Raw genomic sequence first — 71,034 nt, forward strand, 5'->3', positions numbered from 1 at the left:
AAAACAAAATTAAACAAACCCCCACAAAAACAGGCACCTGAAAAAGTCCTGCCCCTGACTTCACCTTTCCAAGGTCTTCTCCACACGCTCTCCCGCCCCGAGTGAGAATCCTACACCTTGACCAACAAACCACAGTCAGACCCTAATGCAGCTTTCCCTCTGCAGGCAGGACGGAGGAGAAAAACACAGGTGAAAAAAACCTCCAAGGTCAGCTGCAAACGGAGCCTTGGCAAGGACTTGGTGGAAATTTGAAGCCGGGATCTCTTGCATCCTAAAGGAGACTCATGCCCAAGTCCAACAAATCCTTTGGGAACTCTAAGGAAAGCCACATTCCACAGGAGTTTTCAAAGACAAACGACCAGCTACACACCGAGGCAGAAGGAGCCTGGAAATGGGAAGGTACAGCAGCAAACACACCCTGGGTGACGGCTTGTCTGGGAGTTGCAGCCAGGCCCTCTGGCACCCGAAGTGAGACTCGGACCCTTACAGCAACAAGCCACATTTGGCCATTGCTGAAATTGTCAGGCCTCAGAATTTTGGGCCAGAAACCAACAGCCAAATCGAGTTGTAAAACTGAACCATTTGTCAATGGCACATCTAGCGTGCCCCAGTACCGTAGGCAACAGTCTGGGTGTGTGCTGTTGGCTGCCGAGAGGTAGAATCCAGTGCCTGCTTCTTCACTTCCCACAGCGAGATATTTTGAGCCCCCAACAATTAGGGGAAGAACAGGGAGATGAAAACCCAAAGAAAGTTTCAAGAGTTCTCCTTCCTGGCTGAGCTGGGTGTGCTGTCCAGGTCACGGATGGTCATTTTGGGGAGGGATGTGGGTCTGGTCCAGTTTGGGGGGGTTGTTCTGGGGACGGATGTGGGTCTCATATATTTGGAGGTTTGGCCCAGAGCCCAGTCTTTTGGGGGCACAGCTGGTGGTCCTGATCCTAGTCTGTCTGCCTCTCTTCTGGCAGAGAAGGTCAAGCCAGGTGAGTATGAATAATGATGCTGTAAATAACATGTAACAAAGTTGTGGATGTTTTTTTTTTTTTAAAAATGTTTTAACAGTTTTAAATCTGCCCCAATTTCATCAGGCCCCTGTAGTTCCTATGAGAAATGTGAAGGATGAACTATTGTAACTGTTCCCTCTTAGTGGGAGCAACAGCTGGCTGGTGTTTTGGCTGCTCAGGCTTTTGTTAGCTGGTTTTACCCACTGTGTTTTCTTTTGCATGTTTTCTTTCATAATGCATTTGATGTACCTGTGTGTAACTTTTTCCCCTAAGGCACACAGCTGTACAGGTTTTATCTACAATCTTTACAAGTTCAAGTTGCAGATGGAGGGGGCTCCCAGCAATGGCAGCCTTAAGGGGGTGGGCGGCTAGAAGCTGGGGGACTGGATTGGGACCCCCCAACACTTACTGGTCTCTCTGCCCTGCAGTTTTAGTCCCCCCAGATTAGCCTGATTATCACAACAAAAGTTTTTTTTCTGCTGCTGCTAACAGCCCACCTTCATCGATTGGTCTCGTTAAGAGTTGGTAGGGCAACCCCCGTTTTCTTGTCTTCTCTGTATCGATATATCTATATCTATATCTTCCTGCTGTATTTTCCCCTGCATGCATCTGATGAAGTGGGCTTTAGCCCATGAAAGCTTATGCTCAGATAAATTGGTTCATCTCTAAGGTGCCACAAGTCCTCCTCATTCGCTTTTCCTGACTGATTGTGCTGGGGGCTCTGCCTGGCTCCAGCGCTCCGGTCCCTCAGCTACCAAGGCCACCTGGGAACCCTGATCGATTCCAGCTTTAAGGAGTGCTGAGATCCATCTGTCTCTTTCTCTGGCTCTCTCTAGGTATAGCCTCCTGACCCTGCCTTATGGGATCAGTTATAGTTTGCTAGCCCTAACTTTTGTAATCAAATTTAAGTTAGATTTAATCTTGGAACGGTTTTGTTTGTTTGGCTCCCCTCGTAGGGTTACTACCTGGGAATAAATAACTTTCATGGTTAAACTGATTGCTCTCCCCCCCACGCCCTCCTCCATGGGTGTTTTTGGCTTCTCCATTCACTCTGCAGCAATGCTCCTTGTCCCGAAGCGAAAGATCCCTGCAGCCCCAAAAATCCTGTGGGCTTTGCTCATCAAGTGGGTTATGAGTAGACAGGTTGTGGGGTGAAGGTGGGGACAGGGATGTTCTGAACCTGGGGGCAGAGGAGGGTGGCAGATTAAGGTGTTGCTTAGCCCAGCCCGCTGAGGCCAAGGATGTATGAGGGGACCAGCTTTAAATTGCTGTTCAATCCAGCCGACCGAGTCCCGGGACACATAAGGGGTCAGCTTGCGAGTGCTGATTCCACAGTCCTCTCAGACATGCTACGTTAATGTGTGTGTGTGTGTGTGTTCATCAGATTTGGCGGCTGGAAGACCCCAGCCCTGGGGAACCTAGGTCTTGCAGGATAGCTCCATTGGGAGGGAACTTGCAGAAGGAAGGAGTAGCGCTCCATAGGAAAACACAAGTGACAAAAGCAGTAAATTGACAGAATTGCAGAATCTCCCCCACACACAGAAGAGTAACCCTAATAAATGGGCGTACCCCAAAGTAATGGGCAATTCTGGTAACAGCTCATTTTGGGCTTGTTTTGAAGGGGGATTGACTTCATTCTTGGGACAAGTAACCTGCTATGGCCAAAAATACTTTAGCCCTGTGCGCCCTTCCACACAAGTCTTACGTACCAAATACTTTGGGTCTTCCTGGATAAGTCCCTGAATAATCAAGGATCTTTACCAAAAATGTCGTCACGTTTTAAAAGGAAGAAAGATTGTCATTGTGTAGACCATGAAACAAGCCCTGCAACTTTTGGACACGTATCCCGACAGTCCACAGGGTGCACATCAAGGAACGTTCAAAGCGAGACAGGCGTTCTTTTTGGGGAGACTAACCCCCATTGCGCTGACCAGGAGAAGGGGGAAGTGGGAGCCTGCAGCGCCATCTAGCGGCCAAACGAGAAATCACCGGCTTCTGGACCTGTGCGCGCCCTTGGTTCGGTTCCCATGCAAAGCTGTGTCACGCCAGGTTGGGAAAACGGGGTTCTGCTGCACGACATCATCCTCTGGAATGACTCAACCCGATAGGACACCTCCTACGATACACTGCTCCGAGTGACGCTCTCAAACAGGTCCCCACAGCTCCCCAGCCTCCCCCCTCCGGGAGGCAGGTGTGAGAGGATTGTTCTCCCCAACTGACAGAGGGAGAAATGAAGGCTGAGAAAGGCGAAGGGCCTTGTCTTCCATCACACAACCTGTCGGGATAGAGTTGGGAACAGGACCCGGGTGTCCTGACTTTTAGATGAACCATCAGTCTGGAGTTTCACACACTGAAAGATCAGAATAAAGGGACCTGCAATGAGCTACAGACCAACAACCATTCACACTGATTCTTCAGCAAGTGTTTTAGAAGCACGAGAACACCAGCGAGAACCAGGAATGGCTCAGAGACAATCAGCAGCGAGAAGGAGAACAATTCACCAAGCAGATGATTGGTTCTGGCTTATTTGCTGGGCCTTAAAAGAGAACAACAAAGTCCTGAATCTCCTCCCTGCCACTAGACCCCCTGCTCAGGCAGTCAGCATTGAGACTCTGGCGGTGGGCTGAGGGTTCCCCAGATGGCCCAGGGATGGCTCAGGTCACCGGTGAGGATCACTCTCAGAGCACGCTTCCTGTCCCATCTCTTTGGGAGGCCTCCCACCATGAGGGCTACAGAGCAGCCCCCTCCTCGCCAGTGGAGGGAGGGAAGCAGGAAAAGGGAAACCAAAAAAAACAAACCCCAAGGACTCGAAGGGACAAAGGCCGAGCTGGGGGAAAATTGTCCCACCTTAACCTCCTGTTTTCCGTGCCTAGAATTTGGCCAGCACCGGGTGGATCAGGCTGCCTCGGTACCCAACCTCTCTGGGGCTCTTCCCTTCTCCACAGGGACATCTGTCTTCTCGCTCAGTGAGCAGTGGGAAAGGAGAAAACTCCAGAGAGGCTCCACCTCGCGCTCACATACGAGACCCTGAATTCTCTCTCAGTCCTCAAGGAGACACCTCCAGAAGGAGACTCCCTGCAGCAAAGCCCCGGGGGTCTCTGAGATCCCCCTGCCCTGCAGCCTGTCCTCCCTGGCCGTTGTCGTGGACTCTCTGTGAGGTCACCGCCTCCCAACCTCCTTTCACCAATCAGCTGAGTGCTGCAAAAGGCCCTTGTGATGTCACTGCCACCCCCACCCCTGCCCTGCAGGGCTCATGTCCTGCCCCGAGCCGGCTCCTGTGCGTGTTTGAGCTGCTCCCCCTGGGTCACCCCCACACACCCAGTGGTCGTGCAAGGGTTCACGCAGGCCACACGTGGAACCATCAGAGGATGCTCAATGTGCCACACTTGGTTTTGCAGAGATTTGGAGACTTGAAGGCCAGAAGAGACTGTTAGATCATCTCATCTTGCCCCCCCTACACATCACAGGCCTCCTGCACGGCGCAGTAGCGAGTTTTGGACCAAAGCAGACTCGAGAAAGGCATCTCATCAAGGGATGGAGGAAGCACCACTTCCCTTGGGAGTCTGGAGGAAATTGATGCTGTGGGGGGCAGGGAATTGACCCCAAGGCCACACTTGTGAGCCTGTATCATAACACACATGCACAACAGCACTGCGCGAAGTATGTACACGTCACCTTAACTCTGATGTTTCCTAACGTTTAAAGGCCTGGTCTCCAGGGTGTTCTTTGTCCTTATAGAGCTATTTAGGGGAGAGATGCACTCATTTATTTCCGAGTGGTAGCTGTGTTAGTCTGTCTCAGCAAAAAGAAATGAGAAGTACTCGTGGCACCTTAGAGACTAACAAATTTATTTGGGCATAAGCCTTCATGGGCTAAAACCCACTTCATCGGATGCAGCCATTGGAAAATATAGCAGGAAGATAATATATACAGAGAGAACATGGAAAAATGGGTGTTGCCATACCAACTCGAACAGACTAATCAATTAAGGTGGGCTATTATCAGCAGGAGGAAAAAAACCTTTTGTAGTGATAATCAGGATGGCCTATTTCAAACAGTTGACAGGAAGGTGTGAGTAACAGTAGGGAGGAAATTAGCACAGGGAAATAGCTTTTACTTTGTGTACTAACCTGTCCACTCCCAGTCTCTATTCAAGCCTAAGTTAATTGTATCCAGTTTGCAAATCAGTTCCAATTCAGCAGTCTCTCCTTGGAGTCTGTTTTTGAAGTTTTTTTGTTGAAGAATTGCCACTTTTAGGTCTGTAATCAAGTGACCAAAGAGATTGAAGTGTTCTCCAACTGGTTTTTGAATGTTATAATTCTTGACATCTGATTTGTGTCCATTTATTCTTTTACATAAGTAGTAGTTTCGGGTATAATTATAGTTCAAAAAAATGTTTCTGCCAATGTTCAGGGTTGGACATGCAGGGAGGGGGAGGGGAGTCATAAAACACTTTGTCTGGAAAAGAGTCACCATCTTGAGTTGGGAAACTATTTATTCCATTTATGCACCAAGTTTCATTCCTAAATCTAAGACTTCCTGAAGGAGTTTGAGACTTGTGTAAACTTGTTGAACACAGAGCTTTTATTTCCATTTAGGAAAGGTGTCCTGTAAAGCCGCCTAGGCTCTCTCTAGTTTTTGGAGATAATGTTTTTCGGATGAAGATTAACTCTGGTTCAAGTGGGTTGGACCTTGTGTTCAGACTTGTTACACTAGAGCTGGGGTTCCTCTTTGAGAGGCCCTAAGGCTTCCATTCCAAGGCATGCTTAATGGGGTGTTGCCCTTTGTGTGATGTACAATGGAATTTGGAGTTCCATTCATGCAAAGTTATTCTTAATTCAGCATCTCATTTGGGAGAGAAGTTCTTGAACACTTCGATTAGTACTTCTCTGTCCTCCTTTCCTTGTATTGTACTGTTAAATTGAATATGGATCTGCAGAAGTCCTTGTCAAATGAGGAAGATTAGTTTAAATACATGTGCAAATCCCCATGCCTTCTTTCCCAGCCGGGACTTCGTAATAAATATTTCAATGCGTTGCAGAAACCAGTGACAGCTTAGGGTGTGCTCAGTCTTATACCTGCAGGCCTGAAACCACTGCTCTGCAAAGGGGTGCTCAAGCATCTCCAATTGCCATTGCTTTTATGGATTCTGAGGCCCAAAGAGACTGTTACGGTCCTCTAGCCTGACCTCCTGTATAGCCCAGGCCGGAGAACGTCCCTACAAGAATTCCTAGAGTAGATCTTTTTTAGAAAAACTTCCTATCTTGGTTTAAAAATTTATCAGTGATAGAAGATACACCGTTGGAAAATTGTTTCATTGGTTAAAAATTTATACCTTAGTTCCCTTCTGGATTTGTCTAGCTTCCAACTTCCAGCCACTGGATTGCGTTGTACCTTTCCTTGCTAAAATGAAGAGCCCGTTATTAAATAGGGTCTTTTTAGAAGGCTGGCAAAGCCTTCCACTCCAGGATGGATCTACGGAGGCAAGGTATTCAAGGTACCACAGTTACACACCTGCACACAGTCTCAATTATATTGGTATAATCAGACTCTTGAACGCTAGAGAGAAGCTATTTACTAGTAACTGTGGAGGGTTTTTTAGTATGTTGCCTCGGCACATCCACACTAAGGGTTCTGCCCTACCTGTAGCACTGCAAGGTAAGCACCTTTGGAGAAGCATTGATGGATGTATATGTCTGTATCTGTCTCTCATTCCCAGGCTTCACAGCCCAAAAATGCAGTTCCTGAGGTCAGAGTGCCATACTAATGAATCTAGGCGCTTTTGTTGCCCATAGTCAACAAGATTCTTGGGCTCTGTCATTCAAACAAAGCCAAATTTAGATGACTCTACCTGAAAAATTCAGCATTCTTGATGGAAGTTTTTTGTTGCATCCACACCACCTTATTCAGATTACAGATGGCCCCTCAAATTTTCTCCAGCTCCTGGTAGTTAAAGATGCCACCACAGCCACTGCCTCAGAAAAGCATGTATAAGGTCCCAAAGCCCTGCACCGCATTCATTTTGAAAGATAGCACCTAATTTTGTTGTGATTTACTCCATCCACCTTCCCTTCCTTCCGGAATCCTGAATGAGAGAAGAGCTCCAAAAAGTGTGGATTCTCCTCATTCTTCCAATAGAAGTACAAATCTCCCTGGCACTTCAAGTGTAAAGGAAACAGCCTCTAAGACCACTACCCTTAAAAAGGTGTTCACAGAAATGGGCAAGCCACTTCCGGACACCTAGCATGCTCCACGAGGGGATCGCTGCTAGAGCCTCTGCATTCGGTGGAGGAAGCCTGCCGAGTAACAACACGGTCGCTCAGCCATTATGAATTGAGGCTGACTTTCACTGGTGTGTGTTTGTTTTGTTTTGTTAATGGTGGGTTCTTCAAGTGGGAGTCTGTACAAAGTCGCATGTATAGCAGTGGTTACCAGTTCTGTTTTAATCTTTGTTTTAATTTGGTTCTGCTTCAGTCAAATGGGAGTTTTAACAGCTCCTTAAATCCCTCAAGTTAATCTATCCGCATGTGATCTTAGTCTGTTTTCTTTCTCTACAATTCTATCTCATCTCTGCTTCTTCTGAATCTCTTTGTTCACATCTCCATCTCTTCTCTGGCTCTACTCCCTACATTCCTGGTTTTCCTTGCGCTAAATGCCAGTGTGCTTATTAATAGGATGGCTCTCTGGGCTAGACAGTCCCCTTCCTGCATAGGGCATCTCTGGGCTTCTGAAAATGAGTTCTTCAACAGTCCCACAGGTAGGGCCTCCCCTCTATGTGGCAACAGTCAGTCTCCAGAGAGGAGCCTCACCAGAGGGCTCCAATCTCTCTAAAAATGCACTGCCAAATCCCTCATCAATGGGGACTTGGCATATTTTAATATTCTTCCCCTGTGGAGGGGCTTGGGGTCTCCTACTAAGTGGAGAGGTCATTAATGGACAAATTTCAGAGACCCTGGAGCTGCCTGGGAATGCTTTGAGGAGGTTTTGAGGCCCTTACTCTAGATTTGATAGGCCTCCAAAGTGCACTTGTTGATTTAGTAAAAGTCAGTCCAAGAACTGAGCTAATCTTGAGCAGAGGAGCATATCTCATGCTTGAGTTGGTCCTGTGCTAAAACTGCCAACAAGGAGGTCAGATCAGTGCTGATTTCACTGTCATGCAAAATAATGGGCTCTCGGGTCCAAGGCTGGGAAAATCAGTTTTGGAGTAGATTGGATTATGTTCTGCCCATCACAGGGGGAGAAGAGGAAACTTGTTTTTAAGCACCTCCTAATGTAGTAAGTAGATCCAGTGTCCACTTGGGGAAGGCTGTGTGTCCCGTTTTCCTGCTCAGTGCCCCCCTGTAAAGGGAAAAGGAGATGTTAAGGGAAATCATTGCACAAAATAGCTCATGCTTAAATCCCTGTAGATGTCCTCCTAAGATTGTCTGTCTAAAATGCATAGTTGTTCATTCTTAAAATATTTTGGTTTGATTACTTACAAATGGTCAATGTCTCACTGTGCTTTCCTTTTTTCAAGGTGGAAAAAGTGTGCACTGGTGGGCATACAGATGTACTCCTTTATCCTGCTAAGAAAATGCAACACTTAGTGACGAGTGGCATAGACCATGAAGGAACATCTCAGAACCTTACTTCTTCAAAAGCAGATCCTTTCTTAAAGCCAGTTATGGAGACCAAATCAGCTTCTCTGAATAGTGACTTCAAACAGAAAGTTGCAGAAATTTTGTTTAAGTATTCCAATGGTCTTTGGGCTAATGCACTTCCCAAGGTGTATGAAGACACATACAAAGTAAAATTTCCTGAGGATGCTCTGAATAATCTTGACATATTATCTGATATATGTACTGTCAATCAGATAAGTGACAGCCCTAAAAAGGCAACCCTCTATGCTAAACCACAAAAATACATGGATGAGAATCTGAATGCCACTGATCGTGTCCATATCCCTGAAGATCTGAAGATAACGGTTGAGCAAGAGTGCTCTCAGTTAATGGAAAAGACCAAAGAGCAGGGTCCAGAAAGTATAATGGTCCCTCCTTTAATCATTCCGGCAGAAGCATCTCCTTCTGTATTGGTGGTAGAACTGAACAACACTAATGAAGTTGTTATTAGGCAAGTCTTTATTTCACACTCTTTCTTCATTTTTTCTAAAATCCAGGGATCATTCTGCACAATCAACTTGCTCACTACTTTGCTCACAAAAAGCTATTTTACAAAAGAAAACAGACCAATAGAAAACTCCACTAACAGACTGTAATAGTTACTAAGAATACTAACACATTTAAAATACTATAAAAAATATTCAGTTTGCGATTGCAAAATTGAACAGAAATGAGCTCAGTGAAGATTCATTGAACGAATCCCAGCGTAGGCTTTAGAGTGAGAAGCAGAGAAGGGCTGATACTGTTCAGCTGTCATTGGAAAGTAGGGTTTTTAAATTGTCCTCCTCTTCTTCTTCATCATACTGTTCAGATGTCACCTTCCTATTATAGCTGACTCTTAAAACTATGACTCTTTATCCTTTAGTCGAGGTGTATTTCTTCCAATATAAAGGAAAACTGCAGTGTAATGGAAACATGAGAACAATGACTGTGCACTAAAATGTGCACTGTAATATCGCAGTGATCGACTAGTGCTTTGAACTGTTTGCATGTTCGTTTGTGGGTTAGTCCACCAAGGACCAACGTTAAAATAGCTCCGCTGCTTTAGAAAGGGCGGCGGCTGCTGCTATGCTCCCCTATCTAAAGTGGCTGCTTTGTGTCGGGGAATCCCACGGCAGGTTTTCTAGTCGTCTTCACGCTGTGATAGAATGTAGAAATCTCTGTGACATACAGATACAGCCGCCGCTCGGCCAACTTTTCATCCAAAAAAGTTGAGTTACAAACCCTTGAAAATTACTTTACAGATACTCGGTAGAGTGGTGTATCAACACTCCTCTCGTGGCTGAGTCCGTTTCTGCAGAGTTTAAGCTTACATTTCATAATTTTTTATGAAATTATAACTGTATAACTGTTCCCAGCCAGCTTCAGAGTACCGTACAATTTCTTAGTAAAACCTTTATTAAACACAAAAACTATTGTAAATAGTTTTTGGAATACTTATGAATAATTTCTTAAACAAAAGCTAGTAAACTGGATGTAGTAAATTTCCTGTTCTCTCTCATACAGACTTCCCCACTTTGTTGCTAGGTTTCTATGCAAGGTTTCTACACTACGGAATAAGTACGGAATATGCACTTTTCAATGCAAGGTTTCTACACTACGGAATAAGGTCGAATTTATAGAAGTCGGTTTTTTAGAAATCGGTTTTATATATTCGAGTGTGTGTGTCCCCCCAGAAAATGCTCTAAGTGCATTAACTCGGCGGAGCGCTTCCACAGTACCGAGGCTAGAGTCGACTTCCAGAGCGTTGCACTGTGGGTAGCTATCCCACAGTTCCCGCAGTCTCCGCTGCCCATTGGAATTCTGGGTTGAGATCCCAATGCCTGATGGGGCTAAAACATTGTCGCGGGTGGTTCTGGGTACATATCGTCAGGCCCCTGTTCCCTCCCTCCCTCCGTGAAAGCAAGGGCAGACAATCATTTCGCGTCTTTTTTCCTGAGTTACCTGTGCAGACACCATACCACGGCAAGCATGGAGCCCGCTCAGGTAACCGTCACCCTATGTCTCCTGGGTGCTGGCAGATGTGGTACGGCTTTGCTGCACAGTAGCAGCAACCCATTGCCTTCTGGTAGCAGACGGTGCAATACGACTGGTAGTCGTCCTCGTCGTGTCCGAGGTGCTCCTGGCCACGTCGGCTGGGAGCGCCTGGGCAGACATGGGCGCAGGGTCTAAATTTGGAGTGACTTGACCAGGTCATTCTCTTTAGTCCTGCAGTCAGTCCTATTGAACCGTCTTATGGTGAGCAGGCAGGCGATACGGATTGCTAGCAGTCGTATTGTACCATCTTCTGCCGAGCAGCCATGAGATGTGGATGGTATGCAGTCCTTCTCCACCGTCTGCTGCCAGCCAAAGATGTAAAAGATAGATGGAGTGGATCAAAACAAGAAATAGACCTGATTTGTTTTGTACTCATTTGCTTCCCCCCCTCCCCTGTCTAGGGGACTCATTCCTCTAGGTCACACTGCAATCACTCACAGAGAAGGTGCAGTGAGGTAAATCTAGCCATGTATCAATCAGAGGCTAGACTAACCTCCTTGTTCCAATAAGAACAATAACTTAGGTGCACCATTTCTTATTGGAACCCTCCGTGAAGTCCTGCCTGAAATACTCCTTGATGTAATGCCACCCCTTTGTTGATTTTAGCTCCCTGAAGCCAACCCTGTAAGCCGTGTCGTCAGTCGCCCCTCCCTCCATCAGAGCAACGGCAGACAATCGTTCCGCTCCTTTTTTCTGTGCGGACGCCATACCAAGGCAAGCATGGAGGCCGCTCAGCTCACTTTGGCAATTAGGAGTACATTAAACACCACACGCATTATCCAGCAGTATATGCAGCACCAGAACCTGGCAAAGCGATACTGGGCGAGGAGGCGACGTCAGCGCGGTCACGTGAGTGATCAGGACATGGACACAGATTTCTCTGAAAGCATGGGCCCTGCCAATGCATGCATCATGGTGCTAATGAGAGCAGCCCTCACAGTTGAGAAGTGAGTGGCGATAGCCCTGTGGAAGCTTGCAACGCCAGACAGCTACCGGTCAGTTGGGAATCAATTTGGAGTGGGCAAATCTACTGTGGGGGCTGCTGTGATGCAAGTAGCCCACGCAATCAAAGATCTGCTGCTATCAAGGGTAGTGACCCTGGGAAATGTGCAGGTCATAGTGGATGGCTTTGCTGCAATGGGATTCCCTAACTGTGGTGGGGCCATAGACGGAACCCATATCCCTATCTTGGCACCGGAGCACCAAGCCGGCGAGTACATAAACCGCAAGGGGTACTTTTCGATAGTGCTGCAAGCTCTGGTGGATCACAAGGGACGTTTCACCAACATCAACGTGGGATGGCCGGGAAAGGTACATGACGCTCGCATCTGATCTGTTTCAAAAGCTGCAGGAAGGGACTTTATTCCCAGACCAGAAAATAACTGTTGGGGATGTTGAAATGCCTATATGTATCCTTGGGGACCCAGCCTACCCCTTAATGCCATGGCTCATGAAGCCGTACACAGGCAGCCTGGACAGTAGTCAGGAGCTGTTCAACTACAGGCTGAGCAAGTGCAGAATGGTGGTAGAATGTGCATTTGGACGTTTAAAGGTGCGCTGGCGCAGTTTACTGACTCGCTTAGACCTCAGCGAAACCAATATTCCCACTGTTATTACTGCTTGCTGTGCGCTCCACAATATCTGTGAGAGTAAGGGGGAGATGTTTATGGCGGGGTGGGAGTTTGAGGCAAATCGCCTGGCTGCTGGTTACGCGCAGCCAGACACCAGGGCGGTTAGAAGAGCACAGGAGGGCGTGGTACGCATCAGAGAAGCTTTGAAAACCAGTTTCATGACTGGCCAGGCTACGGTGTGAAAGTTCTGTTTGTTTCTCCTTGATGAAACCCCCCGCCCCTTTGTTCACTCTACTTCCCTGTAAGCTAACCACCCTCCCCTCCTCCCTTCGATCACTGCTTGCAGAGGCAATAAAGTCATTGTTGCTCCACATTCATGCATTCTTTATTCATTCATCACACAAATAGGGGGATGACTACCAAGGTAGCCCAGGAGGGGTGGTGGAGGAGGGAAGGAAAATGCAACACAGCACTTTAAAAGTTTACAACTTTAAAATTTATTGAATGCCAGCCTTCTTTTTTTTTGGGCAATCCTCTGTGGTGGAGTGGCTGGTTGGCCGGTGGCCCCCCCACCGTGTTCTTGGGCGTCTGGGTGTGGAGGCTATGGAACTTGGGGAGGAGGGTGGTTGGTTACACAGGGGCTGTAGTGGCAGTCTGTGCTCCAGCTGCCTTTGCTGCAGCTCAACCATACACTGGAGCATACTGGTTTGGTCCTCCAGCAGCCTCAGCATTGAATCCTGCCTCCTCTCATCATGCTGCCGCCACATTTGAGCTTCAGCCCTGTCTTCAGCCCGCCACTTACTCTCTTCAGCCCGCCACCTCTTCTCCCGGTCATTTTGTGCTTTCCTGCACTCTGACATTATTTGCCTCCACACATTCGTCTGTGCTCTGTCCATGTGGGAGGATAGCAAGAGCTTGGAGAACATTTAATCTCAAGTGCGTTTTTTTTTCTTTCTAAGCTTCACTAGCCTCTGGGAAGGAGAAGATCCTGTGATCATTGAAACACATGCAGCTGGTGGAGAAAAAAAAAGGGACAGCGGTATTTAAAAAGACACATTTTATAAAACAGTGGCTACACTCTTTCAGGGTAAATCTTGCTGTTAACATTACATACATAGCACATGTGCTTTCGTTACAAGGTCGCATTTTGCCTCCCCCCACCGCGTGGCTACCCCCTCAATCCTCCCCCCTCCCTGTGGCTAACAGCGGGGAACATTTCTGTTTAGCCACAGGCAAACAGCCCAGCAGGAATGGGCTCCTCTGAGTGTCCCCTAAAGAAAAGCACTCTATTTCAACCAGGTGACCATGAATTATATCTCACTCTCTTTATCACAGAGAGATAAAGAACGGATATTGTTTCAACGCCAGCAAACATATACTGCAATGCTTTGTTGTACAATGATTCTCGAGTACGTGTTACTGGCCTGGAGAGGTAAAGTGTCCTACCATGAAGGACACAATAAGGCTGCCCTCCCCAGAAACCTTTTGCAAAGGCTTTGGGAGTACATCCAGGAGAGCCGTGAATGCCAGGGCAAAGTAATCCTTTCACATGCTTGCTTTTAAACCATGTATAGTATTTTAAAAGGTACACTCACCGGAGGTCCCTTCTCCGCCTGCTGGGTCCAGGAGGCAGCCTTGGGTGGGTTCGGGGGGTACTGGCTCCAGGTCCAGGGTGAGAAACAGTTCCTGGCTGTCGGGAAAACCGGTTTCTCCGCTTGCTTGCTGTGAGCTGTCTACAACCTCCTCCTCATCATCATCTTCTTCGTCCCCAAAACCTGCTTCCGTATTGCCTCCATCTCCATTGAAGGAGTCAAACAACACGGCTGGGGTACTGGTGGCTGAACCCCCTAAAATGGCATGCAGCTCATCATAGAAGTGGCTTGTTTGGGGCTCTGACCTGGAGTGGCCGTTTGCCTCTCTGGTTTTCTGGTAGGCTTGCCTCAGCTCCTTCAGTTTCACGCGGCACTGCTTCAGGTCCCTGTTATGGCCTCTGTCCTTCATGCCCTGGGAGATTTTGACAAAGGTTTTGGCATTTTGAAAACTGGAACGGAGTTCTGATAGCACGGATTCCTCTCCCCAAACAGCGATCAGATCCCGTACCTCCCGTTCGGTCCATGCTGGAGCTCTTTTGCGATTCTGGGACTCCATCATGGTCACCTGTGCTGATGAGCTCTGCATGGTCACCTGCAGCTTGCCACGCTGGCCAAACAGGAAATGAGATTCAAAAGTTCGCGGTTCTTTTCCTGTCTACCTGGCCAGTGCATCTGAGTTCAGAATGCTGTCCAGAGCGGTCACAATGGAGCACTCTGGGATAGCTCCCAGAGGCCAATACCATCAAATTGTGTCCACAGTACCCCAAATTCGAGCCAGCAAGGCCGATTTAAGCGCTAATCCACTTGTCAGGGGTTGAGTAAGGAAATCGATTTTGAGAGCCCTTTAAGTCGAAATAAAGGGCTTCATCGTGTGGATGGGTGCAAGTTTACATCGATTTAATGCTGCTAAATTCGACCTAAAGTCCTAGTGTAGACCAGGGCTAATACACAGCTTGATCAATGTTTCAGTTTTAGTCTCCTTGCTGAAGCTTTTGCAAGCCATCTCTTGTAGTAGTCTCTGCTCTTGGTCTGTCACTTTTATGCTTCTCTGGATAAGAACGGTTTACAACCAACCCAATAGGTTTCCTCCTCATATAAACAATCAAGATGTTCTCCCCCACCCCCCAAGAGATCCCCTTGTGCCTCTCATTCTTGCCTGACTTTTCTGATGGGCAAGGCTTTTGTAGAGGTGAGGTGCAAGCCCCCCGTGGCACTTGCAAGACCCACATGCCACATCAAAGTGAAAAGCAGTGCAGTTAAGCAGACCAGTTTTTAAACCTTTTCCAGCTTTGCCTATCAAGGTTTAGGGCAGCTCTGGTGCTCATTCTCTCCTTGGAAATATAACCTTGAATATTTTTTTTAAAATCCCTTAGGACAGATCCAAAGTGGTAAACAGAAACTATTTAAGTATCAGAGGGGTGTCCGTGTTAGTGTGTATCTACAAAAACAATGAGGAGTCCGGTGGCCCCTTAAAGACTAACCGATTTATTTAGGCATAAACTTTCGTGGGTGTTAGGATAAAGATAAAAGAAAAGGAGGACTTGTGGCACCTTAGAGACTAACCAATTTATTAGAGCATAAGACTAATTGGTTAGTCTCTAAGGTGCCACAAGTCCTCCTTTTCTTTTTGCGAATACAGACTAACACGGCTGCTACTCTGAAACCTGTCAGGATAAAGATATTCAGGCCTGTCTGCAAAGGCCTGTACTTTAAGAATTTAGGGGTATTCTTATCACTTGGCTAGTTCCAGAGGTATAAAAGAAAGAATCAAAATCACTGTCTGCCGGTGTAAGGGCCTTCTCTTACTGTGACAGATTGAGGCCCTGTTCTTAGGCTAAGGCCTCTGGCTAAGCAGCAGAGGCAGCCATAAGCTAGGAAGCGAACAGTCACATCCTCACATTCCAAACTAGTCACATTGAAATAAGGTGCTATTGGGCTGTTAGGCACTATCAGGACAGGATTGTATTCCTATCACCTCCAGAGAAAGGAAAGTGGCTAGAAAATGTAAAAGAAAACTTAGTTTGATAGCATCCTGTCTGGCAAGAACTCACTTATCAATAGCTGGGATGTGAAATCCTCACTTCTGTATTGTTTTGTCATTATAGTTCCCACTTTACTATTGTTTGTCTGTATAATCTCTCTAGTTCTGTGATTGTTCCTGTCTGCTGTATAATTAATTTTGCTGGGTGTAAACTAATTAAGGTGGTGGGATATAATTGATTACATAATCATGTTACAATATGTTAGGATTGGTTAGTTAAATTTCAGGAAAATGATTGGTTAAGGTATAGCTAAGCAGAACTCAAGTTTTACTATATAATCTGTAGTCAATGAGGAAGTGAGTGAGTGTGGGTGGGAGAGGGAGATGGGAACAGGGAATCGGGGTTAGAAAATTGGAATCATTTTTTGCTAAAGGGGGAAATGGGAACAGGGAATGGGAGTAAGGAAGTTGGAATCATGTCTGGCTAAGGGCAGGAATGGGAACAGGGACACAGGTGTAAGGCTCTGTGGTGTCAGAGCTGGGAAGGAGGATACTAAGGAAGGAAACTGGAATCATGCTTGCTGGAAGTTCACCCCAATAAACATCGAATTGTTTGCACCTTCGGACTTTGGGTATTGTTGCTCTCTATTCATGCGAGAAGGACCAGGGAAGTAAGTCGGTGAAGGAATAAGTAACAGTGGGTAAAAAACCCAATTCTTCAGATGCATGGAGTGAAAATTTACAGACACAGGTATAAATATATATTGGCACATGAAGAGAAGGGAGTTACCTTACAAGTGGAGAACCAATGTTGAAGGCCAATTCAGTGAGGGGGGATGTGGTCCACTCCCAATAATTGATGAGGAGGTGTCAATACCCAGAGAGGGAAAATTGCTTTTGTAGTGAGCCAGCCACTCCCAGTCCCTATTGAAGCCCAAATTGATGGTGTTACGTTTGCAAATGAATTGTAGCTCAGCAGTTTCTCTTTGAAGTCTGCTTCAGGAATACTCAAGAACAGATTTAACCGTAGCCATTCTTCAAAAAAAAAAAAAATTCAAAACCAGCGTTATTATTTACCCTTGTTTCTTTATCGCAGCAGGCACCTGAATGTTTTGTCTCATTACCTTTCTGTGGCAAAATCTGCGTGTTCCATTGTAAAGGAAAATGGGCTCGTGTGGAGGTAAGAAACAGGTGGTTGGTTGGATGTTTTTTTTCACCTCTGAACTAACTTCCCTGTGTCAACTGAAAATTGCTGCTCTTCTTCGATTTCCCACATAGCATCTGCTATTTTTGCAGGTCTGGGGGTTGGCTAAAATCTGGATCATTGAATTCTTTGACACTGATTTTGGCATATGTATCATTTTACATTGGCTACTTACTCAAATAGTAAACACACATAAGTAATCTTTTACTTGAGCTGATGGAATGGGGAATAGATCCCTGTAGGTCTATCTTACAGTTTTTGTGTTGTCATTTAACATATTTCATTTCAACAAGGCATAGCATCATAACATGGAAAATAAAATGCACTGGCAACATATTTTCTTCCGTTTCCTTAAACTATGTATTTGCTTTTTAAAGGTACTCTGTTGCTCTCTTGCTAGTATCAAGTTATCCTTACCACTCGCATTCTCATTTCAGATAACAAGCGTTCACAGTAGTCGTGCACTAGATGTGCAGTTCATGGATACCGGAACAGTTGCCTCTGTAAAAGTATCGGAGCTTCGAGATATTCCATCACAGTTCCTGAGAGAAATAATCACCCTACCACCCCAGGTACAAACATCATTTTTAAGTAAAGCTGATGGCCTCTATACCTCTCTTGGCCATGTCTTAGTCTTGATAATTTTAGATGTGTGCTCTGCAGTGATTTGTGGTTTTAAAACATTTTAAGATTGCCTGTTCTGCACTATGGTTCCTTTTAGTTTGTGCCAGCAGTGTCCACAGGAGGCAGTTAGCAATTCACACCCCTGTAGTCCAAAGTTCATGTTAACGTAGTCCTCTTTCAAACTGGGCTACATTAACGTGAACTTATGTACCTTTTCATTTGCTCCAGCAGCATCCACTCAGGGCAGTTAACACACAACACTTTGGTGCCCTCTGCAGGTCTACACACTCTCTCGCTCCCCCCCTCGCCCCCCACCTACCTACCTTGTGGACCACACTTGAGCACAGTATAGATGTAGCCTTAGAAGTAATGTTAGGATGTGCATTCTAACTCTTTATAGTGTACAGTTTTAAATAAATACAGATTACGTTCTTGTGTGCTCACAGTAGAAGGCTGTGGTGGTTGTCTTACTGTATGGGTAAAGGGACTCCATTCTGCAGACCACCGCATTCTTAGTGGTTGAAGTAATTTACAGCATAATAGGTTCCTTCTTTCACTCTTTTAATATCATATATCTTTTAATCCATCTGAGTTAAAGCTTGTAATAAACTACCTAGTTTCTGTGCAGGTAAACTTCAATAGTATAACATAATCTGTTGAAGAGTGCCATGTAATTAAATTGTACCATTAACATACTCCATGTCTTTTAGGCTATGAAGTGCTGTTTAGCAGATCTTCCCCGTAACATTGGCATGTGGACTCCAGATGCTGTATTGTGGCTGAGAGATACAGTATTAAATTGTCCTGATTGCAGCATTAAGGTAAATGTAAATATCTCAAACATTTGAAATTCAATAAAATATGGAAGACCAGGTTGCAATGTGAATGAAGAGTTATAATAAAATGTCATCATGAAGTTACAGGAACTTGGTACCTTCACCCTCCACCAGACATTCAGGTTTTGATGCAAAAAACAAAATTCTTTCAGACTTAAAAACGTTTACCTAAATTAGTTTTGTTTGAAAAGCGATTATACTAGACAACTTACAGCTTTGTAGCCTCCCCTAACGCTTGTATTCTGTATGAATTCATCATTTTTGACACATTTGATACAAAGCATATTTGTTTGCATTTCCCAGCAAACCCTTTTTATACAATTCTTGGATCTGCATTTAAAGAAGACAGAGAATTTTCCCCCTTCCAAATTCTCCTGTGCTAGCTCGGTATAATTCCTTCTTACCAGCAAATGAGGGCAAGAAAAAAGCAAAACTCTTGTTTTTGTGCCGCCTCATAAAAAATGAAGTGGGTGGATGACCCTGCTCAGTTATTTTCATGTCTCCAGCAGGTGGAGGTAACTCTTCCAGCTGGCTAGGAGAGGAATCTTTTAGTTTTCTGTTCTTATTTGCTTTTATTTCTATATGACAAGTCACTACCCACAAGCCAGGCTGTGGCTCTGCTGTGCGCCAGCTTGCTGCTCAGTAACGTCCGATGTGGATGCTGCTACAGCGCCGTGAAAGTCCCACTAAGCCACGCTCTGGGATTTTCACTGCGCTGTAGCAGTGTCCACACCAGTTGTTACGGCATGGCAAACCAGTGTGCCATAGATTCGCACCCTGGCTTGCAGTGTAGTAACTAGCCAAGGAAATAGGCCCTAACACAATGTAGTTTAATTTAGTACAGTCCATTTGCAGACTCATTTTTTTGGATGTGCTGAGTAGATGTCAACCATTTATAGTGTGACCTACTTACCTAATTGTCTGGGAGCACCCTTCAAAGGGAAACAAGTGTTCAGAGTCTGCTATGATTAGTACATCTTGCCCCTAATTTCATTACAGGGTACCACTATGAGTGCGCCTTTTGAGAAGCACGCTTTGTAGCTTTCCCTTTTCTTCTCTGCTTTAGTCTTGAATACTGCACATTTAAAATACTGCTGGTCTAGTCTGGCATATGTAGATATTGTAAAATGATATTGTCAAATGTGTGGCTGGGTGTGTTCCCTCTGTGTGCCATCCCAGCTCTGTGCAGACAGCTGGCACAGCAGACCTCGATCAAACTGCCCAATGACCATGAGATTCATTAAGGTACGAAGGCACCCGGCCAGGTTTATTGTCAACAAAGAAAGGTAATAGACTCTACGGGGATACTAAGACATGTATGCCTGTGACAATGGACGCAGCTCTGTGAATGGCGGAACTTTCTATTCCCCACCCCCCGCAGGCCGGCCAAAGACACTCCCTCTGAGACTCCATTTTATACACCAATACAAACAAGTATTTTGACCATAGTTAGTTACTTCCCCCTGACGTGGGTTGTTACCATCCATTACCTTGTACATGTTGGTTCGATCAAAACATCTCTATCCATTATTACTGTCATCTTGACCTTCTCTTTAGGAGGGGTCAGTGTGTTCTCGTTATCTTTGGGGTGTGTTTGTACCATACTTGGTATCAGGGTACTGGTACCATACTTCTGGAATGCATTTGTGTGAGTGTCCGCCTCGTGTAGTGACTAAGGTTGGAATTTTCAAAAAGATTAGATACTTAATTCCCACAGAAAGTTGGTGGGATTTGTGTACCTAACCCCCTTATACTCTTTAAAAATCCAGTCTAAACTTTTAGTATTTCTTTGCTCTGAACAAATTCGCATTCAGCATCACTCAATAGCAAAATATGCTCAACCTTAGGACAGTGCGTTTTATCTTTCTTTTCTTTCCATATCTTCCTTTCTGTGTCTTCCCCCCACCCCCACCCCCTTTCTTCCATCTGCATTTTCCTCCCTGCAACAACTCTTGATTCCTAGTCCCTTCCCCATTTCATCTGCTAAGGTGATCTGGCTATGAAATATTTAATGCTGACGCTTGAAACATCCCATTGAGAGTAATTGGGGCAGGGCTGTTCACATCTGTCAGTCCACGAGGATGTGGTTTTCCATGGTTTTGTCTCCTGATTTACACTAGCATATGAAAGAGAAGAATCAAAATCTGTTGCTTCAATCTCTGCAGATTCTTGAAGGTAACATTACTTTGGATTACTCAGCTTGCAAAGATACCCTTGCAATTGTTATCATGAAGGCTGGAATCTACTTGGCTTTGTAAATGAAATCTTAGCATCTAGAGAATCCAGATATGCCATGAGGGCTGAAGAAATGCATCAAGTAGGCTAGAAGATTAATACTGCAGCCATAATAGGTTGCTTTTTTCTTGTCTATCCCTAAACCCAACCCTCACCCTTAACCCTAAAACTCTAACCCCAACCCCTAAACCTAGCTCTAACCCCTAACCCCTACCCTCTGACCCCTAACCCTAAAACCTAACCCTTAACCCTACCCCTAAGGCCCCTAACCCAACCCCTAAAATCCTAACCCCTAAAACCCTAACCTTAACCTAATCTCAACCCTTAACCCTAACCCCTTAGCCCTAACCCCAACCCTAAAGCTAACCCCAAACCCCTTAACCCTAAACCCTCACCCTTAACCTATCCCCTACCCCTAAACCCCTAACCCCCACCCTAAACCCTACCCCTACACCCTTAACCCTAACCCTCTAACACCCTAACCCTAAACCCATTAAGAATAGTCAGTATGTATCTGCTCTTTTCGATGCTCTTTTGTTGGCCAAAGCTGTTGCCATTGTAAAACGCCTGGCTCATCAAACCCCTCATGATGAAGTTACTCGTGGAAATGCTTCACGTGGAAATGATTCAGCAGCCAAGGATGCGGCCCTTTCTGCCCCTCAGGCTGCTTTTATTTTTGCCTTAGTTGAGCAACCTCCACGGGCTTCCCTCAATGACCTTGGCAGGATCCAGGAGATGGCACCAGAGACCGAAAAATGTTCTTGGAGTGTTGCTGGGTGCACTTTACACCCTGAGTATTTTTGGCGCTTCCAGGACGGTCAGCTGGTTGCGCCGAGAGTGCTTCTGCCCTATCTTGCTTGCGTGCACCACGGGGTGGCGCATGTGAGCAAAGGGGGGATGCTTGCTGCAGTGGGATGCGATTGGTGTCCCAGCACTACTGCCAACAATGTTCAATCTGCCAGCAACACAATGTTGGTAAAGCTGTTAAAACCAGACAAGCAGCCCATCCCGCTCCATGGGGACCATTTGTAAATATTCAGATTGATTTTATTCAAATGTCTAAATGTTGTAATTATGAATATGTATGAGTACTAGTTGATGTTTTTTCAAGCTGGGTTGAGGCCCTCAACTGCTGATCAGCTTGTTTCTACTTTTGTTCCTTCTCCTAAACGGCAGGAGAAAAGGACAAAGTGAAGTGCTAGTAACCTCTCCCTTGTCCGCTGATGAAATCATTGTGTCATCAGCATTTGCTAAAGAAACCAGAGCTCTGCAGGGTGATGTAATCTCTCCCCTGTATGATACTGGACCACGACTGTTCCAGGAAAGAAGAAAAAGAAACTCTCGCTCCGTCGAACCTGCCAAGGCCCAGGAGTTCCTGACTACAAAGGACATTAAGAACGGGCCCTGGTGGAAGAAACGGAGTATTGTAGGCTGGCCAGGAGGAAATCTTGTGACCAATCTTGGGAATGTGGTGTTCACTGGATTTTGGGGTTCATTCCATCGCCTGCACAGTGTGCTGTTGGACAGGTACCCTGGGAATGTACAGATCTCCCTAATTGGATTTCAGATGAGGAATATCAAAAACGCCCTATTGCCACAACCACTGCCCCTGCCATTACCGCCATTATCACTGCCTTTACCACCCCTGTAACATACCCAGATACAGACAATACTATCTAGTCTGATGAAACCCAATGGCCAAGGCCTTCACATGCTGGTGATTTATTTAAGTATTGTTTGGAAAATTTATTTTTTAAGGTTCAGGACATGTCATATGAGCAAACAGTTGGATGGAGAACAAATGGACCAGTAGAAATAGAAGTATATGACATTATCACAAATGATTCTAGGGAATTTGAATGGGAAATAGATGGGTTTTATGAAGGTGTTGATATGATGGCCATTCCAGGGGTTTGTAGCGTATTGGGAGAAAGGGGCCCTTGTTGTTGTTTAGTTATCCATTTAGTAAATAACCAGACTCATACTCAGAGAATATGTTCTGCCACTAGAAATTTTATCTGTACTGAAATGATCCCAATAACTAACAATTTAACCTGTACCATCTTACAATATACCCCTTCTTAAGCTATTGATGTTAATGCCTCTCAAAAATATTTGAAAATAGTTAAACAACAGATGTGGTATAATGCTATCCCCGAAAAAGATGTACTAGGACATTGAATAACCATAATTAATGCCACATTAGGGGCTGTGACATTTACCCTGCCCCTATCCAGCTTTCAGATTACTTCCACGTATCCCAATTGTTCCAAGGGAGCTGCTATCTGGCTAGAACAGCAAAGAGCATGGGTCTCCTCTCGAAAGAAGGGAGACTTAGCTGGTCACTTATGGGATGGTGCAAATAGTGCAGCAGCAATTTGGAATATTCTTAAGGGATAACTGCATGATGAGAAATTAGGACAACTAGAGAAAGCCACTGATCTTATTACTGGAGCACAACTGACTCAGGTGCAAGCTGGAGTTGGTGAATTACATGTTATTTCCACCCTTAGTTCGATGACCCTGGAGCTGTTGACAGGAATGGTGTTAAATATCACTGAGGCAGGAAAGGAATTGCAGTGGGATCTAGCATGTTCAGAGATTCAGGATTTCCTGAATGACCAGCTGATGGCCATTCGGAGTGATCTTGAGCATCAGGCTTGGCCCACTGCCCTTACTAATGCTTCAGGAGTACCATCTGATTTGTGGCCATGGAGACGTACTTGGAGATTTTCAGGATGGAGTTGCAAGTACGTGCAGTGCTCCTTCCAAGCATATGGGCCGGTAGCAGGCGTGTGGACTCCTACATACCGAATCCTGCTGGGTCCATGGGGAGGATGCATGTGGGACTGGATTATTCATCGTGATGTCTGGGAGATTAGACCACCTGGTATGCCTAGCCGATTTGTTGTTAGTGCTCCTGGAATAACACCTGATATTTGGATTGAAATAGGGAATCAGTGGATATTATGGCCCTTATAAACCCCCGCAGCTTCAATGTGTAAGGAAATTGAAGCAAGGGGAAGTTGTCACAGTATTTGACACAGTCTGTTGGGAAGGTATGGGACAAGGAACTACCTTGATAGGACAGTTACTTTTCCAAGCTAATGATAGTTGTGTATATGTTAAGGCCACCGCTTTGCAAGACTTACATTTTAATCTCAGTACGATCACAGGAAATCACATTATTTCTTGGCCTGCAGAAAAAACCCTACAATTGGACCTTGGGTATCAGATTTCTTTTAACTGGACCACTTTGATACCCGACCGGTTTCAAAATTTACACTCACTCCTACCAGAGGTTAGGAAAATTTCTGACTTACAGGGTCAAATCCATGTGCTTCAGAATATATATCAAATTGAAAAATGTGCTTTTCATACTGCCTATAGAGCATCTACTTTGTGTACTAATTATGATGTAATGTGCTATGTAACTAAGGCAATGAAACAACTCCAGCATATTATTACAATGGGGATATTAATGCGTGTATTGCTTTTGTTTAGTATAGTAATATGTTACTGTTGTTGTAAGGGACGTACTAACAAAAATGCCTTTCATGTTCATACTAATAAGGCGTTATCGTTATATCCAGTTAAGACTTATGGGGCTGATTCTGATCCTCCTGAGCTAGAAACAGAAATACAAGGCTTGATGCAATTGGAGGTTTAAGAATGTTAGTTGTGATAAAGGAAGCACAAAAGCGGGGAGTGTGGAAGCAGGGAAAAAAAGAGAGGGTTTAAGTGCAGCCATTTAAGTGTCAGAAACAGAGCAACTGTTTTGTTAAGTCTTAGCCTAGTATCGCGAGACCTGTAGAAGCAGGGCTCATGTCAGAAGCGAGTGGGAAACAGCAGAATAGTCAGTGTGACCTAGTCTTGAGATAACAACGTTTTGAGAAGAGAAAGTGAGAAAATACTGGATTAGATAGTAAATAGTCTAAATAAAATGTAGATGTTTTCAATTTCTGCACGTCACAAAGAGGTATAAATGTTTGTGTGATTTTGCTTGTACTTTGGAGAAACTGAGGCAGAGATGCTCTCTGTCAGCTGTTTTCTTCCCTTGCAATTGCTCGAATAAAGCTGTCTCTGATTTTGTTGCTTCCAACCTGAGAGTGGAGTTTGTTTTCTTCCACAATTGGAATTGGAAAAGGTTCAGAAAAGAGCAACAAAAATGATTAGGGGTATGGAACAGCTTCTTTATGAGGAGAGATTAAAACTCTGGGACTTTTCAGCTTGGAAAAGAGACAACAAAGGGGAAATATGATAGAAGTTTATAAAATCAAGACTGCTGTGGAGAAAGTAAATAAGGAAGTGTTATTTACTCCTCCTCCTAACACAAGAACTAGGAGTCACCCAATGAAAGTAATAGGCAGCAGATTTAAAACAAACCAAAGGAAGCATTTCTTCACACAACGCACAGTCAACCGGTGGAACTCTTTGCCAGAGGATGCTGTGAAGGCCAAGACTAGAACGGAGTTCAAAAAACGAACAAGGTAAATTCATGGAGGATAGGTCCATGAATGGCCATTAGCCAGAATGTGCATGGGTGGTGTCCCTAGCCCGATTGCCAGAAGCTGGGAATGGACGTCAGGAGGTGGGTCACTTGTTGATGGCCTGTTCTGTTCATTCCCTGTGGGGCACCTGGCCTTGGTCGCCGTCAGAAGACAGGACACTGGGCAGATGGACCTTTGGTCTGACGCACTATGGCTGGATTCATGGACTAGGGAGTCTGGTGAGCCCAGTGTAAGGGGAGGGAGTAGGAAAGTCCCTGGGTGTGCAGAACACTGGGAAGTCAGAAGCCATCGTTCAGGCGCAACGGGCCCTAAGGAGCGTGGAAAAGCGGAGTGTGAAGAGTCAGAACCGGTGCGCTGTGGCCCTGGCGGCGAGGCGCCCGCAGAGAAGAGAGGAGGCGGCTGCTACACATGGCGAAGGGGGGGCGAGACTCCCGGCGTCTCTAGAAGTTTCACTTCCAGCCTAGGCCATTCTGACACGCTGAGGGGCCACCCAGGCCAGGGAGCAGCTGTGTCCTCCGGCTGAGTTTCAATAGTCTGCTGCTGCAGCGCCCCTGCCTGGGTGCTCCCGGCCAGCAGCCAGGGACCCTCGAGCAGCCGCTCGGTCTCCAGCAGCCTGCTGGGGAGCTGGAGCTCCCGACTCTCTAGGGACCGGAAGTGACGTTGGGCAGAGGAGGACGGAAGTCCCCCCCCGGGGCAGGATGGGAGATGTAGTTCTTGACTCTCCAGGGAGCGGAAGTGACGCTGGGCCGGGGGAGGACGCGCCGGGCAGTGAACGCGCGCGGGGCGCTGCGGCTCTGCCTGGCTCGTGCGGGGCCGTTGGCTCCTCTCCCGGAGCCGGAGAAGAGTTTTTGTGTCTCCCGGCTCTGGGCATGCGCAGATCGGGGGGGTTGGGGAGAGCCCCGCATGCGCAGACGCAGAGCTGCCCCGCTGCTGCTCCCTGGGGCTGGGGGCCAGGCTGAGCAGAGGGTCTGTGCCGGGGAGACCTTCGTTAACTCCCCGGGCCCGGCTCGGGCCCTGCTCCCGCTGGAGCCACCCCGTGCTGCGGAGCTGCAGCCTCCAGGTACCGGAGCGAGCCCCGGGGGCGGGGCCGGGGCCGGGGCCGGGCCGGGCCGGGCGGCGACTCTGCCCCCGTGTCTGGGGGGGACCAGGCATCTGGCAGCGGCGGGATCTGCTCCCGGGGGGCCCGCGGGGTGGGGGGCTCGGAGCTGCTGCCTCAGCAGGAGCCCAGCGCCCCGCGGGCCCGGCCAGGCTCTGCCCTGGGGTTCCTGCGTGTGGCTGGGCGGGAGGCTGCCGGGGGCGGGGGGGGGGTCTGGGAAGGGGCGGATGGGAAATGTCTGTGCAGCCCGGACGTGGGCGGGAGGGGAGAAGAGCAGTGGGGAGAGAAGCGGGGGCTGAGATCCCCTCGGATTTCCCGCTGGCCTGGGGACCCCCGTCCTGCCCCCTTTCTTTCTAGAGAGCAACGAGCAACATCCAGGGTGACCCCCCCCTCCCGCCCATATCGCTGAGAGGGTCTTTGTTCTCCTCCCCCCACTGTACCCCATTAGCTCCCCACTTCACCCGTGGCCCGTTCAAATCTCAGGTTTCTGGTGTCTCCGCCCCATTTTTACCTGCAGTGACTTGTCCTTTTTTCGGTGGGAAATCGTTCCCCTGAGTGATTTCTGAACTGGCAAGAGGGTTAATGGGCAGAGGCTGGGAGAGCCCTGAGACAGGGATACGGCTGGGCTGGGCTGGGGGGGCCACTCTCTGCTGGCCACAGGGCATGGGAAGGCCCAGGAAGGGGAGGGAGGAGCAAGCATCCCCCAGGGAGAAGGCTCAATCCCAGGTTTCCAGTCCCGGCTACTTCCCCCACCCCCACCTTGCCCAACCCACTGCCTGCTAGTCACATTCCCAGACACCATGGCCAGCCCCTCCCCTTCTGACCTGACTCCAGCCCCACTCCTTTCCCCTGGGAAAGCCACATCACCCAGGGCTCCCTGCTGGCCACGTGAATGTGAGGCAACAAGAATCCATCCCATTCTGTTGTTGTTCCCCTCAAACTTTCCCTCTTTTCTCTTGACCTGTTAAATGGTGACATAACATCTCCTCAGATGCTGGGCTTCTCTCTTATATTGGCAGATCCTTAGTTTGTGCCCCATTTTCTCCTCAGTTCTGAAATACTGATATCAAATTCTTGAAAATCTTCCTGCTTTTCTCCGCAGGTGTCTGCGTGAGATCAGGGCTGTTATTGTTCTGAGCATGGCTCAGGCCTTGACTGAGATCAGGTGCCCCAGTGTGCCGGGCACTGTACAAACCCTAACCAAGTTTGGGGCACCTTTTGTGCCAGGAACTGCACAGACCCTTACAGAAAGCAGGGACCTTGCTGTACTGGGTGCTACAGTGACCCCGACTGAGCTCCTCCCCCTTTTTGTGCCAGGCCCTGCATCAACATCAAGTGAAATCAGGCTCCAGTTGTGCCAGGTACTGCAGAGATGGCAAACAAAATCAGGGACCTTGTTGTTCCTGGAGCTGCAGAGACCCCAAGTGAGATCTGGGTCCTGTTCTGCCAGGCACTGCAGAGACCCCAACATAGGTCAGACCCCGCTGTTGTGAAGATCCCAAGTGAGATCTGCACCCCTGTTGGGACAGGTAAAACTGAGATCTGGACACCCACCCCCGTGCAAAGGAGTGCAAGACTCTGGCCCAGATTAGAATCTCATAGAAGATCAGGGTTGGAAGGGACCTCAGGAGGTCATCTAGTCTAACCCGCTGCTCAAAGCAGGACCAAATCATTGGAGCCAGGGTTTTGTCAAGCCTGACCTTAAAAGCCTCTAAGGAAGGAGATTCCACCACCTCCCTAGGTAACCCATTCCAGTGCTTCACCACCCTTCTTGTGAAAAAGTTTTTCTTAATATCTAACCTAAACCTCCCCCGCTGCAACTTGAGACCATTACTCCTTGTTCTGTCATCTGCTACCACTGAGAACAGTCTAGATTCATCCTCTTTGAAACCCCCTTTCAGGTAGTTGAAAGCAGCTATCAAATCCCCCCTCATTCTTCTCTTCTGCAGACTAAACAAACCCAGTTCCCTTAGCCTCTCCTCGTAAGTCATGTGCTCCAGCCCCCTATTAAGAACATAAGAATGGCTGTACTGGTTCAGACCAAAGGTCCATCCAGCTCAGTATCCTGTCTGCCAACAGTGACCGGTGCCAGGTGCCCCAGAGTGAGTGACCCTAACAGGTAATGATCAAGTGATCTCTCTCCTGCCATCCATCACCCACGTTTGACAGAGGCTAGGGACACCATTCCTTACTTATCCTGGCCAATAGCCATTAATGGACTTAACTCCATGAATGTATCCAGTTCTGTCTTAAAGCCTGTTATATTCATTTTTGTGCCCTCCGCTGGACTCTTTCCAATTTTTCCACATCCTCCTTGTAGTGTGGGGCCCAAAACTGGACACAGTACTCCAGGTGAGTCCTCACCAATGCCGAATAGAGGGGAATGATCACGTCTCTTGATCTTCTAGCAGTGCTCCTACTTATACAGCCCAAAATGCCGTTAGCCTTCTTGGCAACAAGGGCAAACTGCGGACTTATATCCAGCTGCTCATCCACTGTAACTCTTGGGTCCTTCTCTGCAGAACTGCTGCCTAGTCACTCGGTCCCTAGTCTATAGCAGTCTATGGGATTCTTCCATCGTAAGTGCAGGACTCTGTACTTGTCCCTGTTGAACCCCATCACTTTTATTTTGGCCCAATTCACTAAATTATCTAGGTCCCTCTGTATCCTATCCCTACCCTCCAGCTTATCCACCACTTCATACATAGTCTGTATCCATAACTTCAGATACAAACATGATACATGCACACAAATAGGATAATCATATTCGGCAAATCATAACTTTTGTGCAATATGCATCATGTGTGGTGTCATTGGAAAATGCATTATAATTCTGTCCTAATCATATTATAATCATACCACTATGCTGAATATGGGGTGTCCTGTCAGGCAGGGTCTTATTTCAAGGCACAGGAGTTGGGAATGGAACTTCCCCTCTTTGTGGAACAGGAAATAACCCTCCAGCCAGGGCTGGGAAAATGTCCCAGACTTCCAGTGCTGGAGCCTGAATCTACTGACATTTCATTAGTTACCACCACTCCCAGTCTTTGTGGCAACTGCAAACTTTATCAGTGAGGATTTTATATTCTCTTCTAGGCCATTGATAAGAATCTTAAATAGCACAGGGTCAAGAACCAGTCCTTGCAGGAACCCTCCAGAAATAGATCCACTCAACCATGGTTCCCCATTTACAATCACAGTTTTTAATCTATTTAACGTATGCCAGGTTTATTTTGTATCATTCTAGTTTTTTAGTCAAAATATTGTGCTGAACCAAGTCATATGCCTTACAGAAGTCTAGGTATATTGCATCAATACTATTAGCTGCAACCAGTGGTGAGCTGGAGCTGGTTCGCACCGGTTCGCTAGAACCAGTTGTTTAGAAGCCCTTTTAGAACCGGTTGTTCTGCGAGGGACAGCTGCTTCTAAAAGGGCTTCTAAATTTAACCGGCCAAAAGTGGCGCCTTAGGTGCCGACTCCACGGGTGCTCCAGCCCTGGAGCACCCAAGGGGAAAATTTGGTGGATGCAGAGCACCCACCGGCAGCTCCCTGCCCCACCCCCGGCTGCAGCTCACCTCCGCCTCCTCCCCTGAACGCGCCACCCTGCTCTGCTTCTCCACCCCCCCAGGCTTCCCGCAAATCAGCTGTTCGTGTGGGAAGCAGGCCCAGGGAGGCGGAGGTGAGCTCAGGTGGGGGAGGAGGGCCACCTGCACCGCAGCAGGTAACCTGGGGGTGGGCAGGGGAACCGCTCCCCGCCCCAGCTCACCTCCGCCACCCTTGGCCTGAGCGTGAAGCCACTGTCTGCTTCTCAGCCCTCCCAGGCTTCCTGCCGAACAGCTGATTCGCGGGAAGGGGGGGCGCGGAGAAGCAGAGCGGGGTGGTGCGTTCAGGGGAGGAGGCGGAGCGGAGGTGAGCTGGGGCCAGGCACGGGGTGGGGAGCTGACGGTGGGTGCTCTGCACCCACCAATTTTCGCCGTGGGTGCTCCAGCCCCTGAGGCGCCACTTTTGATGTGATCAGTGGGGGAGCGGTTGCTCCCCCCTAACTATGCTCCACCGCACCTAGGAGCCAGAGGGACCTGCCGGATGCCTCCTGGGACCTGCCCCAGGTAAGCAGCGCCGGGACTCCCCTCCTTGCCTCCCGGAAGGTGCCTCTGGCTCTTAGGGGTGGGGTGGGCACCCACTACAGTGGCCCACGAGACCCTCCTGCCCGGTTCTGGGGGCAGTCAGGGGACAGGGGAGGGAGTGGATGGGGCCAGGGGTCCTCGGGGGGGGGGTGGGGAGGGGCGTCAAGGAATGCGGGGGGGTTGGGTGGGGCAGAAGTCCCGGGGGGGAAGATGTGGGCAACGACCCCCTCGTGGGGTGAGGAGGGAACCCGTTGTTAAGATTTTGGCAGCTCATCACTGGCTGTAACCAAACTTTTGATCTCATCCACTAAGGATATCCAATTAGTTTGATAGGATCTATTTTTTCTAAACCTTTGTTAATGGGTACTAATTATATTACCCTCCTTTATTTCTTTATTAATGAAATCCAGTATTGGATGCTCCATTATCTTGCCCAGTATCGATGTCAGATTGACACGCTTTTAATTAGCTGGGTCATCTCTCTTACATTTTTTAAATATTGGCACAGCATTAGCTTTATTCCAGTCTTCTGGAATTTCCCCAATGTTCCAAGTCCTAAGTAAATTCAACCTTAACAGTCCACCACACTCCTCCACCAGGTATTTTAAAACTCTTGGATACTAGTTGTCTGGACCTGCTGATTTAAACATGTCTAACTTTAATAGCTGCTGTTTAATGTCCTCGTGAGTTATTGCTGGAATGTAAAGAGTGTTGTCGTCAACATCTTATGATATGACTACATCATGTGTTTTTATCCAAACCCAGGAGAGAAATATTTATTGAACACTTCTATCTCTTCTGCATTATTTTTGATAATTCCACCATTTCTGTATAGTAATTTACCACTACCATTGTTAGGATTAATTTTGAACTTTATAAACCTTTTAAAAACTTCCTTCTTATTTTCATTGATCATTGATTTCTGATAGCTTCCCTTACCAATTTTCTACAATTCTGACCTTCTAACTTATATTCTTTACTATCGACTTCCCCTTTCTTCCATATAGTGTATTTGTAGAGTTGGGATTCCTACCAGGGAGCCACCAGCAGGGTCCAGAGACAGCCCCATCTCCTATATCAGGCTCTGGCTAGTAGGTATGTGATGAATGTGAAAACTCTGCCTAGTCTGTCAGCTGGGAGACGCAATGGTTCTCTTTTTCTACCCTCTGATGCCTCCTGGCTGCTCTAAGCAAGGTGGGGGTGGGACTCTGTTAACATGTGCCTCCCGAAGCTTCCGTTTACCTGGTGCTGCTGTTCTGTGAATAGTGGGGTTGTGACTGGGGCAGCAGATACTGAGTGTTGGACTCTTGCTGTTTCAGAGACCGGTGACTTTCGAAGAGGTGGCTGTATATTTCACCAGGGAAGAGGGGGCTCTGCTGGACCCCACTGTTAGAGCCCTCTACAGGGATGTCATGCAGGAGAACTGTGAGACTGTGGTCTGGCTGGGTAAGGAGTCCTGTCCCCTGGGTTATAAGAAGATGTGGGGTCTCTAAAGAACTTTAACTTTATACCTGTATTTGTCATGCAAGTTTTGACAAGTTCTGCCCCCCCCGCCCCCCCCCCCCACTGTTTTTGCCTTATCTCCCACCCACTAGAATAATTTTTGGACATGTGCCTTTTTGGTGCTGTCAGTCATTTTAAAATTGCATTTAATTTATCATTATTGGATACATTAATAACTATGTTAATAACTAGAGCTTTCATGCCTTTTCCTCATTTTAAAAGGAAAATATGCTGCCTGTAGAATTCTAAATTGAGTAAATAGGTGTATGACTCATGCATGTCTTGTGTGACAGTCAGATGAGCTCAGCTTTTGATAGGAGAGTGTATAATGTTGCCATTCAGGACCCCATGGGTGAAGGGAGAACAGAGCTGTGGGAGGGGAGGAGAAGCGGGGAGTAGCTAATTCTGGGGTGCTAGGACATGGGGAGTGTGTGTGCCGGATTAGAGGTAAGAAGGAGCAGGGAGGGATGAGGTAGTGAGAGACGAGGAGGGAACATAGGAAGCTCCTAAGGTGCCTGGACGTGGTGGTGGCTGAGAGTAATGGGAAGAAGGTGAGGGAAGTGTGGAGGAAAGGCACCCAGGAGGTGGGCTGGGTGGATCAGTGGGAGGTAGGAGAGTTTTGGGGATCTAGAGCTGTGGGGGATCCCAGATCTTTAACCCCAAATCCCTGGCCAGGCCTTTTTGCTTTATAGCCTGCACTCCAGTTTTATTTCTGTTCAGTTTCACTTCATTATACATTTTCCCCTAAACATTATTATTTTAACTCTTGACCTCCCTCTCCCGCTCATTACCCTCCTCCCCATATAACCTTCCCATCTCTATGCACAGCAACCCCATCCACTGATCCTGAGTCCTTGCTGCATTCCTCCCTCCCACAGCAGGGCCACTACCCAGGCACAAATGGGCACCTTGTTGATGATGTCAGGGTGGTAGTGTAGCCTGTACAATTTTTACACCTACATACTGGGGTACAACTTGCCCTTTTACATGGCTGCTCAAAGTTAATTGAGAAGACGAAATTTGGTGAAACACAGAGAAACTTAATTTAATACAGGCAGTTATAATTGGAATTGCAGCTAGCAAGAGATGTTAAGAGTAACAAGAAGGGTTTCTTCAGGTATGTTGGCAACAAGAAGAAAGTCAAGGAAAGTGTGGGCCCCTTACTGAATGAGGGAGGCAACCTAGTGACAGAGGATGTGGAAAAAGCTAATGTACTCAATGCTTTTTTTGCCTCTGTCTTCACGAACAAGGTCAGCTCCCTGACTGCTGCACTGGGCAGCACAGCATGGGGAGGAGGTGACCAGCCCTCTGTGGAGAAAGAAGTGGTTCGGGACTATTTAGAAAAGCTGGACGTGCAAAAGTCCATGGGGCCGGATGCGTTGCATCCGAGAGTGCTAAAGGAGTTGGCGGATGTGATTGCAGAGCCATTGGCCATTATCTTTGAAAACTCATGGCGATCCGGGGAAGTCCCGGATGACTGGAAAAAGGCTAATGTAGTGCCCATCTTTAAAAAAGGGAAGAAAGAGGATTCTGGGAACTACAGGCCAGTCAGCCTCACCTCAGTCCCCGGAAAAATCATGGAGCAGGTCCTCAAGGAGTCAATTCTGAAGCACTTAGATGAGAGGAAAGTGATCAGGAACAGTCAGCATGGATTCACCAAGGGCAAGTCATGCCTGACTAATCTAATTGCCTTCTATGACGAGATAACTGGTTCTGTGGATGAAGGGAAAGCAGTGGACGTGGTGTTCCTTGACTTTAGCAAAGCTTTTGACACGGTCTCCCACAGTATTCTTGTCAGCAAGTTAAGGAAGTATGGGCTGGATGAATGCACTATAAGGTGGGTAGAAAGCTGGCTAGATTGTCGGGCTCAACGGGTAGTGATCAATGGCTCCATGTCTAGTTGGCAGCCGGTGTCAAGTGGAGTGCCCCAGGGGTCGGTCCTGGGGCCGGTTTTGTTCAATATCTTCATAAATGATCTGGAGGATGGTGTAGATTGCACCCTCAGCAAGTTTGCAGACGACACTAAACTGGGAGGAGTGGTAGATACGCTGGAGGGTAGGGATAGGATACAAACGGACCTAGACAAATTGGAGGATTGGTCCAAAAGAAATCTGATGAGGTTCAACAAGGACAAGTGCAGAGTCCTGCACTTAGGACGGAAGAATTGAATGCACCGCTACAGACTAGGGGCCGAATGGCTAGGCAGCAGTTCTGCGGAAAAGGACCTAGGGGTGACAGTGGATGAGAAGCTGGATATGAGTCAGCAGTGTGCCCTTGTTGCCAAGAAGGCCAATGGCATTTTGGGATGTATAAGTAGGGGCATTGCCAGCAGATCGAGGGACGTGATCGTTCCCCTCTATTCGACATTGGTGAGGCCTCATCTGGAGTACTGTGTCCAGTTTTGGGCCCCACACTACAAGAAGGATGTGGATAAATTGGAGAGAGTCCAGCGAAGGGCAACAAAAATGATTAGGGTCTAGAACACATGACTTATGAGGAGAGGCTGAGGGAGCTGGGATTGTTTAGTCTGCAGAAGAGAAGAATGAGGGGGGATTTGATAGCTGCTTTCAACTACCTGAAAGGGGGTTCCAAAGAGGATGGCTCTAGACTGTTCTCAATGGTAGCAGATGACAGAACGAGGAGTAATGGTCTCAAGTTGCAGTGGGGGAGGTTTAGATTGGATATTAGGAAAAACTTTTTCACTATGAGGGTGGTGAAACACTGCAATGCGTTACCTAGGGAGGTGGTAGAATCTCCTTCCTTAGAGGTTTTTAAGGTCAGGCTTGACAAAGCCCTGGCTGGGATGATTTAACTGGGAATTGGTCCTGCTTCGAGCAGGGGGTTGGACTAGATGACCTCCTGGGGTCCCTTCCAACCCTGATATTCTATGATTCTATGATTCAACCCACATCAATGGAACACCGGACAGAGACAAGGGAATAATTGTCACCTGTCCACGGGAGGATCTCCCCTTGGCTGAGTGAAGCGTTTGTGGACTCATTATGTTTTTGGGAGCAGGAAGAACTGGGCTTCCAGATGCAGGGAGCTCTATTGGAGAGAAGACAAATGGACAGGTACAGTGAATGGAAACCAAACTGTTTTCTAGAGCAGCATGGTTCAAGGGCATTGGCCAGCATGGACTATATTGTCGTCTTTGCTTCTCTGTCCTAATCTAAAGACTTTCAATGCTGCGTTTCGATTGACTAATAAACCCTGGTATGTTTTAAAAGTCTGCCTTAGTGTCACAGCACAAACTTGCACTGTGCATTGAATGAGGAACAGTCTCTGAACAGGAGCGTCATTCAGTTGGACCTGTTGGCAGAGCTCACAGGTTGAAATAGTGTTGGAGCCAGAGGCTCAGTCGTAGGTGTTGAAGCTACATTGGCCTATCATTGGGGGGTCCAGTGCACTCAAGGTGCACCTCCCAAGGACTGTTTAAAAGCCAGGGCATTTCACAGATCCTATGGATCCATGACAGTGTCAGTGTGCCATATGGGAAAAAGATGTAAAGCAAGAAGAGCATCAAAATGCATATTTCCTATCAGTCCTCTTGGGAATCCCCAATCATTTCCAAAGTGTATTAAAACCTTCTTTAAAAGCTTACGTCTTGGTTATCAAGTCATGTCAGTTTGTAGCCCAAAAAGACCCCCTTCAGTCAGCTCAAACTCAGCTGTTTCTCCCCAAAAAGTCTGTCTGTTGTCTTCAGTCTCCTGAACGAGTAAAATCAGTCACTGCCCCTTTCTGTATGGGGCAAAGCTTCAAAAGATGAAGTTCTGTATAACCAGCCTTTAGATCCAGCCTTAGTGATACCAGATTGCACAGGAAACCTATCCCTCAGCCCTCCCCGGTATCATCTGGCCCATCTCAGCATCATAGTCTGTGAAGTATTCATGCTTTCAAGGGCTGGCTCAAAGATACAGATAACAGTCATAAATAGGGTCAGTGTTTGCTGGCAACAAAAACAGAGTAGTTGACAAACATGAGCAATATATAATCCTTTACAGCCTGAAAGTGTATTGCGGGAGAGGACAGGAGTCAGCTGTGTGGGGGAAGTGGGGCCCAGACACTGAGCATTGAGAGCCTAGAGCCGTCTGTGTGCTGGGGAGACGGGTCATGAACCAGCTGCGTGCCGAGGAGATGATCAGGGGACAGGTGTTGCTGACACAGTCAAGAGCAGGTGCGAGCGCCGTCTGCTCTGCAGCATGATGAGGGTGCCCGGCGTCCCACTGCCAAGTGCCCTGCCTCTCAAGGGGAAGCTCCACCGTGTTTTTTCTGAGCCCAGACTTGTATGAGGAAGGAAGAAATTGGTAGGAAGTCTCAAAGCAGCCAGTCCCCAGCCTTTTCCCTGTGCCCTGGGGAGAAGTCAGGTGTCTCCAGGGAGAAATCTGGGGTTTGTGACCCTGCATCCCCACCCACCCTCTGTTCAGCTATTCTGGATGTGAAGGGTGATTCCAGAAATGAAGAGTAATTTCAGGAAAAAATGCAGTAATAGCAGCAGTTTCCGGATAACACTGGCCCTAGTCATAACATAAAATACAATAGACTCAAGAGATATACCTGTGTTCATCAGATCTGTCACTCTGCCGTCACATCGTTTACTCTGCTGGTGGGTTCTGCCTCGTCCCCCATTCTGTGTCTTGTCTTGTCTATTTAGATTGTAAATTCTTCAGGGCATGGGCCATCTGTTATTCTGGGTTTGTACTGTGCCTAGCACAACAGGGGCCCACGGTTAGTTGGCTCTTAGGCACTAAGGTAATGAATGTGATTTATAATAATAACTCTCCTGCCACTTTGAGCCAAGGACACTAGCCTTGGGATGTTACTTCTTAAAAATGAGCTGGGGTTAAAACCATGGAATATTCCTTGTGACAAGTATCCCACAAATTCCATGGACCTTCCTTGTTTTCTTTGCCTTCCCAGGGTTTCCAATTTCTAAACCTTATGTGATCTCGCAGCAGGAATGAGGGGAACAGCCGTGGGTCTCAGACCTCTATGGCTCTGAAAAAAAGTGCTCCCGAGACCGTCTGCACAGGTGAGGAATTGGGTCAACCATCTCAGTAACTGTCAGTGAATACAGGAAGCATTTGGGATGCCCTACAAAGACTCCAAGTTGTAAGCTGTCCAAGTTCAGGATTGTTCCCTGCAGATGTGGAGTCATTAGGCAGATGTCATTCATGGCTTCCCACCTATCCTGACTGACAATTGGCAGCAGGTCCCTCCCCAATCTCACTTTCCCCTGAGAGTTCTGGTGAGATGCACGCCCAGAACTGATACCTTCCTCTCTCTCCTCTGGGGAAGGGTTTGGGGAAAATCAGCTCCTGATAGGTTTGATCTCTCCCGCACATATTTTGGTTTGTTCACACCTTTTTCCATTCCTCTCTCTGGTGCAGGGAGTGACCTATGTCTGGATTCTCTCTGTCTCCCATCAGGTGACGGGATGGTGAGTGAGAACGAGGAGACACCCCAGCAGGAAGATGCTGAGCAAGTAGAACCTCGTGGGATGTTATCAGGAATATCCAAAGGGAATGTTTCTGGGAGTTGTGCACTGCCAGAAAAAGCAAAAGCCTGTGAGATTCAGGACAGGCCAGAGGAAAACTCAGACCTTATTACATGCGAGACCATCAGCTTGGAAGAGACATGCTACATATGTCATGAGTGTGGGAAAAGCTTCAGTGGGAACTCTGACCTTCTCACACATCAGAGAATCCACAGGGGAGAGAAACCCTACACATGCTCTGAGTGTGGGAAAAGCTTCAATCGGAGCTCACACCTTAACAGACATAGGAACATCCACACAGGAGAGACACCCTACACATGCGCTGAGTGCAGGAAAAGCTTCAATCGGAGCTCAAGCCTTATTAGACATAATAGAATCCACACAGGAGAAAAACCCTACACGTGCTCTGAGTGTGGGAAACGCTTCAGTTATAACTCAGTCCTCATCTCACATCAGAGAATCCACACAGGCGAGACACCCTACATGTGCTCTGTGTGTGGGAAAAGTTTCAATCAGAGCTCAAGCCTTATTAGACATCAGAAAATCCATACTGGGTGGACACCCTACACATGCCCTGAGTGCGGGAAATGCTTCAGTTATAGATCAGCCCTTACCATACATCAGAGAAGTCACACAGGTGACAAACCCTATGGATGTTCTGAGTGTGGGAAACGCTTCATGGATAGTTCAGCCCTCGTCACACATCAGAGAATCCACACAGGAGAGAGACCCTACATGTGCTCTGAGTGTGGGAGAAGCTTCAATCAGCGCTCACACCTTATCAGACATCGGGCAATCCACATAAGAGAGACACCCTACACATGCGCTGAGTGTGGGAAAAGTTTTAAGCGGAGCTCTGCCTTCATCTCACATCAGAGAATCCACACAGGAGAGATGCCCTACACGTGCTCTGAGTGTGGGGAATGCTTCAGTTATAGCTCAGCCCTTACGAAACATCAGAGAAGCCACCGTGGAGAGACGTCCTACATGTGCTCTGAGTGTGGGAAAAGCTTCAATCAGAGCTCAAGCCTTATAAAACATCAGAAAATCCACATATGAGAGAACTGTAATAAATGCCTTGATTCCGGCTGGCCAAAGATTGTTTTTTACAAAATCACAATTGCCAATTCCCACATAGCGACCTTTGCACCATGTTCACCGTGGTCTGTCAGCTCCCCTAGATGCGTTGCCTGCTTCTGCCTTTTGCAGCTCCCCGTTATTTGGGGTCAGTCCTGTGATTTTTTTCCTATCCTCTTTTCCTTTTGAGTTGTAGGAGTGTGTCTCCCTCCAGCCAGGAATGTTCGTCAGCTCCAGGTAGGGGAGAGAGATTTGACCCAACGAGCTACACTGAGGCAAAAACTGCCTGGGCCTTACATTCACTAGGACTGTACGTGGTGTTGGCTGCTCAAGTGACCTTGGTGTAAAAAGACAATTATAGTGGTAGTGCAGATGTAGCCCAGGTGCAGTGGTTGGCATTGGCTTTCCCCTTGACCTGACCTAAACTCCATCACTTTTCCTAGTCTAAACAAACCCTGAGCATCACAGTTATACTGTCCACCCATTTCAAAGCAATTGTTAGTTATCAAGTTCCCCCTTTGGGAACCATTTTTTTCATTCCCAGTTGCTCTGATGTTGCTTCAGGTTGTGCTGGAGACCAGATATTTTTACTACCATTTTCCTCTCTTAAAATATATTGAACTGTAACAGAGAACAGGAACAGGGCACGGATAGGGAAAAATGTTATTTCACCCTCTGTAGCAACAGAAGAAGATAGGGTAAGTCAGAGGGATTCCCTTATTCCCCATCACCAACCCAGTCCCCCTGTTGTTAAAGTGGTTAGGTCAATATTTTTTCTAAAGGGCTGGGAAGAGTATTCCCTAGTAATGACTTGTAACTAAGCAAAATACCCATGCATTTGGCTCCCAAAGAAGCTGTGGCTCAGGTCCTGCAGGAGATTGCTCCTGAAGAAATCTCCTTCCTAATCTGTTAGGAATCATGTTGCTTACTATTTGGGAAATGCAATCCCTATCTAGGTAGGGCTGGGAAAAATGGAAGTGACATTTCTATTCAGCTCATCACTGTCAGATGCTGCAAATGCGTAGAAAATGATATCTGTGTTGAATGTGATATAGCTGCAGAAAGATACTTATTTTTAATAGATACCTGACATGTGGTGTCTTACAGGGATTCTAAGCCACTCCTGAATTTAGTCCCTAATTTGAATCTGTGCCACCATATTAAGGAAATAAAAGGGCATATTTGGGGGAGTTATACCTCACTTTCACTTTCACTACTGATATATTGTGTGGTTGGTGAAGAATTCTATGACAGAGAAGTGTAAAATTACTCCAAGTAAGGTCAAAGATTTGACAAGAACTCAGGTAGAAACTGCAGGTACGAGTGGTTGATTTTCACCCTAGAGGTGGAAGCTATGGTAACCTGTGGTCCAGGTAAACTGTTTTTAGAACACTGCTCCCCAGTTAAGTGCCACTGATCATGGTCCTAAAGGATGCCATGATTAAATTGGGAACAACTGTCTTTTACCATTTGGAGCCAAAGTTTCATGAAGCACAGAGAGAAACAGCTGATTCCTTCAGAGCCATTCCATGCCTATGGGTCCCAATCTGGCTGACTTGCTGGACAAGAAGCACTTCCATGCTGGGCAAATGATGGTAGCCAATGAGGAAATGTACCAGATTCCAAGTTCAGACTGCAGGAGACATGAATGCTGAGTCCAGAGTCTGTGGTTTGGTCTCGTAGCTTTGCTATTAAGTCATGCATTTGTATCGCTTCTCCACCTGCTGCTACATTGAGAGATTAGAAAGTGTGAAAATAGAGCACAGGTGCTTTTTCTCATAATGCAACCTTCCCACATAGTGTGAGACCCCTTCCACCCACACTTATGGGAGAAGATCCAGGGAGAAATGAACTCACAGAAATGGAAGGCTCCTAGGTAATTGTAGAATGTGACTTCACACAAAGCTGACTGGGTGGAAATGGGAATTAAGAGAAAACTGCCCTATAGGTTTATATTTTGTAATCTTTAAATGAATTGTTACCAGAGACAATGAAATTAAACATGAAGTTAATTAATTAGTTAACCCTTCCTTCCTAGCAGAGGAAGCCACACCCCGGAAGCTCTGCTGGGCATGCTCCAACTGGAGAACACGTATAAAAGTCTGCAGAGTTTCTCAGTCTGGGCTGACTGCCGGAGGGGAAGGAGGCACGCCGCCAGCTCCTGAGGAGGGACAGCCCGCACTCCAGGATCCAGAGGCCAGCCAAGCCGAGGCCCAGATGGAGGATCCCCCAAAGTGGAGTACACTGTGTTTATGGTAGGGAGTGACCCAGGGGAACTTTAAAGACAAAGTGCGTTAGAGCCGCAACGACACTCGGCATGTTGCAGGTGGATCCCCGTCAAGCTAAGGCCAAGGGGAACCCCGCCACTAGCAGGGCCCTGGGTCAGGACCTGGTGGAGAGGGCGGGCCCAGATCCCCCTACTAGCCCACCCACACTGCCCTGACACTTGGGGCGAGCTGCATGGACTCCGGCCACTAGGCTGCATTACCCTGCCAAAGGGGGGGCGGTGGCCATTGGGCCGCACTTCTCTGACACGGTGGGTGAGCTGCATGGACTCCAGCCTCTAGGCCGCACCACCCCGCCTGTGAGGAGGAAGGTATTTGGACTCTGGCCATTGGGCCACACCGCCCTGATATTTGGGGCGAGTTACCTGGACTCTGGCCACTGTGCCACACCGCCCTGCCTGTGAGGGGGAAGTTATATAGACTCTGGCTGTTGGGCTGCGCCACCCCACCTGTGAGGGGGAAGGTATTTGGACTCTGGCCATTGGGCCACACCGCCCTGATACTTGGGGCGAGTTACCTGGATTCTGGCCACTAGGCCGCACTACCCTGCCTGTGAGGGGGAAGTTATATCGACTCTGGCTGTTGGGCTGCACCACCTTGCCTGCGAGGGGGAAGGTATATGGACTTTGGCCATTGGGCCACACTGCCCTGACATTGGGAGAGATTTATATGGACTCTGGTCATTAGGGCCCACAACCCCGATCAAAGGGGTGATTGTGCAGAAACAGGCCATTAGGCCACATTGGGCCGCCCACAGAGAGATGGGCATGGGAGACTTGAGAGTGGCGAGGGTTCGACACCCCATCCCACCCCTGCCACAAAGGGGTGCTGTGGTGCCAGACCCGCCACAGGCTGATTATGTGATAACTTCCGGTGTTCCAATATAATTCAGGTTTTCTTCTAGTTCTCTCCCTGCCCCCTCCTACTATATAGGAAATTGTTGCTAATCCTGAAATTAAAACCTCACTCCAAAGGAATTAGAGTGGAGGAATATGTGAGAGAAATAGCATGGATGAAAATAGAGACCTAGTATAGACTGTCATTGTTTCTATTTAAAATTGAATTTATTTTGATAAATTTTTAAATAAATCATCTGTTAGGAGGAAAATTACTTGAGACAAGATGTGTAACAGCCACAGAGTTCCCCAGGTCTCTTGTTTTCAAAGCAAAGATGTCACATAAGGCAGGACATGTCAAAATCTAAACTGGTGATGGATGTGTGATGGGAGCTTTTCTGGGGTTGTTTTTTTGGGTTTGTTTTTGCAACCAGTTATTTTTATAAGTGCTGAGGCCCCTTTTCCTTTTAAGTTCAACACTTTAACTCTCAGGCCCAGCTCTGGAAACCTTCTCAGAACTGGCCTTGTGTTTCTTTCATGTGTGATATCTTTGGGGTTCACATCCACACTACATGCGGTTCACAGCAACAGATACTTTGAGAAACCTGCTGGGTTAAGTGGGCCTTTTCCAAACTGACATTGGCCTAAAGTCTGCCTCAGTTCAGCTGGATTGGGACACATCTGTATCAAGGGAGTGGTTCACACCTGATTTTCCCAGAGACCTCGGGGGAGGGTGGTAAAATAGGATAAGTAGGAATCTACAACAATGAAGTTAAAGATCAGGGTGAAAGACCCTCACTTTGCAGGTCAAAAAGCCTGTTCTGTTCATTCCTTCTGACACATCTGGCACTGGTCACTCTCAGGCAGCACATGGGGTTAGATGGACCCTTGGTCTGACCCAGTATGGCCAGTCTTGTGTTCTTATGTAAGCCCTCTACAGCCTTGTCTACACTGGCAAGCGTCTGCACAGTCAACCAGATTTCTGCAGTGTAACTTCTGAGGTGTGCACACTGCCAAGCTACTTAGTGCGCAGAAACTGCTCAGTAGCAGTGCTGTAAAAATAGCACCCTAATGAGAGGCATACAGCTTTCTGTGCCGGGGCTACAATGCTGCGGTGCCAGTGTAGACACCCTGTTCCATTACAGCTCTGCAGCTGGCCTCGGGTAGGCATCCCACAATCTCTGTTCTCGTCTCTCTGGTCATCGGTTTGAACTCTACTGCACTGCCCTCAGGTGACCAACTGGGAACGCCACCCCTTAAATTCCGTGGGAATTTTGAAAGTCCCACTTCCCACAGAGACCAGTTATGGTTACAGACCCATCCTGAAATTAGAGCAGGATATTTTAAAGCTTTATCTCATAGTAAAGTAACACAATTCAAGCATGTCATCGCAGAGGAGCAAGCACTCTGTCATTTCGTATTTATTGCTACTGATCTCACTGAAAAACTTCTGTGGTGCTGCTCCCAGCACTTCAGGGAGTTTTTCCTCTTCTCCCTTCCAGCTGTGGTTGTGGGACTGCTGCACCTCTCCAAATGGCCAGCTTTGCTCTTTGACTTACATCCTTTGCTTATTTGAATGAAGCTGTGTCTGCTACCAGTTTAATTCATAGCTGAGACCTCGGGCACCAGCAGCTAATTACAAAGGCTAAATTCCCATTGCCATCAGTGGGAGGTTATCCAGGGCTGCAGGATTTGGTCCATGATCAACCAAGGTGCTACAACAGCTGCACTTTTACATGGTGAGTCCTGCAGCCTATTACTAAACTGCTCTGCCATAGTCTGCAGGGTGGCCTGACTTGCTGAGAATCTGGCAGAAGAGAGACCCTGGAGCAGAGAAGGAAAATGTCCTCAGCAGTCATAGCTGGCAGGAGCAGGAAAGGTTGGGTTTGTTTTCAAATTTCTCTGCTCAAGCCTTTAATCATTCCTGTGGCTCATCTCTGAACCCTCTGCAATTTATCAGGGAAAACCAACCAACCAAACCAGGCTGTTCTGAGTGATGTAACAATCTATTGCCTTCCAAGGTTGAATATCAATCAGATCATTCTATTCACCCAAGAGTTCAACTTTAAGGCCTTCTTGTTTTCTAGTTCCAATCCAATCCTGTGCCACAGCATCATTGTTAACTCATCATTTGGTCACTTCACGTTCACAGAGCTGGCAGGTCTAAGTCTTTCCTCCCACACCAACGTGAAAAAAATCAGTGACAGAAAATGTCCTGAAGCCCCTCTGCTGCCTTGCCCACGAGACTGGGGAAATACATGAGGGAAAGTGCTTTCCTTTCTCCTCCTGACCCTGAGTAACGTTTCTATCTGTCCTTGAGATCCTGCCACGGGGACAAGGGTTGAGGATGCGTATGACAATTTAAGGCTTCATTGATTTGTTCATTCCTTTACTCCTTCATTAGTAACAAGGGTGCATGAGCTCGAAATAATCCAGCTCTGACTTTCACACAGGAGGTGATTTCCAGGCTCACAATTACCCCCCCGCCCCCCCAAAAAAAAAAAAAATCTGTCTTTCTAACCTGAACAAGTTGAATCTGAAGTCATTGAGCCCCAGGATGCCTTTCTTTCATCCAATATTTTTGGAGTATATCACATTAACTGGGTAGGTCTTCCCCTAGGAAGTGTCTGTCCAGTGGAAGCACCCAGTGCACACTCCCCATTTACGAACTCATCTTCAGTATATAGGCCATTGAACCCAGCGAGGGGGGGAGGATCCCTTTGGTCGGGCTCCAGCCTAAGCAAGCTCCTGGAGCCAGAGCCTGGCAAGCCTGAGTCAGCTGGCCTGGGCCAGCTATGGGTTTTTAATTGTACTGTAGACATACACTTAGTGTCAAAATCCCAGCTTTCTCATCAGGAAATCAAGCCCTAGTCCACCACGTGACGGGTCAGGCTAGTCTCCGCTATATTCATGAGGTCAGAACCAACAACTGCCCCTGCATAGGGACTTAGGGGAACAACTTGTCCAGCTTCTGGAACAACTTTGTACAAACATTTCTCCCATCAAAATGATCAAGGCTTTTAAAACGAGAGTAAGAGAACAAACTAAATCAAAACCAGAGAAACTGCTGTCAATCTCCCCACCACACACAGTTTGGGTCTGAATTTTTCTACTGAAATTTTGAGGCAATAAAACTCTCACTGCTATTGTCCAGAAACAAACCTAAACCTCCCGTGAACTATCTAGGACTTTGATTGCTGAATCACCAGTGTTTCAGCTCCTGTGAGATTTGCAGCTGCCCAATACTGCTCCTATTCCAGGGGAGCAATTCTTGACTGCAGTAAGCATTGATCTCAGCCCTGTTCTGTGTGTCACAGGTCCCTCTAGGAAAGGGCAGTGAATGGTTCTAGGGTCCAGTGATCCTCATTCACATCAGGCCAGAACATGAGAATCCTTCCCCTTTCCCAGGCTGTGGGAGGGGAGACGTTTAAAGGAGCTCTCTGAGCTATAGCATGTGGCTAAGTAAAGAGAAAAAGCCCTATATTCTCCCTCTGCTTTGGGTGTTGGGTTTACTCCTGTAGCATCTGCTACCCACGTAGTCCGTATGGATCACCCCTAACCCTTGATGCTGCTCCTTTCTACAGAATGTGAAAGGAGCGGAGGCAGTGCAGGAGCCTTCTGAGGACACAGATCTGAGGCTTTGGGAGAGAGAGATTGTCTGAGACATCAGAGCGCTATAAACCATGCAGCCACCTCCTAAATCAGGGGCCTGTTCCAGCCCTGAGTCTGGGCTACCAGGGTCCCTCCCACAAAGCAGGGTGCCCACAGACTACAGTCTGAAAATAGGCAATCGAAACTAACTCATGCTCTCCCTGTCGTGGCTTCCCCTAGACCAAATGGCATCCCAGCCAAGACGCATCTTTGCTGCGCCCTCACCCCCAATTTGTTAAACCTTTGAATACCTTTTTTTATTGCATTTGTAGCTCATTTCATGATTTCAATGTACAATTTGGATGCATGATTTTCTGTGTCATAAGACAATAAATTTGCATGCTATGATCTGTATTTATTCACGCCATATATAAGCAAATAAATTCATTTCCTTTAAGCATATAAAAACTTTTTAATTTTAACAGTAACTGAAATGTACTAATGTCTAGAAATTGAACTGTCACCAACACAGGGTGGAGCAGTATTAAATAGTGTTACAGTAAGAGACAGAGTTAGAATGTTAACCCTAGTCCTTTAGTTCAAAGGTCGCTTTTCTCACCTTTCTCCTCATGAACTGAAGTGCAGCATTACAGAGATCGAAGCACTGGCCAATCTCCTTTTCAAGTGATGAAATAGCAAGTGATGTCAGTCTCTCATTGGCCATCGGCGATTGGAGATGTTTTATTGAGACTAAGCTTCAAGGTGAGAAGCAGCTGGCCAAATATAAAATAAATGGTGCAGGTGCCAAAGTAGCTCAGTTGGGTGAGTGTTAGACTGAAGATCTAGAGGTCTCTGGTTCAATCCCAGGCTTTGGCATGCTCTTTCATCCCTCTTTGAGCAGGGGTGAGCTGTTTTCTGGAAGCACAGCAGTGCCTTTACCTGACCTGAGTCACTCGTTTTGGGTGCCGCTGTAGGAAAAGACAGTGTGGACATCCGCACCTGCTTGGCTCACCTCACCTTTCTTTCTTCTCTTGCTCTTTCCCAGGAAGGGGAAGAAAAAGAAGCTCTCCTTCAATCTGGAGTCACCAGGGAGACAGAAGGTTGACTTCCTGGGAGCCAGCTCCAGTTCTTTGCTCTAGGCCAGTCGCTTCTTGGAGCCTTGTAGCTTGGCCTCCTCTGCCCTTGGAGGTTGGCCTACAGAGGCCGGCTCTTTCTGCTGGCCTCACTTGCATGACTTGCCAAAGGAGAAAGTGAGGTGGGAATGGAGCAAAAGAGGAAGGTAATGCTGAAGAAGGCATGGCAGAAGCTAAGCTAAGCTAACCTCAGTGGGGTTAGTAGAATGCCACCATTCATTCTGTCAAAGCCTGGGAAGGTGCGGTTGGCTGCTGGGAGGTAGAATCCTGTGCCTGCCTCTGGCATCCCAGGGATGGCTACTTGCAGCCCGGGAGAAGAAGCGGGGTTCTGGGTGGAAGGAAAAGTGGCAATGGTGAGTCCTAGTGGGCTCCTTTCTGGCAAGATGGTTTTCTGTTTTAGGCTTGGGAGGAACCTGAAAGCTGTGTGTGGACTTGTTCCAGTGAGAACTGCTGCTCCTTTCTTGCCGACCTGGAGGCGCTGGTGACAGCTTGTGGTGGGGCAGCTGCTGACTTGAGTGAATGCGATATAGGAAACCCTAGCCTAAGTCCACTGCTTGTCTCCTGCCTTGTGACATCAAGATTTAAATCTTCCTAGCACGTGCTGCGGATCGTGCATTAAGCCTACCTGGTTGGCCTGGTCATTGCCCAAGTAGCCCAGTTGGGACTGCATTAGATTGATTTGAAGATTTCTGGCCTGGTTCCAGGCTTTAGCACACCCCTTCACCCTGGGCATGTAGTGCTAGGCTTTCTTCTGGGTTTGCAGCTGTGCCTTGAACTCATGAATTTTCCTAATTTCAGAGGCAGCATTTGCAGAGGCCAGTATGTGGGGCCATGTGCCCCTCCTGGGTTAGCTATCCCAGCTACTTGTGGTGCTGCCAGGCTCCCTCCCTGCATAGCAGCTGCTGGAGGGGTAAGTGGAGAGGGTCTGCCTTTGCTGCTTCCTTTGCATACATGGTTCACATATGGGAGGGGCTGTTGATTATAAGGGGTGTGGCTGAACCTTGAAATTATGCCCCCCCCTTTTCAGGAGACTCCAGTTGTCTGTGCCTGGTTTCCAGCTCCTCAGCCAAAGGAAAAAGTGGTGGTATTCACCTGAGTGGCCAGCTCTTATTTTCTTTCTCATGAAGGGAGGAAAAAAGAATCTCTTTTCAAAACCCCTGTCCTACCATTGACCGAGGTGTGACTTTCTAAGTTCCTGCTACTGTGGAGGATTTAGAGTTAGTGGGGCCCTGTGCGCATAAAGTCCATGCAACATTCCACTTTCATCCCAGCCCTAGTATGTCTCCAGTAGCTGCTGTCCCCTGGCAGCAGCAAAGGAAGTTTCCACCCATCCAGGAGACCCCAGCCTGGGACTAAACTCAGCTAAGGCTTCTCCTCTCCCCCATCTTGGAATCAAGTTCATATTTTCACTATGAGTTAAAGCATCCCGAATCCCCAGAGTCTCGCTCAATGTCACAAGTTCCCAGTGTCTCCATGGAAGACAATTTGTTAAATCCCAGATGAGTGGAGTGAAATCAGTTCTCAACCTGAGTCCTTTGCTCTTAATCCTGAGGGTATTGTCCCACCATAGAGCCATTTACCACCTCTTTCATACAGAAGCACAATTTTCTTTGCACAGACACAGGAACAGCAAGATCTTTCTCTGTCCCTTGCGCAAAGAAGGGTGTCAAATTCCACGGAACCTTCCTCTTCTGCAATGGAAACAATGGACAAACGGGGGGCCCTGATCACATCCAGCCCTGGCAGGGAGATGTTCCCTCCCCTTTTCCTTAGTGCTGCTGCTGCTATTTCATGGAATGTCTGGGATGGGGAAAAAGCTGAGTTCACTCCAGGTGGAGGGAAAAAAGGACCCTGAAAATCTCAGGGCCCCAGGGAAAACCCAACCCCTGCTACCGGAAAACTGTGATGTTGGGGATGTGCATGGGAAAGGGACTGTGTGAATTGTCAAGGTGGGGAATGAATAACAATCTACAACTAGATCCACCTCATTAACCACCGACAGAAGCTAATCATACTGAAGATAGAAGGGAAACTGGGAGCGATTCTTTGCTGTTCAGCCAAAGAAACAGTAACCCAATTGCCCCGCAGTAAATGTACTGGGGAAAGCTGGACTTTTCAGGCAGGTCCTGCTTTTCACAGCAGATCCTAAAAACACCTGGAGCTCCCCACACCACTTCTGTGAGGTGCTGAGCTCCTCACAGCACCCCCCACCACCATTACCTTCCAGCAGGGGGTGGCAGAACCACCCACTCAATACAAGGGAGAGGGCTGATTGTCTCTCTGCACCCTGAGTCCAGTGCACACATTCTCTCTCCCACATGCATAGAATCTGGCCCTGCTGCAAAGTGACCCCTATGAACCAGCAACCTCCAGGACAGCAGGATTGGCCCTCAGAGCTGGGGATGTGTCCCCCATGCTGCTCTTAGTCCACTGAATGCTTTGGAAACAGGAGGGCCTGCTCCTTTGCTCACACCCAGAGGGGATGTGGCCCAGCAGTCTCCCTGCATGAGTTTCAATCCTGTTCAGTGAGGGGCAAGTGCCGATTGCATAAAAGGTCTGTGGGGGTTTCTGCTCTTAAGTCACCTTGGTACCTGCCAAAAGCAACCTGTATCCCCTCTGGCAGCAGCTTCTAGGTGGAAGAACTGGGGGAGTTTTTGTGCATCTCTGCTCACAGACACCAGCCCTGCAGCTTCCATTGCCACAGTTGGCAGGGTTGGCACTCGGGGCAGGGGCAGCGCTTGGAGACCCCCCTGGCCCCAGGGCCCACAGGGACATGACAGCCACCTCCAGGAGCAGCACGCCATGTGGAATGAGTGTGGGCAGGAAGCCGCCTTAGCCCCGTTGTGCTGCCGGTGGGGGTCCCCCAGTTCTTTTAAATTGCCTGGGGGTGGCAGGTGCGGTCTGGGGAGACCACACTAAAGGATATTTTCTTCTGGTTAAAAGGTAGTGGAGTCTCATCACTGAAAAGCCACATCTTGAGTTAGATTTGAACCAGCAGCCTTTCAATTACCTGGCAAAGGTGAGTACCACAGAGGCTGATAACTGTGTACTTCCCAACATTGTCTAAGACGCACCTGCAGGGTGCAAACTGGTTAGTGCAAAGGGAAATATTGCTGGGGTTCTGAGTTCAAGCCTTAGCTGGAGCACTGGTTTCTATTATCCATGTACCTTTCCCCAATGTGCTTTGCCATATTCACATGGAAAGTGCCATACCAGAGTAATGAGAGTAAGTGCTAAAATGTGAAGGTTGGTGCATAGCTTGGGCCTCCCCCCCTGTGTTGCCATTAGCTCTGGGTGGATTGTTCACTGGCAGGGAGGATTGATTCATTTGCTGCTGAGGAAGCTGCCAGGACTGGTCTCTGGGCACCAGATCTCCCTGATTCTTCCAGCACATCCCAGGCTGCCTCCCTGCCCCAGTCACTGCTGCAGGAGGGTTCTGTATGCACTGAGCCTAAAGTCTTTCCAAGCCTTCTTAGTGGAGTTGGGAGCACGTCAGTCTCATCATCTGAAGGTCCTGAGTTAAAGCCTCAGAGAGAGCAAATGTTTTTGCTGCCCTGCTTCAGATTTTCTAAAGGAAATCAGAGAAAAGAGACTAGAGCAGAGTGATTTCTAGACACCCTCCCATCCAGCCCACACACACACTTTTCAAAGGCATTAAATTTTCCTTCTCCTTTATGACTTTAATGCAGCTGGAAATACCAATTCCTAGAGGCCCCTTCCCACAGAGCACACAACTGTAGTGCAAAAAGCTGGGGGCTACCAGGTTGTTATGGGCAAGTAGTGGAAGGGATGCACACAAAAAATGCACTAGGGCCATTGCCCCCCTTGCTCACCGCCAAGCAGCTTTGATTCTTGATGACTGTGATGCTGAGACTCCACTGCCTCAGCATCCTCAACCTCCACTTAGACCCCTGTTCATATTCCAGACCCCAGCCGGTCAGACCCCAACCCTGCCCAGCCACTCACCTTCTGCCCCAGGTGAACCAGCTGGTGGGCTGCATCCACAGGTAGGCAGCTTATATTGCTCCCCTCAGAGCAGCAGCTGCAGCTGTTGGCAGCTAATCCCCCCCCAAGGCTTGGGGGAAGAAGCTGGGGATCACATTTTATTTCTTCCACACATCGAATCTCACTGTGTTTGAACATATTTCTCTCTAACCCTGATTTTAATTCAGAGCCTCTCCCCCTATTTCTGCTTTGTGCCTCATTCCTGTACAGATGTGAACACAAAGAAACTTTTGGTGACCACTTGCAGCTACTTCCCTGAAGATTTTTTAATTTAATGATTGCTGTCTCCTACCCCCATTAAGAACAGCTGATTTTATGCCCAGGCACTTCGTCATCCTCCATAACCATGTCATCAAAACCACCTGGATGACTGCTTGAAACTCCTGACACTACACACTCCTCCTCTTTCATGTGTGTGACCTCCACGTGGCTGTTGTAAGATACATTTCCTCCCATTTCTCCAACCTCTAAGGTTTTCACATTGTCATCCAGAGCAGTTTCCTTTTCCGTGTTTCTCTGTGAGATATTTTCCTCATCTAATTTTGGAGGCTCTTTAAATACTTTTAGTTGGGAGATACTGTACAACCTTGCTAAAGCTTTCCCTGACTTGTCTTCTAATTTAACTCTTTTGCCCTCTACAGCGGCAATTTTGTATGGTCCCACGCAGGTAGGTTCCAGCTGCCCTCCCTTTCTTGTTTTCCTTCTCGCATTCAGTAATATGACAGTGTCACCAACCTTTAATGTTATTTCCCCATATTTATGAGTGTTAGTTTTGGCATACTGTATTTGTTGCTTTTCTTGTGCATTTGAAATATTACTAATAGCCACTTTAGTTTCAGCATCATGGCTACCTTCATTTTTCATGATGTAGTCTTTGTAGTATTCTTCATCGAATTGCTCTAAATCTGTTGGTTTTGGAAACAAATGGAGAAGGAGTTGTTTGTAAAACGAACAATCATAAAATAATATAAGCACCTGAAAGCTGAAGGACACTTACCATGTACTTGTCTGACACTTGGTCTGGAAATCTTGGCTCAACGCCATAGAGTGGTCGATAGGGTGAAAATTTGGTTGTCATGTTTGGTTTTGTTTGCAAAGAAAATACGATGTCACCAAGAAATTCATCCCAATTAGTCGCACTATCAACCAACTTCCACAGTGCTCTGTAAAAAATGGTGATGGATTATTTGTGGGGGAAGGGGAAAGTACTGTCTTTACTGAGAGAAATTGTATGCAATCAGAAAGGTGTAAATAGGCCATGATAGTGCAGTGGGATAATTCCTTTTACTTGACATAAAAGACAAGTTGAGGTTCAATGTACTAAAAATGTGAAGCAATTTGTAGCTTCTGTCCTAGTGCATTCTCCTTTCTATTAATACTAGGGTGACCAGATGTCCCCATTTTATCGGGACAGTCCTGATTTTTGGGTCTTTTTCTTATATAAGCTCCTATTACCCCCTCCCCCCACCACCCTTCTGTCCTGATTTTTCACACTTTGTCTGGTCACCCTAATTAATACTGTAATGTTCAGTGCCCTAAAATTACCTTTTGATGGATTTGTTTGTGTTTTCAGCTAGTCTCTTGGTTTGTGGATAGTATGGGCTGGTCAAGCTCCATTGTATTCCCACTTTTTTGCACATCTCTAGGTTAAGCTGAAAGGAAAAATTGTATGCCATTAACTTTCCTCTGGACAGGTTTGGTGTGTAAAAAGAAAGAATACAAGGTTATGTGACAGTGTACCCCATAAGGCTTTATGGGGGGGTGCTTACATATGTATGTATGTATATGACTGGAATGTGGTTTTTCTACATATGCTATGTAACATATCTATGTAAAGGTTATGATCTACAGGTTATGTTCATCCTAGTTGTATGCATGTACCATTTGTGTGTTCAAAGTTATGAAAATTGGCTGTATACTTGCTTGATTTCTAAGTAGTCTTAGAACATTTAGTCACTTCTTGGGAAAGGAATGTGCAAGTTAAGTGCTCAGTCAGGAAGCACTTAACAGACAAAAGAGCTTGGAAGGCTCCAATCCACATAAGAAGTCTACCTGAGGATGTTCAGGGTAGCACCTGGGTAATGGCTGCTAGCTGCAAGTCCTGAGTCATGCATAGGCATGTGACTTGCCCATGTGATTCCAAATCTCCATTTTGTGACTGGATTCTACACAAGGGGAGAGAGGGGTGTCCACCCAGAAGAAAAGGAGTACTTGTGGCACCTTAGAGACTAACCAATTTATTAGAGCATAAGCTTTCGTGAGCTACAGCTCACTTCAAGTCTATTTAAACCCCGGGGAGACCCCTCCATTTGGTCTTCAGCCGGCTTAAGTTAGAGCCTCTCCAGCCCAGGAGACCTGAAGGAAACTGGAACAATGGACAGTGACTACAGGGGGGGGTGCGAGTGATAACTAGACCCAGACTAAAAGAAGTTTAGTCTGAAAAAGGAGACTCACTGAAACATCTGAGGGTGAGGACAGTATTCAGTTTTATTTACTGTATTAGAGATAAATCTTTGTGTTTTGTTTTATTTTATTTGGTAATTCACTTTGTTCTGTCTGTTACTACTTGGAACTACTTAAATCCTACTTTCTGTACTCATTAAAATCTCTTTTTACTTATTAATTAACCTGGAGTACGTGTTAGTACCGGGGGCGGGGGAGGGGGGGAGCAGCTGTGCATATCTCTCTTAGGGTTACAGAGGGCGAACAATCTATGAGTTTGCCCTATATAAGCTTTATACAGGGTAAAACAGTTTTATTTAGGTTTTGAACCCCATTGGGAGTTGGCATCTGAGTGCTAAAGGCAGGAACACTTCCTAAGCTGCTTCCAGGAAAGCCTACAGCTGTTAGGGGACGTGGCTCCGACCTGGGTTTGGCTTGGAGCAGGCTAGCGGGTCTGGCTCAAACCAGGCAGGGTTCAGGTGTCCTAGGCTGGAAAGGGCAGGAAAGCGGGGGCAGGAGTAGGCTTGGCACATCAGTTGGCAGCTCCTAAGGGGTTTTCTGTGATCCAACCCCTGACAGTGGCATAGTCAAGCAGGATCTGTGCACAGCTGATTGCTTTGAGATACTGGTGGTGATTTTAAGTGAAGTTTAAGTGTGGTGGCTGGAGAACAGATGAAGTGGCTACTGGTTTGTTATTTTCTGTTTGCTTATTTCGGGTAAGGAAAATAGGGACAGAAAAGGAAGCACAATAAGTAAGAGTGAGGATCAGAACAAGCTAGAACTGTACAGGTTGCAAATCGCCCAGAAAGGCTGAACACTGGGTGCTGCAAAAGTCTCTGTTAACTAAGAAGCCCCTGAGCTGAGTGCATCCCAGTTTCAGTGAACTACAGAGGGAGTGTGGCCCAGTACAAGAAAGCAGGAAAATGACTACCAGTGAAGCAGCTACTAAACTAGAGCTGGCTAGACTGGAAGCAGAAGAGAAAGAAAATGAACATAAGAGACTTATCAAATTTTAAAAAATTAGAAATTAATGCAGCAGCAGACAGAGAAGAAGATGCCCACAAGACAGCTATGGAGGCAGAAAGAGCCAAAGAGGAGGCTTCCCTCAAGAGAGAGATGGAGGCCTAGAAGTATGAACTGGCTGTTATGGAGTTGAGGAAACAAACCCCTCCAGCTGCTGGTTCCACTTCCCCAAAAATCCACAGATGGGCGCAACTAAGCCCCCAGTATGATGAAACCAGCGATATTGCCGAATATTTCATCACCTTTGAGAGACTGTGTGTACCCTCCATGCAATCCCTGAAGATCGAAAGATGACCACATTGATAGCAAAATTGACTGGCAGCGCTCTGGACATATTCAGTAAGATGCCTATTGATGATGTTTTAAACTATGGTAAATTTAAGGAACTGATTTTGAAACCGTATCAGGTTACACCCGAAACCTATAGGGTTAAATTCAGGATTCTTAAAAGGAGATCTGGATTGAGTAATGTGGTTTATGCAAATAAGTGATTGAGGGGTAATGGCATTACAAGCTTTGAAGGAATGTGTGATTTGGTTACTCAGGAATAGTTCCTGAAAGTGTGCAGTGATGATGTAAAACAGTATTTGTGGGACAAAAAGGTAAATGAGGTGAGTGAATTAGCTGGGTTTGCAGACTCTTATGCACAAGCACAAGCTGCAATTAAACATGAACCACTGGCAGAGGGGCTCAGGGTTGGGGGAAAGCAGAATCACCGTTTTACCCCTAGGGAAAAGGAGGCGGGGTGTTCACCTCCCCATTCCCCTGTGACCCGTCCCAAATCTCCTGTGCAAGCAGAGGAGCCCAAGAGGTGCTCTCGTCGTAAGTCCACCGAGCACCTGAGGAATAAGTGTCCCTCACTGAGTGGAAGAAGGCAACAAGTAACACATGATGCTGCTGCTTCTCAGAGCCAGGCTGCTGCCTCTTTCCACATAGGATGTGTGAAGCTTGCATCTACAGAACCCAGCAGTGAGCACATGCATGCTGTTAAACTGAATGGGAGATTCATCACTGGATTGAGAGACACAGGCGCTGAGATTTCTGTGGTCAGGAGGGACCTGCTCCAGGAGGAGGATTTGTCGCCAGGCAAAATGGCAGAACTGGAATGGGTGGGGGGGCTACTTGCACCTTTAACTGAAGTTCACAGGCAAACTAAAAATCTGTGAATTGCCACCATGGCCCACAGCTTGGCACCGTTTCTACTGGGGCTGATTTCTTTAATGTGGCAGAATCTGTCCCAGAGTTGGTGAGCAGTGAGCAGGAAGTGTGTGCTAACAGCCCCGGGGGGTGGGGTGGGGGTGAAGCCACAGGGACTGTTGCGGGAATAGGAGCGTGTCTCTTAGGGAATAGGAGCGTGTCTCTTAGGAGGGGGATGTACCACCCTATAGCATGGGGGGCCACCCAGCTGCTCGTCAGCAGGGGGACAGGCCTGCCTTGGGGTGCACAGAGGCATGTGCCCCAAAGGTGGGGGTTAGGGTCCTGGTGACCACTGCGGTGGGAACAGATCTCCAAGGACTCTGTGGCAGGAAGCAAACCCAACCTGAGTGAAAAGGGGTCAGTGGCCAGTGAAGGGTCTGTCATAGCTGGTAGCTGTGAGCCCACAGCCAGACCAGGGTCACCTTCTCTTCTGGGGACACAAGAGTGTCTGACTCAGAGGGAAGCCCAGAGAGGGAAGCCCAGATGGAAGGTGAGGGGGGGCCAGAGAGTCCGTCCACCTTTTGTAGGGAGGATCTTTCTCATAACAGACCCCTCTCCTGTGGATCAGGTCAGAGGGGAAAACTGGGGGTCAGATCTCCGAAGGAGAGTCCTCGAGGTCAGGCAGGCCTCTCGGTAAAGGGAGTGGGAGTGAGAACTCCCATCCTATTGCTAGCCCATTCCACCGGGGTCGTGTATAAGCCAGGACAATGTGCCACAACATCAGGACCACTCGCCCTCTTTGCTTCTCTGCAGCTGCTCACTCCCTCTCCTTTGCTGTCTCTGCTCCCCTTGACTGTCTCAGCACCTGGCCCCACAGGGCTTCCTTCCAGCTGGAGACTCTGTTTTCTAGGCCTGCTCCTGTGGATAGGAGCCTCTCTCCTGATTCCTAAGGACTCCACAGGAGAAAGGGGCTTCTCCAGGAAATTGCCACTGCTTCTGGGAATCTATGCTGCTCTAGACACTGCCAGAAATCTTTTGGCTCCTCATGCACAAGGCAACTGGAAAGCTGAGTGCCCATCCAGGGGCTTGAATCCTGGACCCTCAGATTAAGAGCCTGTTGCTCTACCAACTGAGCTAGTTGAAAGCATCTACCCTTCTCCCACAAGAGCAAGTAGGCAGGCAGGCAAAAGAGAGGCAAAAAAAAAAAGTCCCACCAACGCTTCGTCTTTTTCTCCTCAGCCACTGCCTATCAGCAGGATTCTTCCTCCTCTGCCATCAAATCTCTCCACCTCTACAGTCCGCTGCACCCCAGTCCCCCATGCTCCCTCCCCTGGAGGGAAGACTCACGCTTGCACAACTGGAGACAGGGGAGCTGGGCATACTGAGCTCAGGGCTTTGTCGCAGGCTACTATAAGTCCAAGAAATCCATGGAGATTTGAACTCAGACTGCAGGGTTCAGAGTCCTGACTGTTTGACCAGGGACCAGATTGCATTGTGCTGTTTGGGCACCTATGAGCTGCACCTGGCAGGCTAGCACTCTGCACTCACAGGTGCTCTCCAGTTGCTTCCCCTCTCCAAACCGTCTCTCCTCTGCTGTCTCTAGTGTGCGCTCTCTCCCCGCTAGGCTTTCTGAGCCCCCGTTGCCCTAGAATGTGACTTTCCTGCCTGTTGTTGCCTGATCTTTGGATTGTGTATTAATTATATAGATTACTTAAGAATCCCCAGTTATCACTTCAAGGATTGACAGGTACTTCTCCCAAAATCAGACCCTGTATTATTTAACTTATTCTGTAGTTGGGAACCCTGATGTGCACAGTTACAACACTCACACAGTAGGAACTCTTTTATATTTAATATAGTTTATTAATACGTTTAGCACAGTCACAAACACCCCAACTTAACAAGATAGATAGAGAATGTACATCTGCACTTCCATATGCTCACACCATCCCTTGTAGAACAATCTGAAGTGTTAATCATCATCTTCCTCATCACCTTCCCCATCATCACCAGTGGCATCATTCTGGCCCCTCCCAAGGACTACATCTCCTTCTCCTGCTGCCCCTAGGCTGGGATGCCACTTTTATAATACCAGGTTTCAGAGTAACAGCCGTGTTAGTCTGTATTCGCAAAAAGAAAAGGAGTACTTGTGGCACCTTAGAGACTTATGCTCTAATAAATTGGTTAGTCTCTAAGGTGCCACAAGTACTCCTTTTCTTTTATAATACGTTATGCTGACGCCGTTATGTTTGATGCATATTCGGTAGGGGATTTTTCCCCTTTTCCTTATTTGCATTTCCTCACTTCACTAATGTTGGAGTGTCTTTTCCCTATAGGTTAGTATATTATTGATCTCAACTTATTATCATAGACGTCAGTTCGTCACCCTGGCCGTTTTGTGGTTAGGTGTCACATTTGTTATTTCTGTCCTAACCGGTTATTGCGGGTTTTTCCACGTTGTGGTGTACCTGTTAAGTTTAAAAGGGTATGAACTTAGGAAAGCCCCTCGGCCAGCCTGCTTTAACACATCATATGTGGACCTTATGCTTTAGCTCATCACCATCTATCTGGGTGAAAGGTCCCAGACATATGTATGCAGTCTTTGCCTTAGCTCAATATACAGGATATGGCCTGTAAGTCCCTTGCGGCGTTACAATCAAACTACTTTAATATAAACCTCTTATAACCTATTATAATAAAACAAATAACTAGACCATAAGGCAATAAGAAATCCATAAGCAAAGATATGTAGGCAAGGAAGCAGGTTAGCCCTATAGGCTACAGCCTAGACTCTGAGTCGCATCAGGTGGGGCCACTGGCTACCAGGCTTCCATCCAAGTGCGCGGGGCCCAGGGCAGGGAGTGTTACTGATTTAGGAAGCTCCTTGTGCCAAGAGGGGACCTGGTGACTGGAGCTGCTGTGGTTGTGTGAGAGACCAAAGGGCACCTCCATTCTGGGATGGAGGGGTCTGGCCTGCAGGCACAATTACCTTTACGTTGGGCAGTTTTCTGGCAACCCTGCATAGAAGGGGCTGCAGCTGGCAGCAGCTTAAACCCCTTCCCCCCTGCTGCGCTAGGCACAGTTTGGATAAATGCAATGTCCATGTTTCATAGAGGCTCTTGGTGCCTTGATCGGAAGAGCAGCGCAGCTGGGAAGCACTGAACTGGCGCCGTGTTTTCTGATTGCAGGGTCGGTCCCAGGAGATTAGAGAGACAAAATGGGGGTCAACTTCTGCTGGGGAGAGACAAGCCTTCAAGCTCCACAGAGCTTGTCCTCAGGCCCTTGTCTCTCTCCCCAACAGAAGTTGGTCCAATAAACGATATGGCCTCCCCCGCCTTGTGTCTCGGTGTTTTCTGCTCCCACGGGTGTGGCTGGGAAGGGTCACAGGGCTCAGCAGGCTCAGGGAGTAACATCAGCCCCATTGGAGACAGGAGTGGAGCAAACCTCACAATCCGTGTGGTCACTGCAGGTCTGTCCAGCTGCCCCCTCCTCCCTCAGTGTCAGTCATGCGGGGAGCCTGTCTGCCCCCTCCTCAGCTACAGTCCCCTGGGCAGGGCCAGTCAGTTGGGATGTGTCCCAGCAGCCCCCTGCTCACTCCCACGTGGAGCCCAGATCTGGGTGAACTGGGCCTCTGGTTTGTTTGATCCCTGAGGGGTTTTCTGAGTTCAAATTGGGACCCCAAGTTTCTCCTCACTTGAGGAAATCCCTGTGAAAACTCACCCTTTCCGAGTGTCTTTTTCACTCCCTCTGCCAGAGACGTTCCCCATTCTTTCAAGTCCAGCGTGAGGAGAGGGGCAGAGAGAGGGGAGGCTTCAGGCTGCTGGGTTAGGGCAGGATTGCTGCTATTAATTGCCAGAACCTGCTAATTCTGAGGAACAAGCAGGGGGAAAGGGGCAGAGATACAGAGTCAGGGAGTGAAATGGAGAAAATACAGGAAGAATTTCTAGCAAGGGCGAAGTGTAATTAACAGAATCCAGAATATTCCCTGCACACCTTGTATTACTCTGGGCCTGATTCTCTTCCGCACTGACGACCCTTTCCCTGCCTCTGGCCGTGTCTAGAGGGCTTTATGCCACTGTCGAGCCCCTTTACACCGCCGTGAAGGTAAAGGTGTTATGTCGTCTTAGTGCAAACAAGAATCAGACCCACCCTGGGTGTCCAATGACCCCTCCGCACACCCAGGGTCTGTTTTTCAAAGGCTCTGAGCACCCACAGCTCTAAGTGAAGTCAGTGGGAGCTGCTGGCATCCAGCTCTTCTGACAATCAGGTGCCCAGTGCTTGTTCCATCCAGGGCTCTGGAAGCATTTAATTCTCTCGGGGGCACATGTGGCTCTGTTTGGGGAGGCTCACACACAGGTGCCAGAAACTCTCTAGAAGTTGGGGGGCCACCGGCATTTAGATCATGGGCCTGCCACCAAGGCCCCACCCCATGTCATTGTCTTCCCCTGAGGCCCCTCCCTCACTCTGGCACTTACTGCCCAATCCCCCGAGGGCCCCCCACTCTTCACTCCTCTCTGCCCCCTCCCCCGACACCCTCCTACCTGCCCCCCCCCCCCCGCTCCTCTCTCTCTCTTCCCCCAAGACTCCACTCAGCCCCTGCTTGCTCCTCTCTGCCCCTTTCCTGTAAGGGGGAGGCTATCTGGGGAGCCATGGGGCCAGGCCCCCATCTCTTTTTTCTGCCTTAGGTGAGCAGGTGGCAACAGGTCCTTGGGGAAGGAGACAGGGCAGGAAGATGTGCAGTGGGGAATGGGAAGAGGCAGAGCATAAGTGGTGCCCCCACTTCTCTGGAGCTTCGCTTCCAGCGCTGGGAAGGTGACAGTGGGCCCACGTGCCTCCAGAGGGGTGACCCGCCCCACACCCCCAGCAGCTCAGCCTCCCCTGGCCTCTTAGATGTGCTGCCCATGCTCAGGTCCTTCCACACTCTAGAGAGACGCAGCACCCAGGGGTAGGACTGAGCCATGGGGCACTAGGTGAGTGGCAGAGGCTCCGGGAGCTGAGAGTTTGCCTGAGACCCCTCAGGGACACAGTGTGAGGCACCATCCCAGGCATCTCTATGCAAGGAGCAGAACAGGGTTTACTTGGGGTGCGGAGCGTATTGAGAGCATATCAGGGTCTGTGGAGATGTATTGCCCTGGTTAGCAAGTGTGGCTAGAACACAGGCCTCGCTGTGAGCAGGATTTGAACCTGTGTAGGGAAACCCTATTGGATTTCTAGTCCAACACTTTAACCAGTCGGCCATCACAGCTTTGAGCCTAGCAATGCCCCAAGGCCAGAGAAACAGGTAAACAATCACAATGCCCAGGCCTGAAGTCATCTGAAATACAGAATTCAAACAGGAAACCTGGCTCTCAAAGCACAGGGGGAATTTATGGGTCTCGTTGTTTAGCCATGTGGTTAAGCATCAAACCAACCCCCTCCTGTGGGGTCTGTAATTATTGCTCTCCCCCCTGTAAAGATAGGGACATGGAGATAGAATTAAACTGGCCAAGGTCACACAGTGAGTTAGAATCCACCAGCTCCCTGCTCTAGCCACCAATGTTCGCACTTTCTTGCTTTTATTAAGCTGTTTTTATTATTGGACTCTTTTCTCTATTTTAGAAACAGGACTAAGCCATGACTGGACTGTCAGACTGGAGAATGTGACACAGCTCCCTTTACCTGGACCCTGGATTTCTCATTACTTCAGAGAAACTTGTTAGTGGTAAAATGAACCATATTCAAATGACTACAGATTATGAACCGTTTGTTGTTGTTGCCTTGGATAATCCCACAGCCTTTTCCCCTGAGTAAGGAATGATGATTTCTTGGTTCACTCTCATTTCTTTCAGTGTTATGTTAGCATCTATTGCAACTAAGTGGTCAGAACCTGTCACTTCCGAAAGTCCGAGATGCGTGTCTCAGTTTCCCCACCTAGCTCCCTTCTCGGTACCTTTGATTTTCCTCAGAGTCTCCTTCAGAGCACTGGTTTGTTGGCACCAAGAACCAAGTCTGATTTCCAGGTCAGCAGACGTGTCCTCCAATTGCTAGAACTTCCCTTTTTTCACATCTAGAAAGAAACAGGTTTTTTCCCATTGATCATTATTTATTTTATTGTTGTATTTTACTCTGAATTTCGTCCCAGTGAGAAACGCTGAATCGAGGGGCCAGGAGAATGAATCTCTGTGTATCCAGCCACAGAATAGCTCCAGATCCAGCAATGGCTGGGCAAGCTTCCCTGAGGTGTCCCGTCAATGTGCTTCAGCCCTGATTTCCTGAGACCAGCTCTGGGGACCGGACGGGAGTTCAGACCCCGAGGGCAATTCACTCCTCGGCCTCCATGCTTTGACCAATAGATTCCAATGGTCCTGCTGGTCTTTGTTCTGTGGACATCTGCCCATTTGCAACTGGACTGAGATCAACTTCCCTCAAACCAGCTCATTCCTTACCAGTCTCTGAATGATCATCACGTCATACAGACTTCTGTTCCCTCCTGCCCTGGGCAGAAGAGAACCCCAGTGCCCTGGAGGTGACAGGCCCGGACTGTATCCCCAGAGTTCCGCGGGGGGCATCGTCCCTGCCCTAAGGCTGTGGCTGCACTGGGGAGCTTACAGTGACCTCCCAGCACCCATGCAGCTGCCCCCCTGGAAGCTCTCTAGTGTAGCCACTGGAAGCCGACGGGAGGGAGCTCTCCACCCCCAGCCAGCAGCCGTAGCCATGTTGGCAGGAGAAACTCTCCCAGCGACATAGCACTGTCCACACTGGCGCTTAGGTCGGTGTAACTTGTGTCACTCAGGGGGTGGCTTCTTCACACCCCTGAGTGACGTACGTTCTGCTGACACAAGGGGGAGTGTAGACAGAGCCTTAGCAGAGAAGCGATTTAGAAAACAGTTTTCATTTTGTAGGAAATGCAGGAACCCCGGGTTTGTAATAAACCAAAGGAGATTCCGACCCCACAAGTCACCTACACCACTTTGCAGTTGTGCCCTGGGATAGTTGTTTTGTCTCAGCATGTGCCCAGAATAATGACAGGTGAAGGGGAAGGAGCCATGCACCTGTCTAGGGTGCTTCTGACATCCTAGAGGGGAGAAGGGAAAAAAGACGCTTAGTCCCATACGCTACTCACACAGGGGGTGGGAACTTTTGTGGTAATTTAAATAGACTCAAGGGGCTCCAAAAGAGTCAAAGGTGCTCATGTGTCCCTGTCCAACATTAAACAGGTGAAACAAGGCTTGCCGTTTGGGCTGCTGGACAGAACAAGCATTCAGGCTGAAAAGCGAACATCATTTCTCTCAATTTCAGCAAAAAACAAAATTAAACAAACCCCCACAAAAACAGGCACCTGAAAAAGTCCTGCCCCTGACTTCACCTTTCCAAGGTCTTCTCCACACGCTCTCCCGCCCCGAGTGAGAATCCTACACCTTGACCAACAAACCACAGTCAGACCCTAATGCAGCTTTCCCTCTGCAGGCAGGATGGAGGAGAAAAACACAGGTGAAAAAAACCTCCAAGGTCAGCTGCAAACGGAGCCTTGGCAAGGACTTGGTGGAAATTTGAAGCCGGGATCTCTTGCATCCTAAAGGAGACTTACACCCTAGTCCAACAAATCCTTTGGGAACTCTAAGGAAAGCCACATTCCACAGGAGTTTCCAAAGACAAATGACCAGCCACACACCCAGGCAGAAGGAGCCTGGAAATGGGAAGGTACAGCAGCAAACACACCCTGGGTGACGGCTTGTCTGGGAGCTGCAGCCAGGCCCTCTGGCACCCGAAGTGAGACTCAGACTCTTACAGCAGCAAGCCACATTTGGCCATTGCTGAAATTGTCAGGCCTCAGAATTTTGGGCCAGAAACCAACAGCCAAATCGAGCTGTAAAATTGAACCACTTGGAAATGACAGGTTTCAGAATAGCAGCCGTGTTAGTCTGTATTCGCGAAAAGAAAAGGAGGACTTGTGGCACCTTAGAGACTAAGGAATTTATTTGAGCATAAGCTTTTTTGAGCTACAGCTCACTTCATCGGATGCATACTGTGTGCATACAAGCTCACGAAAGCTTATGCTCAAATAAATTGGTTAGTCTCTAAGGTGACACAAGTACTCCTTCACTTGGAAATGGCACTTCAAGCATGCCACAGTACCATAGGCAACAGTCTGGGTGTGTGCTGTTGGCTGCCGAGAGGTAGAATCCAGTGCCTGCTTCTTCACTTCCCACGGCGAGATATTTTGAGCCCCCAACAATTAGGGGAAGAACAGGGAGATGAAAAGCCAAAGAAAGTTTCAAGAGTTCTCCTTCCTGGCTGAGCTGGGGGCGCTGTCCAGGTCACGGATGGTCATTGTCGGGAGGGATGTGGGTCTGGTTCAGTTTGGGGGGGTTGTTCTGGGGAAGGATGTGGGTCTCATATATTTGGAGGTTTGGCCCAGAGCCCAGTCTTGTGGGGGCACAGCTGGTGGTCCTGATCCTAGTCTGTCTGCCTCTCTTCTGGCAGAGAAGGCCAAGCCAGGCTAGTATGAATAATGATGCTGTAAATAACATGTAACAAAGTTGTGGATGTTTTTTTTTTTTTTTTAAAAAAATGTTTTAACAGTTTTCAATCTGCCCCAATTTCATCCTGCCCCAGTAGTTCCTATGAGAAATGTGAAGGATGAGCTATTGTAACTTCCCTCTTAGTGGGAACAACAGCTGTCTGGTGTTTTGGCTGCTCAGGCTTTTGTTAGCTGGTTTTACCCACTGTGTTTTCTTTTGCATGTTTTCTTTCATAATGCATTTGATGTACCTGTGTGTAACTTTTTCCCCTAAGGCACACAGCTGTACAGGTTTTATCTACAGTCTTTACAAGTTGAAGTTGCAGATGGAGGGGGCTCCCAGCAATGACAGCCTTGGGGTGGGGGGCACGGCTAGAAGCTGGGGGACTGGATTGGGACCCCCTGCCTACTGGTCTCTCTGCCCTGCAGTTTTAGTCCCCCCAGATTAGCCTGATTATCACAACAAAAGTTTTTTTTCTGCTGCTGCTAATAGCCCACCTTAATCAATTGGTCTCATTTAGAGTTGGTATGGCAACCCCCGTTTTCTCGTGTTCTCTGTATGTATGTGTGTATATCTATATATATATCTTCCTACTGTATTTTCCACTGCATGCATCTGATGAAGTGGGCTTTAGCCTATGAAAGCTTATACTCAAATAAATTTGTTAGTCTCTAAGGTGCCACAAGTCCTCCTCATTATCTTTTCCTGACTGATTGTGCTGGGGGCTCTGCCTGGCTCCAGCACTCCGGTCCCTCAGCTACCAAGGCCACCTGGGAACCCTGATCAATTCCAGCTTTAAGGAGTGCTGAGATCCATCTGTCTCTTTCTCTGGCTCTCTCTAGGTATAGCCTCCTGACCCTACCTTATGGGATCAGTTATAATTTGCTAGCCCTAACTGTTGTAATCAAATTTAAGTTAGATTTAATATTGGAACTGTTTTGTTTGTTTGGCTGCCCTTGTAAGGTTACTACCTGGAAATAAATAACTTTCATGGTTAAGCTGATTGCTCTCCCCCATCATGGGTGTGTTTGGCTTTTCCATGCACTCTGCAGCAACGCTCCTTGTACCTAAGCTAAAGATCCCTGCAGTGCCCAAAGATCCTCTGGGGTTTGCTCATCAAGTGGATGCTGCATGCATCTGATGAAGTGAGCTGTAGCTCATGAAAGCTTATGCTCAAATAAATTTATTAGTCTCTAAGGTGCCACAAGTCCTCCTTTTCTTTTCCGGATACAGACTAACATGGCTCCTACTCTGAAACCTCTCATCAAGTGGGTAACGAGCAGACTGGTTATGGGGTGAAGGTGGGGACAGGGATGTGCTGAACCTGGGGGCAGAGGAGGGTGGCAGATTAAGGTGTTGCTTAGCCCAGCCCGCTGAGGCCAAGGACATATGAGGGTAACAGCTTTAAATTGCTGTTCAATCCAGCCGACTGCGTCCTGGGACGTATAAGGAGTCTGCTTGTGAGTGCTGATTCCCCAGTCCTCTCAGACGTGTGTGTGTGTGTGTGTTCATCAGATTTGGCGGCTGGAAGACCCCAGCCGTGGGGAACCTAGGTCCTGCAGGATAGCTCCATTAGGAGGGAACTTGCAGAAGGAAGGAGTAGCGCTCCATAGGAAAACACAAGTAACACAAGCAGTACATTGACAGAATTGCAGAATCTTCTCCCCCTGAAGAGTATCCCTAATAAATGAGCGTACCCCAAAGTAATGGGCAATTCTGGTAACCGCTCATTTTGGGCTTGTTTTGAAGGGGGATTGACTTCATTCTTGGGACAAGTAACTTGCTATGGCCAAAAATACTTTAGCCCTGTGTGCCCTTCCACACAAGTCTTATGTACCAAATACTTTGGGTCTTCCTGGGTAAATCCCTGAATAATCAAGGATCTTTACCAAAAATGTCATCACGTCTTAAAAGGAAGAAAGATTGTCATTGTGTAGACCATGAAACAAGCCCTGCAACTTTTTGAAATGTATCGCGACTGTCAACATGGTGCACATCAAGGAATATTCAAAACGAGAACGGCGTTCTTTTTGGGGAGACTAACCACCATTGCGCTAATCTAGTGGCCAAAGGAGAAATTGCCGGCTTCTGGTCCTGTGTGCGCCTTTGGTTCAGTTCTCATGCAAAGCTGTGTCACGCCAGGTTGGGAAAAGGGGTTCTGCTGCATGACATCATCCTCTGGAATGACTCAACCCGATAGGACACCTCCTACGATACACGCTACAAATGATACTCTCCAACAGGTCCCCACAGCTCCCCAGCCTTCCCTCACCAGGAGGCAGTTGTGAGAGGATTGTTCTCCTGAACTGACAGAGGGAGAAACGAAGGCTGAGAAAGGCGAAGGGCTTTGTCTTACATCACACAACCTGTCGGGATAGAATTAGGAACAGGACCCGGGTGTCCTGACTTTCAAACTAACCATCAGTCTGGAGTTTCACACACTGAAAGATCAGAATAAAGTGACCTGGAATGAGCTACAGACCAACAACCATTCACACTGATTCTTCAGCAAGTGTTTCAGAAGCAGGAGAACACCAGCGAGAACCAGGAACGGCTCAGAGACAATCAGCAGCAAGGGGGAGAACAATTCACCAAGCAGATGATTGGTTCTGGCTTATTTGCTGGGCCTTAAAAGAGAACAACAAAGTCCTGAATCTCCTCCCTGCCACTAGACCCCCTGCTCAGCCAATCAGCGTGGAGACTCTGGCGATGGGCTGAGGGTTCCCCAGATGGCCCAGGGATGGCTCAGGTCACCGGTGAGGATCACTCTCAGAGCACGCTTCCTGTCCCATCTCTTTGGGAGGCCTCCCACCATGAGGGCTACAGAGCAGCCCCCTCCTCGCCAGTGGAGGGAGGGAAGCAGGAAAAGGGAAACCAAAAAAGACAAACCCCAATGACTCTAAGGGACAAAGGCCAAGCTGGGGGAAAATTGTCCCACCTTAACCTTGTGTTTTCCGTGCCTAGAATTTGGCCAGCACCGGGTGGATCAGGCTGCCTCAGGACCAAACCTCTCTGGGGCTCTTCCCTTCTCCACAGGGACGTCTGTCTTCTCGCTCAGTGAGCAGTGGGAAAGGAGAAAACTCCAGAGAGGCTCCACCTCGCGCTCACATACGAGACCCTGAATTCTCTCTCAGTCCTCAAGGAGACACCTCAAGAAGGAGACTCCCTGCAGCAAAGCCCCGGGGGTCTCTGAGATCCCCCTGCCCTGCAGCCTGTCCTCCCTGGCCGTTGTCGTGGACTCTCTGTGAGGTCACCGCCTCCCAACCTCCTTTGACCAATCAGCTGAGTGCTGCAAAAGGCCCTTGTGATGTCACGGCCACCAAACAAAGTTTGCCACGGCAACAAAGTTTTTTTGTTGGAGAATTGCTACTTTTAGGTCTGAAACTGAGTGACCAGGGAGGTTGAAGTGTTCTCCGTCTGGTTTTTGAATGTTATAATTCTTGATGCTGATTTGTGTCCATTTATTCTTTTATGTAGAGACTGTCCAGTTTGGCCAATGCAGATGGCAGAGGGGCATTGCTGACACATGATGGCATATATCACATTGGTACATGTGCAGGTGAACGAGCCTCTGATAGTGTGGCTGATGTGATTAGGCCCTGTGATGGTGTCCCCTGAATAGATATGTGGGCACAGTTGGCAACGGGCTTTGTTGCAAGGATAGGTTTCTGGGTTAGTGGTTCTGTTGTGTGGTGTGTGGTTGCTGGTGAGTATTTGCTTCAGGTTGGGGGGCTGTCTGTAGGCAAGGACTGGCCTGTCTCCCAAGATCTGTGAGAGTGATGGGTCGTCCTTCAGGATAGGTGGTAGATTCTTGATGATGAGAAGATGATGAGAGGTTTTAGTTGAGGGCTGAAGGTGATGGTTGGTGGCATTCTATTACTTTCTTTGTTGGGCCTGTCCTGGAGTAGGTGACTTCTGGGTACTCTTCTGGCTCTGTCAATCTGTTTTCCTCTCTTCAGCAGGTGGGTACTGTAGTTATAAAAATGCTTGATAGAGATCTTGTAGGTGTTCGTCTCTGTCTGAGGGATTGGAGCAAATGTGGTTGTATCGTAGAGTTTGGCTGTGGACAATGGATCGTGTGGTGTGGTGTGGATGAAAGCTGGAGGCATGTAGGTAAGTGTAGCGGTCCGGTATAGGGTGGTGTTTATGTGACCATTGCTTTTTAGCACTGTAGTGTCCAGGAAGTGGGTCTCTTGTGTGGCCTCTCCTTCTGCAGCTCCACCCCCACGAACATGATACAGTTCTGCGGTGACCTGGAATCCTACTTTCGACGTCTCTGACTCAAGGAATATTTCCAATACACCTCTGAACAACACACTAATCCACAGAGAGCTTCCTACCAACACTACAAAAAAGAGGATTCTGGGTGGACTCCTCCTGAAGGTCGAAACAGCAGACTGGACTTCTGCCTAGAGTGCTTCCGCCGACGAGCATGGGCTGAAGTGGTAGAAAAGCAGCATCACTTGCCCCATAACCTCAGCCGTGCAGAACACAACACCATCCACAGCCTCAGGAACAAGTCTGACATCAGAATCAAAAAGGCTGACAAAGGAGGTGCTGTCGTCATCATGAATAGGTCGGAATATGAACAAGAGGCAGCTCTCCAACACCACATTCTGCAGCCCATTCCCCTCTGATCCCACCCAGGGTGACCAAGAGAAACGACACCATCTGCTCAAGAAACTCCCTGAAAAAGCACAAGAACAAATCTGCACAGACACACCCCTAGAGCCCCGACCAGCGGTATGCTATCTGATACCCAAGATCCATAAACCTGGAAATCCTGGACGGCCCATCATCTCAGGCATTGGCTAGGGGTGCTGGTCGCATAGGGCCCTGAGGAGAGAGTCGACATGGCATCCTGACAGCAGGATTATCTGGCTAATGCCTGAGAGGATTTCATCGCAGTCTCTGACTAGGGGGTTCAGGCTCCAGTGCTCTGCTCTGTTTTCCCAGCCCTGTCCAGGGGGTTGTTTCCAGTTTCAGAAATGGGGCAATGTTCACACACTCCCAATGGGTCTTTGCATAAATCAGGCCCTAAGCCAGGGGCAGGCAAACTTTTGGCTTGAGGGCCGGATCCGGTTTCAGAAATTGTATGGAGGGCTAGTTAGGGGAGGCTGTGCCTCCCCAAACAGCAAGGCTGGGCCAGGCCCCCGCCCCCATCTGACCCCCCCGCCCGCTTCTTGCCCCCTGACAGCTGCCCCAGGACTCCTGCCCCATCCACCCCCCTCCTGCTTTCTGTCCCCTGACCACCCCTGGATGCCCCCGCCCCTAACTGCCCCCTGCTGCCCCATCCAACCCCCCCCTCCTTCCTGACTGCCCCCCCCGGGCCCCCTGCCCCATGAAACCACCTATTCTCCCTGACCGCCCCCAGACTCTCTGCCCCTAACTGAGCCCTGCCCTAACTGACCCCCACCACCCCACCCACCCCCTCTCCTTCCTGCCTGACCCCCGGGACCCATGCCCCATCCAACCATCCCTTCTCCCTGTCCTCTGACCTCCCCTGGAACTCCCACCCCTGACTGCCCCCCACTGCCCCATCCACCCCCTCCTCTGCTTCCTCACTGACCCCGGGGACCCCTGCCCCATCCAACCACCCCTTCTCCCTGCCCGCCTCGACCCCTATCCACCCCTGACTACCCCCGAACTCCCGTGCCCTCTATCCTATCTCCCTTCCTCCTCCCCCACTCCCTGCCCCCTGACCGCGCTGCCTGGAGCATGGGCCGGCGGCACCGGGAGCGGAGGCTGTGGCGGGGGGACAGCAGGGGCTGCGCCGGGGGCTCTCTGGAGCTCGGGGCCGGGCGGAGTGGCTCAGAGCCCCCTGCCCCCCTTCTGCTCCCTGCTCCCCACATGTTGCTGCCCCCCCACAGGCTGCACCGGGAGCAGCATCCCGCGGGGCAGGTCTCCCCTTCTCTCCCTGGGGGGCACTGCTGGGGGCGAGGCTCGGGGTCCCAGTCAGGGGGGCCAGGCCGGGGTCCCTGCACGGGGAGAGTCTCTCGGGGGGGGGGGCAGGGGGAATATCCCTCCCCCGCCCGCAGCCAGGGCTCGGGGGGCCCCAGCGGCACCAGCCGAGGCCCGGGGGGCTGGCGAGGCAGCGACCGCAATTCCCTCCTGCTGCCCGGCTGGGCCCCAGGCTTGCTCCACCCGGCGTCTCCGGGATCCTACCACGCTGGAGTCCCTGGGTCTGGCCCGGGGGGGTGGGGTCTGTCTCTTATTTCATGTCTTGTAGCCTCACCCCCCGGCCCTCCAGCAGGCATGTGGGGCCAAGGGGTCCATTGCCCAGGGGCCCAGTGATTTCAAAGCCCCGGGCGGAGGGGATTGATCTGTATTTTTAAATAAAAATGAAGATACAAAATGTCACGAGATCAGTCAATGCCACAACTTACAGCCAGTGGGTGACAGACCCCCCCCCAGCCCCTGCTGGTGCACCCCACCAGAGATGCCCCAAGACGAACCAACAGCCATGGCCTGGTGCCACCCCACTACCCCTCCCCACAGTCCCGTGCGGCTGCCTCCCCACAAGGCCCCAGGCCCCAGTGTGGCCGAGCCCCTCCACAGTCCCCCCCCGACTGTCCTCCTCCCCCCAAGCCAGGGTGCAGCCGCCCCACCCAGCTGTGCCACCCCCCACACAGCCCCCCACAGCCCCTCACAGCCATGCTGTGTCCCCCTGGGGCCATGGTGCTGCCCCTCACTACCTCCCAACCCAACCGCCACAGCCATGCCATTGACCCAAGTCCCCTATAGCCTCTCCCTCCCCCAGATCCCTCCCAGACCCAGTCCCCATCCCTATAACCCAATTGCCCCCTGCCAACAACCCCCCTCTCCTCCTCCCACAGCACCAACCCATCCCCTACCCTCCCTGCAGAGAGCTGGCTGGTGACACAGGGTGCAGCCCAGGACGGGACTGAGGTGTGGCAATGCTGAGCGTCTCAGGCCATGGTTTTAGACAGCTAGAAAATCACAGGAACAACACGGATCCACCCAGCGGAGTTAGGTGCCTAAACTCCTCGTACAATGCTTGGGCGACACGGGCACCTTACAATACAACTCACAAAAACCAGTTCACTGGGCAGGGAGCTGGCCAAACCCGCGAATGGGAGAGACTGACAAGGGCGAGGTGTCCTAGCCCGACCCGTCTCTCACAGCACTCACCTGGGCTGTGTCCAGCTGCCTAGAGTAGCTCAGGGGCATGAGTACCAACCTCGGGGCAGAGTGTTACACACCAGGACACACACCCCTTTTTGCGGATACAGACTAACAGGGCTGCTACTCTGAAACCCATGGGGAGTGGGAGCTCTACATTTTGATTTCACCCACCAAGAGCCAACTCCCCAGGCACGGGTAACAGCCTGAAGAGGGAGTCCCAGACACTCCCCTTGGGCACTCTGCTCTGTTGCTACCTAGGCAAGCCTGCCTTTGGGCTCGATCTGTGGCTCAGGGAGGCCTGAGCATGAGCTGGTGCTGCCAGCATCACCCCCCACTGTCTGCAAGGGAGGAAGGATTGAACCAGGGTCCCCGTGTTCCAGGTCAGTGTTAT

General features: G+C 48.5%; 1 protein-coding gene and 1 long non-coding RNA gene across 9 annotated transcripts; both read left to right on the forward strand.

Moving 5' to 3' along the window:
* Positions 1-16,899: 16,899 nt before the first annotated feature.
* Positions 16,900-18,488, forward strand: LOC311520297. Its single transcript, XR_014711546.1, has 3 exons — positions 16,900-17,017; positions 17,479-17,613; positions 18,376-18,488. It is a non-coding gene; the product is annotated as an uncharacterized lncRNA (long non-coding RNA).
* Positions 18,489-25,948: 7,460 nt separating this feature from the next.
* LOC311521101 (uncharacterized protein) lies at positions 25,949-45,670 on the forward strand. Of its 8 annotated transcripts, none has more exons than XM_084629228.1 (5): positions 25,949-26,307; positions 31,787-31,913; positions 34,989-35,044; positions 36,891-37,002; positions 37,361-45,670. In XM_084629228.1, exons 4-5 carry the CDS (start codon positions 36,963-36,965, stop codon positions 38,524-38,526), a joined length of 1,206 nt encoding a protein of 401 aa, XP_084485354.1. In that variant the 5' UTR covers positions 25,949-26,307; positions 31,787-31,913; positions 34,989-35,044; positions 36,891-36,962; the 3' UTR covers positions 38,527-45,670. The 8 variants fall into 8 exon arrangements, 4 of the variants coding, with proteins under 4 accessions (XP_084485354.1, XP_084485353.1, XP_084485352.1 ...); XR_014711791.1 differs by lacking the exon at positions 34,989-35,044 and having other exon boundaries at positions 25,950-26,307; positions 37,361-38,781; positions 40,583-45,670; XR_014711792.1 differs by lacking the exon at positions 34,989-35,044 and having other exon boundaries at positions 25,950-26,307; positions 37,361-38,781; positions 40,586-45,670.
* The last annotated feature ends 25,364 nt before the right edge of the window (positions 45,671-71,034 follow it).

Source organism: Lepidochelys olivacea, assembly GCF_965140295.1.
Source record: "Lepidochelys olivacea isolate rLepOli2 genome assembly, chromosome: 5".
NCBI lineage: Eukaryota > Metazoa > Chordata > Testudines > Cheloniidae > Lepidochelys > Lepidochelys olivacea.

Excerpts from the sequence above, each read along its gene's own strand:
- LOC311521101 (XM_084629228.1), top strand. The coding sequence starts at position 36,963 with ATGGCTCTGAAAAAAAGTGCTCCCGAGACCGTCTGCACAG. Across the intron at positions 37,003-37,360 it reads TCCCGAGACCGTCTGCACAG|GGAGTGACCTATGTCTGGAT; the intron begins GTGAGGAATTGG and ends TCTCTGGTGCAG.